Genomic DNA, 72,089 nt, shown 5'->3' on the forward strand with positions numbered 1-72,089 from the left:
CATTTGATATGACTTCTGTAATCTTGAAATTACATAGTGAGAGTGAATGTCTCTCAGTTGTGTCTCACTCTTTGTGATCCCATGGACTGTAGCCTGCCAGGAGCCTCTGTCCATGGAATTCTCCAGGTCAAAATATTGGAGTGAGTAGCCGGTCTGTTCTCCAGGAGATCTTCCAAACCCAGGGATTGAACCAAGGTCTCCCGCATTGCAGGTGGATTCTTTACCACCTGAGCCACCAGGGAAGCCCAAGGACACTGGAATGGGCAGCCTATCCCTTCTCCAGGGATTCTTCCCAACCCAGGAATCAAAGCATGGTCTCCGGCATTGCAGCGAGATTATTTTTAACAGCTGAGCTACATTGGTCATTCAGTTCAGTTCAGTTCAGTTGCTCAGTTGTGTCCGACTCTCTGCGACCCCATGAATCACAGAACGCCAGGCCTCCCTGTCCATCACCAACTACCGGAGTTCACTCAAACTCATGTCCATCCACAGAGTCGGTGATGCCATCCAGCCATCTCATTCTCGGTCATCCCCTTCTCCTCCCGCCCCCAACATTTCCTAACATCAGAGACTTTTCCAGTGAGTCAACTCATTGCATGAGGTGGCCAAAGTATTGCAGATTCAGCTTTAGCATCAGTCCTTCCAATGAACACCCAGGATTGATCTCCTTTAGAATGGACTGGTTGGATCTCCTTGCAGTATAAGGGACTCTCAAGAGTCTTCTCCAACACCACACTTCAAAAGCATCAATTCTTCGGCGATCAGCTTTCTTCACAGTCCAACTCTCACATCCATACATGACCACGGGAGAAACCATTGCCTTGACTAGACGGACCTTGGTTGGCAAAGTAATGTCTCTGCTTTTTAATATACTATCTAGGTTGGTCATAATTTTCTTTCCAAGGAGTAAGCGTCTTTTAATTTCATGGCTGCAATCAGCATCTGCAGTGATTTTGGAGCCCAAAAAAATAAAGTCTGACACTGTTTCCACTGTTTTTCCATCGATTTCCCATGAAGTGATGGGACCGGATGCCATGATCTTTGTTTTCTGAATGTTGAGCTTCAAGCCAAATTTTTCACTCTCCTCTTTCACTTTCATCAAGAGGCTTTTGAGTTCCTCTTCACTTTCTGCCATAAGGGTGGTGTCATCTGCATATCTGAGGTAATTGATATTTCTCCCGGCAATCTTGATTCCAGCTTGTGCTTCTTCCAGCCCAGCGTTCCTCATGATGTACTCTGCATATAAATTAAATAAGCAAGGTGACAATATACAACCTTGACGTACTCCTTTTCCTATTTGGAACCAGTCTGTTGTTCCATTTACAGTTCTGACTGTTGCTTCCTGGCCTGCATACAGGTTTCTCAAGAGGCAGGTCAGGTGGTCTGGGATTCCCATCTCTTTCAGAATGTTCCACAGTTTATTGTGATCCACACAGTCAAAGGCTTTGGCATAGTCAATGAAGCAGAAATAGATGGATTTCTGGAACTCTCTTGCTTTCTTCATGATCCAGCAGATGTTGGCAATTTGATCTCTGGTGTCTCTGCCTTTTCTAAAACCTGCTTGAACATCTGGGAGTTCACGGTTCACATATTGCTGAAGCCTGGTTGGAGAATTTTGAGCATGACTTTACTAGCATGTGAGATGAGTGCAATTGTGTGGTAGTTTGAGCATTCTTTGGCATTGCCTTTCTTTCAGATTGGAATGAAGACTGACCTTTTCCAGTCCTGTGGCCACTGCTGAGTTTTCCAAATTTGCTGGCATATTGAGTGCAGCACTTTCACATCATCATCTTTCAAGATTTGAAATAGCTCAACTGGAATTCCATCACCTCCACTAGCTTTCTTCGTAGTGATGCTTTCTAAGGCCCACTTGACTTCACATTCCAAGATGTCTGGCTCTAGGTCAGTGATCACGTTATCATGACTATCTTGGTTGTGAAGAACTTTTTTGTACAGTTCTTCTGTGTATTCTTGCCACCTCTTCTTAATATCTTCTGCTTCTGTTAGGTCCATACCATTTCTGTCCTTTATGGAGCCCATCTTTGCATGAAATGTTCCCTTGTATCTCTAATTTTCTTGAAGAGATCCCTTGTTTTTCCTATTCTGTTGTTTTCCTCTATTTCTTTGCATTGATACCTAAGGAAGGCTTTCTTATCTCTCCTTGCTATTCTTTGGAACTCTGCATTCAGATGCCAATATCTTTCCTTTTCTCCTTTGCTTTTCACTTCTCTTCTTTTCACAGCTATTTGTAAGGCCTCCTCAGACAGCCATTTCAATGTTTTGTATTTCTTTTCCATGGGGATGGTCTTGGTCCCTGTCTCCTGTACAATGTCACGAACCTCCATCCAGAGTTCATCAGGCACTCTATCTATCAGATCTAGTCCCTTAAATCTATTTCTCACTTCCACTGTATAATCATAAGGGATTTGATTTAGGTCATATCTGAATGGTCTAATGGTTCTCCCTACTTTCTTCAATTTAAATCTTAATTTGGCAAACAGGGGTTCATGATCTGAGCCTCAGTCAGTTCCTGGTCTTGTTTTTGCTAACGATATACAGCTTCTCCATCTTTGGTTGCAAAGAATATAATCAATCTGATTTCGGTGTTGCAGACGTGAGAGACGCCGGCCCTGGCGCAACCGACCACGCAAAGAGGAGCGGCCGTGAGGAGCTACCCCACGCCTGAAGCCAGGGATGGCTGCTGAAAGGAACTAACCCACGTCCAATAGGCGGTGGCAGCGCGGGCGCAGGAGGGCCGATAGGAGCTACTCCACGTTCAAGGTCAGGAGGGGCGGCCTTGAGGAGATACCCCTCCTCCAAGGTAAGGTGCAGCGGCTGTGCTTTCTTGGAGCAGCTGTGAAGAGATATCCCAAGCCCAGGGTAAGAGAAACACAAATAAGAAGGTAGGTATTGCGAGGGGGTGTCAGAGGGCATACACACTGAAATCATAATCACAGGAAACTAGTCGATCTGATCACATGGACCACAGCCAAATGTGGTCCACTGGAGTAGGGAATGGCAAACCACTTCAGTATACTTGCCTTGAGAACCCCATGAACAGTATCAAAGGGCAAAATGATAGGATACTGAATGAGGAATTCCCCAGGTCGGTAGGTGCCCAGTATGCTACTGGAGCTCAGTGGAGAAATAACTATAGAAGGAATAAAGGGATGGAGCAAAAGCAAAACCAATACCCAGTTGTGGATGTGACCCGTGATAGAAGCAAGGTCCGGTGCTGTAAAGAGCAATATTGCATAGGAACCTGGAATGTTAGGTTCATGAATCAAGCCAAATTGGAAGTGGTCAAACAGGAGATGGCAAGAGTGAACATAGACATTCTAGGAATCAGTGAATTAAAATGGACTGGAATGGGTGAATTTAACTCAGATGACCATTATATCTACTACTGTGGGCAGGAATCCCTTAGAAGAAATGGAGTAGCCATCATGGTCAACAAAAGAGTCCGAAATGCAGTACTTGGATGCAATCTTAAAAATGACAGGATGATTTCTGTTCGTTTCCAAGGCAAACCATTCACTATTACAGTAATCCAGGCCTATGCCCCAACCAGTAATGCTGAAGAAGCCGAAGTTGAACGGTTCTATGAAGACCTAGAAGACCTTTTAGAACTAACACCCAAAAAAGATGTCCTTTTCATTATAGGGGACTGGAATGCAAAAGTAGGAAGTCAAGAAACACCTGGAGTAACAGGCAAATTTGGCCTTGGAGCACGGAATGAAGCAGGGAAAATGCTAATAGAGTTTTGCCAAGAGAACGCACTGGTCATAGCAAACACCCTCTTCCAACAACACAAGAGAAGACTCTACACATGGACATCACCAGATGGTCAATATTGGTAATTAGCTGACATTATATAGGTCCCCACTGATGTTTTTGGAATCCTTTATATCTCATCTATCACTGAAGAAATGATCATTGAATACTTATAAATACTTGAGTGATGTTGAGCGTATTTCTTAATCTACCACTAATTCAGTTCAGTTCAGTTCAGTTCAGTCGCTCAGTCTTGTCCGACTCTCCGCGACCCCATGAATCACAGCACGCCAGGCCTCCCTGTCTATCACCAACTCCCGGAGTACACTCAAACTCATGTCCACAGAGTCGGTGATGCCATCCAGCCATCTCATTCTCCGTCATCCCCTTCTCCTCCCGCCCCCAACCTTTCCCAGCATCAGTCTTTTCCAGTGAGTCAACTCGTCGCATGAGGTGGCCAAAGTATTGCAGTTTCAGCTTTAGCATCAGTCCTTCCAATGAACACCCAGGATTGATCTCCTTTAGAATGGACTGGTTGGATCTCCTTGCAGTATAAGGGACTCTCAAGAGTCTTCTCCAACACCACACTTCAAAAGCATCAATTCTTCGGCGATCAGCTTTCTTCACAGTCCAACTCTCACATCCATACATGACCACGGGAAAAACCATTGCCTTGACTAGACAGACCTTGGTTGGCAAAGTAATGTCTCTGCTTTTTAATATACTATCAAGGTTGGTCATAACTTTCCTTCCAAGGAGCAAGCGTCTTTTAATTTCATGGCTGCAATCAGCATCTGCAGTGATTTTGGAGCCCAAAAAAATAAAGTCTGACACTGTTTCCACTGTTTTTCCATCTAGGAATTGGAAATAGCATAAAGAAATATGAATCTCATTTTCTCTACTCCTAAAATAAAGGTGTTTATTTCTTTCATCCCTAAGTGTTCTTCAAACTCAAAATTTGATCATCCTTTGGGGCTGTTTTTGCCATAACTCAAACAGAACTGCTTGTTAGAATTGTCTTCGTTATATTAAGAATATAGGTGATTGATCATGATTCTTATTCTTTTTGGAACAATACTCAATAGGATTTTTTCAAACATAGATGAAAGAAATTCAGGTCAAAGTAATTTTAGCAAATAGGGAATTAGGAATCTCATAAAATTGACATGGTTGGAGCCAGGTGCTCAAATAATATAATTAGAGTTATATCTCTCTCCATCTCTATTGTCTTCTGCAATACTTTTTCTTTGAGAAAGTAGTGTCCAGATGGTGACCATGAGGCCAAACAGCAGTTCCAGCCAAACAGTCCAGTGGATTATCAACCCCATCTCTTCTCCAAATCTTCTTGCAAAAGCCTGAGGATTGAGCTTCATTGGCTTGTACCCATTTTTTGATTAATCACTCTGGCTATGAGAGGAGCAGATGGAGCTTATGAAAAATGTGCATGCATGCCCAGTCGCTAAGTTGTGCCTGACTTTTTGAGAACCCATATACTGTAACCTGACAGGCTCCTCTGTCCATGGGATTTCCCAGGCAAGGGTACTAGAGTCAGCTGCCATTTCCTTCTGCAGGAAATCTTCCTGACTCAGGGATCAAACCCACATCTCCTGCACTGGAAGGTGGATTCTTTACCGCTGAGCCACCTGGTAAAGCCTATGAAAAAATGTACTTATTGGCTATGCTGAGGTAAAATATCTATCCCTGAATCTAAGGGTTAAGATAACCCCAGTTAAAATAAAGAAGCGATATTACTTCTAAGAGGATAACTGGTGTGCTTTTATCAGGAAATTTGGAATTGAATGCCATGTAGGTAAACAGGTAAACACAAAAGGTGTCTAAGGTAGTTTCTTGAACAGTTAATGACAGCTAGCATGTTGTTCCATTATTCTTCTATTAGGTTTATTTAAGCGAACACTTCTCAAGTGTTTTAGTTTCAGGACTACTTTAAATTCCTTAAACTGTTGAGAACCTCTAATGATTTTCCTGTATTTGAGTTATATGTACTGATATTTACCATATTAAAAATTAAAACACAAAATGTAAGCACCATTAATTATTAATTCCTATAAAACAAAAAAATAAACCTTTACCTATTAACACAACTAGAGACTTTTTAGAATAAATATATAATCATAAAAATTAAATTTGTGAGAAAATGGCTTTGTTTTTATACATCTCAGATTTTTTTAATATCTCCAGATGGCTGGATTCTCATATCTTCTCTGCCTTCAATCTGTGTTGTTTTGATGAAAATCTAGCCTCACACAGTTGAAAAGGGGAAGAATATTTTAAAACAGCCTCTTCAAGTATTTTTGAATATTAAACTTTTATACTACACTCAAACTTGATAGATAGTTCCTTTAAAATTGTAACATGGAATCCAAAAATGTACCCATGAACTTTTATTTTATTTTTTTATCTTTTTATATTACAGTGTAGCCAATTAATAATGCTATGATAGTTTCAGGTGGACAGCAAAGGGACTCAGGGAAACATAGATATGTATCCATTATTCTGCAAATAATAAGCTTTTAAATTCTATTCCATTAAGCTCTATGGTTGAACTTTCATTTTGAATGGATCTTTTCAGTTCAGTTCAGTTCAGTCGCTCAGTCGTGTCCGACTCTTTGCGACCCCATGAATCACAGCACGCCAGGCCTCCCTGTCCATCACCAACTCACGGAGTTCACTCAAACTCATGTCCATCGAGTCAGTGATGCCATCCAGCCATCTCATTCTCTGTCGTCCCCTTCTCCTCCCACCCCCAACCTTTCCCAGCATCAGAGTCTTTTCCAGTGAGTCAACTCGTCGCATGAGGTGGCCAAAGTATTGCAGTTTCAGCTTTAGCATCAGTCCTTCCAATGAACACCCAGGACTGATCTCCTTTAGAATGGACTGGTTGGATCTCCTTGCAGTATAAGGGACTCTCAAGAGTCTTCTCCAACACCACAGTTCAAAAGCACCAATTCTTTGGAGATCAGCTTTCTTCATATCCATGCATAATTTGGAAACTTTGAAACATCATGCATTGTATATTTGGTATGTAGCAAAAATGCTTTATGTGCACTTCTCATTTTAGTGCCTAGAAACAAGGAGACATGTACTAAAGTATTGATATTCAGTACACTTAATTCAAGGACAAAATTCTTAAGTGAACCTGGCATTTTTTTCTTGTGAGTACATGGCAGCAAATAATAACAATAATTAGTAGTATAGTTTTGTACCATTGCTTTGATTCAGGCAAAAGCATCAGAAATTTTACCCACTGTCACTTTTACATCGTCAGTAAAAATGTCAATACAGTAAAAAAGGGCAAATAATTTCTTAATATTATTATGAAAATTCATTTTACTTTTCCGTCCTCTGAATGAAACTTGGAAACTCTACAAGTCCCTGTTTTAAAACCTAACTTGCTGCCTCAAAGCTACTGCCTAAAGTGTTTTATGGTTTTCTTGTTTGTTTTTTGTTCCCCCATTTTTTTTTTTTTTTGGTTTCCATATCAATTATTTCGTTATGCTCTCCCAGGTAATACAAATTCTGTTAGCATCTGTGCTAAAATGTGTGCAAAAGTGAATTTTACACTAATAATTTACTGGTATAATAATCTATTATAATTATCATTATCACAGTTTCTCTGCACAGACTGGAGGAACAGAAACATGGTTCTTCTATCAATGCTGTGGACACTTGCACTAAATTCTAGCAGCTGTTTTACAATACTGATACTGAGTTTGTAGTTAACACAAATTATCAGGGTTTTGTGCATGTCTGAAATTCTAAGTATTCTCTTGTCTATGTTCTCACAGGTAATGTTTTTATGTTCAAAAATTTATTTTAATTTAATAATGATTTGGGAAGCTGTGCTATTTCCTTCTGGCTAAAGCCCTGACTTCCTAATCCAACATATGTCTAATCTGGGTTGGCATGTGTCAGTTCTGTGTTCTCCACTAGAAATCACCCACTGCCTTAGAACCTGCAGTTTAAGAAAAACAGTGTGTTTTAAAGGTGCAAACAATACACACACATAGTCTCACACATCTGCAGAGTGAAATGAGGAGAATTTAAGGACACCTTACTGTCTGCGTTAAGCACCTTAAGGTCAATGAGATGTTTAGAACCTGCCTGTCATATTTTCTCGTGGTCCTTCAGTTCTTATCCCATTGTCCTTTGCAATTGAGCAGGTTATTTTTATAATTCATTATGTCACTAGCCTTATGGAAATTTTCAAAACTTTCTTTTATTTTATACACAGAATACATCACAAAAATTAGATTATTTTTTCATACCTTCTCTGTTGCCATGTCCTATTTAAGGCCTTAATCCCCATATAACTTCACCCAATAGACATTAAGTCTTGGCCCATCTACTGATTCTCTGGTACACTCTTGGCCAAAACTAAACTTCAAAAGAATTAACTCTTCTGGGTTGCCTAACATCTGAGTATTTTGAAGCACATGGGTGACTAATACTTTATGTACTATCCTGAAATAGTGTAAATAAAACCTGGCACTATAACTCTGTAATAGGTATTCAGATAGGAACAAAATCAAATAAATACATCACAAATACAAATCTAGCAATATTTACATCTGACAGGTAACTCACTGGCTTGAAGACTGTTTTTACTTCTCCCTATTAGGTGGAATGAATGTGGAAACAAATTTCTACTGAACAAACCAGAATTGTATCTAACATGGCCTTCCTGCAATACAAAACTAAAGCACAAACAAATGCTTAATTAATATTACTTAGGACTGAATTGGTAGCAATTGGTAGCAATTTCTTATATTTATAAGAAAATATAAAAGTTAATTTAGAATTCCCAGCATACAGTTTTATTTAATATATTTCCTAATATATTTATTTCTAATACCTAATATATTAGAAATAAAACCCATTTTTACTCAGTTATGATATTAGATACTATGTGGATTTATGTGGGGCTTCCCTGGTGGCTTAGATTGTAAAGAATCCACCTGCAATGCAGGAGACCCATTTGATCCCTGGGTCAGGAAGATCTCCTGGAGAAGAGAATGGCTACACACTTCATATTCTTGCCTGAAGAAATGTCGACTTATTATATACTGAAAAAATAATGAAAATCTCATTTTTCTATTTATGCTGGATGTTTAAGTTATAGAGAATTCAGTTCAGTTCAGTCACTCAGTCGTGTCCGACTTTTGGAGACCCCATGAATCACAGCATGCCAGGCCTCCCTGTCCATCACCAACTCACGGAGTTCACTCAAACTCACCTCCATCGAGTCGGTGATGCCATCCAGCCATCTCATTCTCTGTCGTCCCTGTCTTCTCCCACCCCCAATCCCTCCCAGCATCAGACTCTTTTCCAGTGAGTCAACTCGTCGCATGAGGTGGCCAAAGTATTGGAGTTTCAGTTTTAGCATCAGTCCTTCCAATGAACACCCAGGATTGATCTCCTTTAGAATGGACTGGTTGGATTTCCTCGCAGTCCAAGGGACTCCCAAGAGTCTTCTCCAGAACCACAGTTCAAAAGCATCAATTTTTCAGCGATCAGCTTTCTTCACAGTCCAACTCTCACATCCATACATGACCACAGGAAAAACCATAGCCTTGACTAGGCAGACCTTTGTTGGCAAAGTAATGTCTCTGCTTTTTATGCTATCTAGGTTAGTCATAACTTTCCTTCCAAGGAGTAAGCGTCTTTTAATTTCCTGGCTGAAATCAGCATCTACAGTGATTTTGGAGCCCCAAAAAATAAAGTGTGACACTGTTTCCACTGTTTTTCCATCTATCTCCCATGAAGTGATGGGACCAGATGCCATGATCTTTGTTTTCTGAATGTTGAGCTTCAAGCCAACCTTTTCACTCTCCTCTTTCACTTTCATCAAGAGGCCTTTGAGTTCCTCTTCATTTTCTGCTATAAGGGTGGTGTCATCTGCATATCTGAGGTTATTGATATTTCTCCCAGCAATCTTGATTCCAGATTGTGCTTCTTCCAGCCCAGCATTCCTCATGATGTACTCTGCATATAAGTTAAATAAGTAGGGTAACAATATACAACCTTGACGTACTCCTTTTCCTATTTGGAACCAGTCTGTTGTTCCATGTACAGTTCTAACTGTTGCTTCCTGACCTGTGTACAGGTTTCTCAAGGTGGTCTGGTATTGCCATCTCTTTCAGAATGTTCCACAGTTACATTCCTCCAATTTCATATGGCATCAATATAAATAATAATTTCCCCTTGTAATAGCATAGAAATAATGTCTAATAGCCTTATTCTGTTATGACATGTAAACATCAACATATCATGATACAAATGAGAGGATCACAAAGGAAAATTTGGGGAGTCACTTATTAAATGATAGAATTAGTGAATATTTTATTTTTGAGAAACATAAGCCCTAGTTGCCAAATAAACCATATTAAATGAGAACATAATAGCTGAATCAATCAGCAAGTGTATGCTGAACTCTTATACCATAGAAAATTGAGCACTCTGCCAAATGCTGTGGGTGGGATAGAATCATAAAATGGTCCTGCTTTCAAGATCTACTTGATCTTATGATTAACATAAAAATCAATGGGGGAATTATTTGATTGCCAACTCATAAAGCATTAACAATATGTGTTCCTAGAATTTGAAATTTCAGCTAAAGTGATTAGAAATATTTTTTTTTCATTTTGATTTGACCAAGGAGTAGAAAAGCCAGTATTGTATCAGGCAGAAAATTAATTGACAGGAAACTGATTGAACACTCCAATATATTACTTGAGTAGATTTCAGTGGAAGGTCTCTATATTCATTTGAACGGGATTAAGGAAAATAATTAAGGGGCAAAATATAGAGTAGTCTTAACACTCACAATGACAAGAAAGGGAATAATAGTTTTCCAGTAAGAGTGAAAGTGAGCATCATGGTAGGGGAAAACTACTTATTAGGGACTTTACGATCAACGTGAGCCAGTGTATTCACCAATGATAAATAAAAAGTTACATTGCCAGCACCCTAGAATCCCTTGTGCCCCCTTTCCTGATGATGGGCAAAATCTTCATCATGATTTTGGGAAGATTTCTTTGCTATTCTTTCAATTTTCACTATTTATGTGTATGTCTCCAATAAAATGATTTAGATTTCCTTGTTTTGGAAATGTTTTTTGAATTAAATCATACCATTGTATCATTTTGGGTCTAGCTTCTTGTGCTCAACACTTTATTAATAAGATTCATCCATGTTATTGTGTAGTCAGTTTTCATTTTTGTAAAATATACAGTATTTTGCAACTTCTGTGTTTGTAAATGTTTGAGTTGCTTTTGGCATTTGGCTATCATGAAGAATGCCACCTGGAACATTTTGCACATATGCCTCGATGAATATTTGCATATTTCCCCAGAATGCAAACCCCAAATCATAGGGTTTGGATAGCTTTGTCTTTGTCAGATGATGCAGACTATTTTCTAAAGTAGTTAGCAATAGACACTTCCACCAAGAATTAATGAGAGGTACTATCAGCAAGAGTTGGACTGTGAAGAAAGCTGATCGCTGAAGAATTGATGCTTTTGAACTGTGGTGTTGGAGAAGACTGTTGAGAGTCCCTTGTACTGCAAGGAGATCCAACCAGTCCATTCTAGAGGAGATCAATCCGGGATGTTCATTGGAAGGACTGATGCTAAAGCTGAAATTGCAATACTTTGGCCACCTCATGTGACGAGTTGACTCACTGGAAAAGACTCTGATGCTGGGAAGGATTGGGGGCGTGAGGAGAAGGGGACGACAGAGAATGAGCTGGCTGGATGGCATCATCGACTCTGTGGACATGAGTTTGAGTGTACTCCGGGAGTTGGTGATGGACAGTGAGGCCTGGCGTGCTGTGATTCATGGGGTCGCGGAGAGTCGGACACGACTGAGCGACTGAACTGAACTATCATTTCATATTCACATCAGTGTGTTCTTGTCCACACTAAAATTTTGGTTGAGTAAATGTTTCATCTTTTCTTTAAATAGTTTCTCTTTATTTTTTTAGTTGCAAGATGATTGCTTTACAATATTGTGTTGGTTTCTGCTGTACAACTTGAATCAGTCATAAGTATACAAAAATCCTCTCCCTCTGAACCTCTCTCTCATGCCTCCATGCCACCTGTCTAGGTTGTAACAGAGTGTTGGGCTGGGTTCTCTGTGTTATATAGATGCTTCCCACTGTCTATCTGCTTTACACATGGTAGTGTATATGTGTCAGTGCTACTCTCTCAATTCATCCCACCCTCTCTTTTCCCTGCTGTGTCAAGTCCATTGTTTATGTCTGCATCTCTATTCTTGTCCTACAAATAAGTTCATCAGTACCATTTTTTCTAGATTCCACGTTTAAGTTAATTTATGATATTTGCTTTTCTCTTTCTGCTTTCTTCACTCTGTATAACAGGCTCTAGGTTCATCCACCTCAACTGACTCACTTTCATTCCTCTTTATAGTTGAGTAATATTCAATTGTATATATGTACCACTATTTCTCTATACAGTTCACCTGTCAGTGGACATCTAGGTTGTTTCTGTGTCCTGGATACTGTAAATAGTGCTGCAATGAACATTGGGGTACATGTATCTTTTTGAATTATGGATTTTTCACGGTATTTGTCCAGTAGTGGGACTGCTGGGTCATATGGCAGTTTTATTACTATTTTTATAAGGAGTTCCCTTTTTAATAAAGTCAACCTCTTAATTTTAATAGAATAGAAATTCTCAATGCATTATATTATGGTTAATTCATCTTGTATCTTTTTTGAGAAATCTTCTTTACCCCCAAAGTCATAAAAATGATATCCAGTATAGCCTCTGAAAAGTGTTTTCATTTTGCTTTAATATGGAAGCCTTTAAGCTGTCTGATATTATGTTTCATGTATGGTGTAAGATCAGTGAATGACCTATTTTTTTTCCCCCTTTGAGATACCCAGTTGTTTCCCTGATGATCTGCAGTGCTACCTCTGTCACATATCAACAATGTGTGGAAGTATGACTCTTGTAATGGAGAATCTAATATTTTTAATCCTTACAAAACAAAAACAACAAAAGCAACAAAACCTATGAGATAGTATTACACCGTGGTAGAAATGAGGAAATAGATTCATAGAATAATCATTTTTTCTAGCACCAAGCAACTAATAAATGATAGATTCAAAAATCAACAATGTTCTGATGGGAGAGAAGAAGAACTCTACATCTTAGGCCATGATTCCACTGAACTTCCTCCTTCTAGAATCTGGTTCCTTTCTATTTCAGTTCAGTTCAGTCACTCAGTCGTGTCCAATTCTTTGCAACCCCATGAATTACAGCACGCCAGGCCTCCCTGTCTTTCACCAATTCCAAGAGTTCACTCAAACTCATGTCCATCGAGTCGGTGATGCCATCCAGCCATCTCATTCTCTGCTGTCCTCTTCTCCTGCCCCCAATCACTCCCAGCATTAGAGTCTTTTCCAGTGAGTCAACTCTTCACATGAGGTGGCCAAAGTATTGGAGTTTCCACTTCAACATCAGTCCTTCCAAGGAATATTCAGAACTGATCTCCTTTAGGATGGACTGGTTGGATCTCCTTGCAGTCCAGGGGACTCTCAAGAGTCTTCTCCAGCACCACAGTTCAAAAGCATCAATTCTTCGGCGATCAGCTTTCTTCACAGTCCAACACTCACATCCGTACATGACCACAGGAAAACCATAGCCTTGACTAGACGGACCTTTGTTGGCAAAGTAATGTCTCTGCTTTTTAATGTGCTATCTAGGTTGGTCATAACTTTCCTTCAAAGGAGTAAGCGTCATTTAATTTCATGGCTGCAGTCACCATCTGCAGTGATTTTGGAGCCCAAAAAAATAAAGTCTGACATGGTTTCTACTGTTTCTCCATCTATTTCCCAGGAAGTGATGGGACCAGATGCCATGATCTTTGTTTTCTGAATGTTGAGCTTCAAGCCAACTTTTTCACTCTACTCTTTCACTTTCATCAAGAGGTTTTTTTAGTTCCTCTTCTCTTTCTGCCATAAGGGTGGTGTCATCTGCATATCTGAGGTTATTGATATTTCTCCCGGCAATCTTGATTCCAGCTTGTGCTTCTTCCAGCCCAGGATTCCTCATGGTGTACTCTGCATATAAGTTAAGTCCTAGAATATTCATCTGTTTTGCTTTTCCTCATCTGTTTTGGTCTTAATCTCTACTTATAATGGTCTGTAGAATTTGAAAAAAAATTTTTCATGAAAAATTTTCAGAGTCCTAACTTTCTTAAATCAGTTTTTTCTAAACCTGCTCTTTTGTTCTGCTTTTGAGCTAATTCCTTAAATTTAGTAGACACTTAAAATTATTGTGTGAGTAAGGATGAGTTGACTCACTGGAAAAGAGTCTGATGCTAGCAGGGATTGGGGGCAGGAGGAGAAGGGACGACAGAGAATGAGATGGCTGGATGGCATCACCGACTCTGTGGACATGAGTCTGAGTGAACTCCGGGAGTTGGTGATGGACAGGGAGGCCTGGCGTACTGTGATTCATGGGGTCGCAAAGAGTCGGACACGACTGAGTGACTGAATTGAACTGAACTGAACTGAAGGAACTTCAGCTGCTTCCCCGCTTTCTCTTCCATTGCTTCTATTTCTTTATAATCCCATAGATCCCCAGGGGTGGGGGCTTTTACTGACAGTGCAGCCATGAAGTTAAAAGATGCTTGCTCCTTGGAAGAAAAGCTGTGACAAACTTAGAAAGTATGTTAAAAAGCAGAGGCATTACTGTGCTGACAAAGGTCTGTATAATCAAAGCTATGATTTTTCCAGTAGTCATGTATGGATATGAGACTTGGACCATAAAGAAAGCTGAGCACTGAAGAACTGATGCTTTTTAACTGTGGTGTTGGAGCAAACTCTTGAGTCCCTTGGACTACAGGAAGATCAAAACAGTCAACCCTAAAGGAAATCAACCCTGAGTATTCATTGGAAGGACTGATGCTGAAGCTCCAGTACTTGGACTGCCTGATGTGAAGAGCTGACTCACTGGAAAAGATCCTGATCCTGGGAAAGATTGAAGGCAGGAAGAGAAGGAGATGACAGAGGACGGATGGTTGGGTGGCATCACCGACTCAACGGACATGAATTTTGAGCAATTTTGAGTAATCTAGGAGATGGTGAAGGACAGGGAAGCCTGGGGTGCTGCAGTCCATGGGGTCGCAGTGAGTCAGACACGACTGAGTGACTGAAAAACAACAAATGTCTATACAGTGTACCTCACATGTTCAGTCTTGCCCTCTTGTACAGCCCATCCAGTCATACTAGAATAGCAGCTTCAACTAGCAAAAAAAAAAAAACTCTCCTCTGAGGCCAATTGACCACTCCTACTAGTTAGGTAGAAGAATAACTGAGTTACTCTATTTTCAGATCATATCCTCTGAAGGAAAGCAATTGAGCACGTTTTCTGTTACTGCTAAATGTTCCAATTATACCAAGAAGGGAGCATGGGACATATTCAAGTGTGTCTTCACCAGAGATTTTTGAACTAGAACTGGTAGATAGACCATCATTTTCCTCCAGAAAGGAAACCTGGAGAGTGCAAGTTACAGTTTTAGATGGTCATGTGCTCTAAACTGTAAAGAATTTTATAGGCAGAAGAGAGAATAAAGCTAATCTGAAAAGAGAAACAGAAATCCAGCAGAGGTAGACAATCCTATATGATGATTTCCTTGTGTCTGTTGCGGTGATTCCAGAACTGTCTTGGTTCCTGCCCTTTCAGATATTTGCTTTTTCAGCTTCTCTGTATGGTCTAAAAACATCCCTGTAACCTTAAGCTAGTTTGTGTTAACTTTCAGTTTTTTTGCAACCAGAAGTCCTAATGGACTTACCAGTGCTCTAATCCTCTTACTTTATGCAGTCCTAATGCTGGATCATGATTCTTGGCCATTTCTTCCCTCCTTCTTTCCTTCTTTCCATCTTAATTTGAAAGAATTAGATCATTTATGTTGATAGTGGATATAATAGGTTTGTTCTTTTTAAATTTATTTGCACTGTAACAAAGAGAAATTACTTAAACCCCAAACTCCATGACTTTTTAGTGTAATACAATGACCTTCTGGAATCAGATAGCCTGATATTTGATTCCATTTTCCCTTACTAGCTATGAAACCTTGAAACCTTGCCTCTTTGATAAAAATTGTTTCAATAACACATGGACTGCTTAACCTCACCAGTTTTGAAATATGCTTTGTGAAATCAATTTTAAGACTCTAAGTCTTGTAGAAATATTAATTATTTAAAATTTCCTACTGTGCTAAAGCCATCGTAATTCAGATATTGATAAAATTAAGAGAAAGATATTCCAGAGAAAACACCTTTCTCTTTTCCTCTAAATGCCACATTGTTTAAGTGGCTAAATAATTTTCCAGCTTTCAAAGTTGGCACTGGGACAGGAACTGATTTTGGTCCCATTGTTGGAGTCCAAAAGCTCTGTTAACCTGCATGGGTTGTCCTTGGTATTTCATCAAGGTCTTGCCCGAATTTACAGAACAATGATACAAATGTAGCAATTTTAAGCAATATCTTGCAAATTGTACTTTAATATTCTCTTCAGCCAAGAGATATTTATTTTACTATATTAAGAAGAAAAATACATAAACTGTGTATACTGAGAAAATAAAATGATGCAACATTATTTGCTAAATAAAATGTGACAATCCTAAAATTAAAAGAAAACCAAATGCATATTCAGACAGAAAACTTACAATAAGGGTATCAGAATTCATTTGAGTCTACCATTTTCCAAATATCTAATTTTACCTTGAGGTCACAAGAAAATTCCATCTTGGGAGGGAAATAGTAAGACGACCTGTCCTGACACTGTCATAATACTAAAGGTTTCATAAGTTGAACTCCCAAATCCTCTCATGACTTCATTAGCCACTTTTTGTTCTCTTCTGTCAAAAACCCAATGAAGTAATTCATGCCTGTGTGTCATTCCAGGTTATACCCCTGACATGGAAGTATGCTTTCTTTGTGTTTTCAACTGTGCTTTAGGGTAACATTAGCCTTTCTTTTCCTTTCCTGCTGCATTGGTGGTGACCTAGTGTTTTTTAATCATTTGACTGCCAGGTGGAAATAAGGCAGTTTAGGACTGAGGAAATGAGATTAGAAAATACAAACAGCACCATTACTTCGTAGGAGTTCTGTTGTCCTGCTGCAAATGAAGAAGAGAACAAAAAGCTGTCGCAAAAACCCTGAGGAATGAAGAGCTCTTCTTTCCTCCTTGATTCACCAACTAAGCTCCTAAGGTCCATTGTAGTCATATCATCCTTATGATGAAAGCTTTAGTAGTGTAGCCTAGGGGGACATCAATTGTTTGTGCATAAAAACAGAGACTCTGTGTGTTTAACATCTTTTAAATAGGTTTTTCAGGTTTAATTTCCTTTTGCCAAGACTCAGGGCTCTCTTGAGTCCAAGACACATTAAGGATTTCAGTTTCCTTTCATACATGCTGATCAACCACTTCAACCAGGTAAACAATTGATACTGACAACAACTGAAACAACAGCTTACATCCCTGTGAGTTCAGTTCCATTCAGTTCCTCAGTTGTGTCTATTATGCCCGAGTCATGTCATCCCCAATAACCACTGCAGGAGCCGGTTTCCGATACAAACACACAAGGGTTGGTTTATTCAAGCTCGAGCAGGGACCCCCACCATCACCAACGCAGCGGATCTCCTTGCTGTCCAAGGGGCTCTCAAGTGTCTTCTCCAACAGCATCCCTGTAAACATGGCCACGAAAACAAATGCATTATGCCACGTTCAAATGTTCATTATGCGTATGTATTGTTAGGTAGGTAGAATAGGAAAAAGGAGTCCAAAATGGCGGTGGCCAAAAGACAAGGAAGGGAAAAACCCGCGAAAACAGAACAAAGGAAGGTCCGAGGACTGGAGTGAGGACCTCAAGTAAAACAAACAACACTCCTGGCTGGTCCAATTTACATAGGGCAGGCCCAGGGGAAAAAATACATATAAAAAGAGGAGCCAAAACTAGGTCTCTCCCCCACCCCCCCGTGCATTGGGGCACTCTTCTCTTTGCATCTTTGAATCCACGTTCCCTCACACCTCGAAGATGGGTTTTCCTGCTGTCTTCTAAATAAAATAGAGTTGTAACACTGAGCTGTAACACTGATTTGTCTAAGAGCTATAACATGGTCCTTTCGAGACCTGAGAGCTATAACACGGTCTGTCCAAGATCTGAGAGCTGTGACACACCGAGGGGGGCTTTAATGTCCATCACTCCAAATCTTTGTTGTGACGAGACAAAAACCAAGGAGCATACACTAACCTGACACGTATGTCAGTGTGTGTTTGCATATGTGTAGATAGGCAAGTAGGTTACATACATATCTCTGTGTGTTTAGTGCATATTTTTATTTATTATATTTATTATACATCAATATGGCTAATTTATCTTATTTTCCTTGAGAAATTTCCTTAAAGCAAAGAAATTAAATGAAGAACCACAATTTAAAAATAAACTGGTATATAACAATTTTACATCATGGTAATTATGTTGTCTACTGAATATTTAGCATACTGAATGAAACCATGAACTGTATTTATGAATATACTTCATAGTTACCTGTCATACTTCATGGTATCTTGGCATATTAAAGTAGAGAGAACATTATATGACTGTAGCTGAGATTCAACAAGACATGTTTGAAAACTTGAAGGAACCCGTGTACGTTGGAATAAAGAAGTGGAATAAGTGGCAAGATTTGAGGCTGGAAATATTCTTAGAGACCAAATTTATTGAGGACAAGGTAAACAAGAATTTTTAATTTTATTGGGTAAGCAATGGTACTCCGGGAGTTGGTGATGGACAGGGAGGCCTGGCATGCTGTGATTCATGGGGTCACGGAGAGTCGGACACGACTGAGCGACTGAACTGAACTGAACTAAACTGAATGGTGTGTGGGATACTAAACTGAACGGGTGGAATTTCTTGTAAATAGACAAATCTGGCTGAAATATGAAAAATGGACCTGAGGGAGATTAAAGATAGAAAACTGTTAAGAAACTGTATCAGGGGACTGAACTGAATGTACCTCTAGGCTCACAGGAGGAAAAGGTAATCACCAGTGATAAAGACAAAGGAAAATGCAAAGAGAAAGGAAAGTGGATACTAAAAGCTGAAAACTTTAAACAAGGAAGAAAGGAAAGCATGCACTGAGGGCAGGTGACATCAGAACTCAAGAGGCCAGTTCTGAGACGTTGATGAGATAGGGACTCTGAACCTCAGATTTCTGTTTTAACTCTGGGATCTGGAACTAAAGAGGAAATAAAAAGGAAACTATGGCTGAAATCCATGTGAAAATTTTAACTTATCTTAACTTTAGGTAGTTATAGTCACGGTGGAGAAAATTAAACAAATTCTATAATATTTAACTAGAAGAATAATGGAATACAGTGATGGATTAAAATGTGAAGGGAAAAAAGGAGGGGTGGGTCAGGGGAAAAACTTTAGTTTCTGTCCTAACGTTCAAGGTAGCTGGTAGCATTTGTTAGGATGAGTGAAGAAGAAGCTGGCAATTTTCATTTTCTTTTGAGTATTCCACTTTCACTGTCAATAAATTCTCAACATAAATTGCATACATTAAATGTGCTGGTTGTGTGTCTGAAACTCACCAGAAAAATGGAGTCTTGAATTATGGATTTGACATCTAAATTCACAGTGCAATATGTATTTCTTACCGTAATTCTCACAACTACGTTTTTTGTTCTGCCTTATTATTCCTGTTTACTTTCTTATTTTCTTACGTGTTCCTGTTTATTCTTCCCTTTGCCAATCAAATACTTTCCTTAATATCACCCCAGCAAAGTGCAGTTGCGGGGTACTACTGGTTAAAGTGAGGTGAAACATTCATTATTGAGTTCGGATAAATTTGTAAAAATGTAAAATTCAGATGTCATTAGAACCAGTAATATTTCTAATAAATCATATTTAAAAATTCACTTGTGTGAACAAATTATGTATGCATAAAATGTTCATGTTAGATCTGTTTATAATAGCTCAATACAAGAAAAAAAGCTGACTTATGTGGGTAAAGGATTGTGATCAATGCTTTGGGCAAATTTGTACAAGGGACTACTATATAGCTTTTAAAAAAAATGAGAAGCAAGTTCAGGATTTCAGATTTTATTAGTCACATATCTGCCAGAAACCATACAAAGTCAGCAAAAAAATAAAAATTAAACTTTGAATCTAATTCATTGAAAGTCTGTTTCTTGTCTCTTTATACCTTGAGAAAATATTTTGGTTTTGGTCATCTCAGTAGGCTTCTGTTGGCTTTATCCTTTGCTTTTTATAAACTAAATCTCTCATAAAATATACCTTTGAAATAGAAACTTGCCAACTTTTAGTGAAGATGAAAATAATTTAATACAAAATTTATCAATTTGACACACTCAAACATTTTCTATCTAGCTATACCAGTTTTTATTTGACCTTTAGGATTTAATCAAATTGTATGAAACTACATATTCAGAATACACTTTGAAAATTTTTATAAACTGTTTATAGCTTTGTAAATCTGTTTTGGGTTCTATCATTGTATCATATTTAGTTCACCATCTCTAATAAAGTCACTGTCATCACTTTCTCCAATTTTATTGTGCTTAATTCCTTCAACCGTGACCGACTCTTTGAAACCTCAGGGACTGTAGCCCACCAGACTCTGTCCATGGGATTCTCCAGGCAAGAATACTGGAGTGGGTTGCCATCTCCTCCTCCAGGGGATCTTTCTGACCCAGGGATTGAACCTGGGCCTCCTGCATTGCGGGCAGATTCTTTACAATCTGGGCCACAAGAGAAGCCCCTGATTTCATCATTAAAGTGGAAAAGGGAGCATTGCTGACATAGATTCTATAAGTTTTAACAATATGGTTTAGTATCTGAGAATAACAAAAGACTATTCTGTGAATCAGGGAAAAAGTTATGATACAAATATTTTAAAAATTTACTTGTTATTGTTATATTCTGTATATTTTTTACTCTGTAAGTAAAAATGAACCTGAATATCACATACACATTCTAACCTGTATCTCCTATCCAAACAGAATACCTCCTATTTGGATATATTCTATCCAAATATTATAGGATTAGTAATTTTCTGATCAACAGAAAAGACATCTAGTATTAACCATTATTTGCCTTGAAAAGAATCCTCCTTTCCCCTCTCTTCCTTTCATCTATCCTCCCAGAGAGAAGAGCTGGAGAACAGTTTACTTATATCCAAAAGCTTCCAGAATGACAAACAAAAAGAGTAGCTGGAGTTCAAGAGATGGGATCATACATGGATGGCTACAGCATATGGTATATGTTAGTGCAGCACGGAAAGATATCTGACATCCAAATCACCTGGCCTTTCCTGTTCTCTGCATAAAATGCAGTCAGTTGGGAATAGAATCTTCCAGTCCATTACCATAAAGAAAGCTTATTATATAAAGACCCTATGGAGAGGAAGCATATGCCTTAAACCTAAAGGACATGGAACACCTGAGAAGGCTGGGAGTTGTTACATTAAGGAAGGAAAAGGTGTAGAATTTAAGCTTTGTCTTCATCAATTTGTTCTGATCAAGTAAGAATTAACCAAAAAAACATGTGGATGTGAACTTGGCTTAGGAGAAGAGGAATTTTAAGATGAAAAACTTACCTAGCAGAAAACAAACCAAATTTTGAAGCACTTGGGTTTTGGCTGTGCTTGGAAGGTCAGAAAGTGAAAAATTGCTAAATCCATGAAACTGAAGCTATTGGACAGTTGAATTAGACTCTATGATAACTTTCTAAAGCCCTTTAAATATCACTTTATGCCGGAATATAAATTAGTAATGACCTTAGTGTCTCGAAAGGAAAAAAAAAAAAAATCTCTTTTCAAAATAGAGAGAAGGATATGTTTAAGAACCAAATAAGGTTTCAAGTCCACTATAAATATTTTTAACACTATTCCCTTTGCCTGAGATGCTTTCCCTCTGTTCTGTCAGCTCCTCTTTGATGTTCTCCCTAATCCTCTTGTGGGAATTCCATAACCCTCATCTCCTTCCCACTCCTTTAATAACTCTCACCGTAGTAAAATTTTACAAGTCTGTCTCCCCAGTTGAATTCAAGTTCCTTTAGGGCAATGACTGTGTCTTAGACTTTTATTTTTCTTCTTCTTCCAGCATCCAGAACATTCCTAGAACATAATAGTAAGCCTTGATTGAATGATTCTTGCTATTATATTGTTTTGCCCAATTTTACTTAGTGTACTTTACTAAGATTTGAGTTCCCTAATTAAAAAAAAAATGCTTGCTTAGGCATAAACTCTATTTTATCCCTAACTTGATACTTTTCTTCAATGGCCAATCAGAAATATGGCTACTTTAGTTTTTCACAGTACAAGAGAAAACAATATTGTTTTTCTATTAGAGAGAGTAAAATTTTCAGACAATAGGAGCACTTGAATGATTACTAAAGAAAGACTCTAAACATCTACTAAGCAGTTAGATGACCCCTGGAATGCCCACCCTTTTCCCACCCAAAATGTCTATCCCTGAGTTTCTTTAGTGGTTCTTGATGAATTTCAGGCACATGAGAAACTGTCCAGATGAACCTGGGAAAGGCAGCCATCATAATAGCAAGAGTGGTGTTTAGAATATCTGCTCTTCCCAGAGGTAACTTCCACTTATAGAAATGCCAAGACAAAGGATTTAGGTCTTTATAAAAGCAGCCATGTCTGTAACCATTTTCTGTTACTTTCTCCAGCCCTCTTTATTCCCTCCCTCTTCCTCTCCACCCAGGGTTTCCAGAAATGTAATCCAGCAATTCTCCCACCACCACAATATTGGTATTTATGTAAAGAAGTCACATGGCTAACCTCCTGCCTGAGCAGAGAGTAGACTATGGTAATACTGAATAATTATGATGACCTAACCCCTAGGAAAGTTATCCGTTTGATAAATATTTACAAAAGGTTATTTGCCTCATTCATTAATAATTGATTTTTCAAAATGATCCTGCCAGTTTCGTTTCTATCTTCTTTTAATTTACTGTTTCTTAAGTCTCAAGATGATCAGGGCTGTGATTTTTCACCTTCTGCCTCACTTGATTGAAGTGGTTCTCAAGCATAATTTGGGCTGCTCCTGCTTGATTGCTTTATTTACAACAAGTATACTATTTTTTTGTGCTTATATTTAGCTGAAGTCTTGAGGCTGTGATGACTATAGCTTCAGTTTGCAAAAAGTAACCTTCATTACTTGTAGAGAATTTATAATGTACATGATTTTACATGAAGGATTTTCTTTAGTTGTGTCTTATTTTTCCTCTTAGTAACAAGAGGGTGTCCTTGATTTCTTACATGTTGATAGACTAGTTTTTTTTAATTGTATGTTTGCTTTTGTGATTGTTTTCTTTAGTGCTATGTATATTAGCTAGCCTCAGGATAATAAAGACATATTCAGAAGATTTAACTTACGTAGATACAAAATTCTGTTTTCCCCCAAGGGTTTCAGAAAACTAATAACAATACTCCTTTAAGAAGGGGTATTGAGCACTTTTGAAAATATTTAGAGCACTTGCTCCTTTAATCGGAAGCCCCTCCTGTCTCCAAAAATGGACTTAAACTTATATTTCTATCCATTAAAATAATTATTGTTTAGACTATGTAGATACTTCTTTATTCAAACTAATGTTTCTAATACATCCATCCTTTAATATTTCAAAATGACCAAATGTTATCTCTAATATTTTAAAAATGATATTGACTTTTTAAATTATAGCAGCAATCTGTCAGTATAGAGAGTATAGAAGATACTGAAAAAGCATAAGGAAGCAAAATTTATACTACTCAGAGACAGTTGATATTAATTTTATTTTTCTACATGCATGTGCTGCTGCTGCTGCTGCTAAGGCGCTTCAGTCGTGTCCGACTCTGTGTCACCCCATAGATGGCATGTGTGCATATTTATAAATCTTTATACACAATATAAAATTACGATAGTACTATGTAGACAATCTTGCATTCTATATTTCTCAATCAGCATTTTTCTGTCGATTTTTTCAAGATCCTTTTTTATTCCTTGGAACACAATTTTTAGTAGTCTGCATAGAATTATTATGGAGATTGCATAGTTTAATAAATATCTTATTGCTAGATAGTTAGGCTATTTTTCAAAGTTACATATAAGTGAATATTATATATTATTTTTGTACAAAAAATCAGCTTTTTTCATCAGAAATATAGTTCTGAGTCAAAGGACATAAACTACTCAAACTTTTTTGATACATATTACTAAATTATTTTAAAAATGGAGGCCAATATTGTGTCTTATCATTTTTAAATCTGTTTTTTTGACTGTTTATTGAAACTAGCCTAGTTTTTAGCCAGTTGTACATCTTTATATTGGAGCTGCCACCTGATGAGTTTATTTTTCTTCATTAGACATTATTCTTACTTTCTGGATTATAAGAGCTCTTTATTTATGAAGGATTAAAAATTTAAACTCTACTTTTTAAATTGATAACCTAATTACGTTTTATTGTACATAATTACGTGCATTGTACCTAATTACGTGCATTGTACATAAGACAGGGGAATATATACTTTTACAAAATGTTTAATTTAGAGCCAAATGTAAAAGATAAATAAAGGTAAAAGGTAAATAAATCAAATTTTCATTTATATAGAAATAAATAAATAAGTTAATTCAGAGAGTGATAAGAGTGTTATAGGGCAAGTGATACTTGAATTAAGGTGCCCAGAAACATGATAAAGTCTGCTGCTCTCTCAAATCATCTTTACTCAGTTCCTATGCAATTCATGCCACATTTCTTTTTTTAGACTTTACTGATTCTTATTTTTCCTAAAAATTTTGTGACAGTATTTTATTAATAGAAAATTAATATTTTTCTATGAAAGACTTCCAGTGTAAACCTTACCTTGATCATGCACTTTGTAGTTACTGCTATTCATCAAAGTTCTGGATTACTTGTGTGTTCCAATGATAGTTCCTTGCAACTGATAGTCGTTAAATGTTTATGAACAACATGCAGTTCTAAAATAATTTCAGGATGAAAAAGTAGAAACATAAAGTATAAAATTCATCTCAGTATGCCTCATGTAGTTTTGCTACAGGAAAAATCAGAATGGAGAGATATTTGGACTTGGTGAATAAGTCTGAAGTGAACTCTTTGGTGTACTATAGATGCCATTTTGGTGGGAGTGTGTCTGAGAAGATCCTCTCATTTTTTCTTATGTTCAATAGATTTGACCAATAGCAGTACACATGAAGGAGTAAGAATGAAATAGGGGGCTCACAGAGTGGTATTTGGGAGTAACAGAGAAGGGGGAAATATGCCACGGGCAAGAAAATAGGTACTTATGTGATGCTCCTTGTCTCTGACTCAACAAAGGCATTCCCACACGTAGGTCCTGGAGAATCATATCCATATAGAAAATGAGTGTATGAAAGAGTCTCCAGATTGCTTTGCAGGACAGAAAATGGAAACCATGTTTGAGAATTCTCAAGTATGCTGATAACGAATTATATTTCCGATACTATACAAAGCTTACCTTAACATCTGCAATTACTTAAAAGGCAGAATTAAACATATAATCAATCTTGGTTTTTAATTAGATTTTTATTAAGATTTGTGTGGTGTTAATAATTTTGTCACAAATGAATAAATTTAAGTTCATCAGAAGTTCTACTCTTCTATGAAGAGTGAAAAGCAAAGAAAATGTGAAGTGAAATGATGCATAATAAATATGAAGAGGAAGAATCTCAGGCGTTCTTGGTAGAGAATTGCAGGAAATAATTTAGGCAAAAGAGTGTATATTTCCATTACTAGAGAAGAAAAAATTAGGAACTTCCAAACACTAAACACAAAAAATGAACTACAAACTGAGACTTATCAGTCACACGATTGCTTGTTTTTCTGGGCTCAGATAGATGAATCCAAGAAACACAGCCTGATAGCCTTTCTCAACAGATTTGCCAACTTCATGGGTACCCCACTGGAAATATATTGGTTGGCCCAAAAGTTAGTTGGGGTTTTCCATGAAATGTTACAAAAAACCCAAATGAACTTTGGGGCCAACCCTATAGTAAGTAAGGAGAATGAAATGGCACCCCACTCCAGTATTCTTGCCTGGAGAATCCTGTGGATGGAGGAGCCTGGTGAGCTGCTGTCCATGGGGTCACACAGAGTCAGACATGACTGAAGCAACTTAGCATGGGTACCCCACTCCCCACATATAATTTAGGAAGATGGAGTCACAGGGCCTCTTCTTCTGCTCCAGAGCATCAAACGCTGTCATTATGGACTTTAAATAAAAGTATGCTTGGGGAGATGAATTCTGAGATAACATTCTCACAACCAGTTTTAGTTAAAGAATTTCCATTGACATATGACATCTTTTACTGAAATTTCCAAACAAGGTATTTTTAATTAAACAGCTTATTTTTTAATATTTCTAATAGCATAGACATTGTTTCATTATTTTCAAAAAATAAAGCTGTTTTGCTGAACTGTAAGTGTATGCTGATATACTTGCAGATACTGAACTTTATATTTTATCATTTGGATTCTCTCTCAAAGAGCTCAATCCAAAGCCTCGCACAGTGGTAAACATTACACATTCAATAAAGAATGCTGAGTTAGTCTATCTAGCATCTATGATGATTATGATAATAATGAGGATGACAATGATGAGAGTAATGATTTGTGTTCACAAGGCTACCATTTATTGAACTAGTAGTGACTGGGACTGTACCAAGTACAACATGAATCAATTACCTTGTGTAGTCCCTTACCAATTCAATCTTTAGTGTTAGTTGCTCAGTCATGTCTAATTCTCTGTGACCCTGTAGACTGTAGCCACTAGGGTCCTCTGTCGATGAAATTCTCCAGGCAAGAATATTGGAGTGGATTGCCATGCCCTTTGATTTTTAACTAAATCCGTACTTCATTCTAAACATTCCAAATGAGACACAGAGAAAAAAATCCATAAACCAAAACAGAACAGACTCAGAGAAGCCAACCACATTAAAAGGTGTAAGGGAGGGAGTGATATTACTTTGTCACTTTCCGGTCACTTTTACCTACTGTCTATTCATTACCATAACATGTAAATGTGTAAGATATAACACAGAAATAGCATTACTTAGATTCCAAAGTATTTAATGTTGATAATAGAATTGCATTTTTTAAAAACTGTCATGAATATTTTTTAAAAATTTCTAAAAAAAAGCTGAATCTTTGTCCAGATTTGTGTTTCAGTATTGATTGCTGAGCAGCAATATTAAAAATTTCTACCTCATTTTCACAAAAATAAACAAACTTTAAACTAGGATAAGAATGGGATATGCTTTTGGAGCTAAGCGGTAAGATGCCCACCGAGCATATTTTCTATTTCTAAAACTAACAAATGAGGGTGTGAAATCTCCAGTGCACAAGAAGAAATTAAAATAACCAGTTGGATAATTCAAACTGTGATTAATTGAAAGGCTTATATCCTTAGAAGCATAAGAAACTACATTAAACTCCTATAGATATTACCCTGAACCTATAATTACATCAGCACATTTTTGCTTTCTTTTGGGATCATCACAGCATGGAAGAAAGAAGGAGTGGAGTAGGAAAAATAGTATTCATTACATTATTCAGAATGGCTACCCATATAGTAAACAAGCTGATGATCAGAAAGCTGTTCAGATAAGAATGTTTCCCATTTATAATTATGTGGTCTTAAAATCTTATGAAAGGCAACTGACAGACTTATGCATCAAGAGTATTTGGGCAAGCATAAATCCTCTTAATAAAAAAAAATTGAAAACAAAAGCAGAAAAACCTTACAACTAGGATTTTAGCCTTTGACTTTACATTTCTGTTTCATTATGAAACAAACTTGAAGCTAATCATATCAAAACCTTCTAAGACTCCCTACCATCAAAGGTATTTATATAAAATAATAACATAAAACACCAAAGCTCTATTCCAGGCTAAAACAATATGCAATTCTAATCTTGCTGGCTTTAACAATAAATCGTAATAAAGGTCAGGCCCAAGGTTTATAACATACTTTCCACTGTACTATTTTAGAAAAAAAAATACCAGAAAATGCCACTCTTTGGGGACATGGTAAAGCATTATATTTAGATAACAACTGGTATGATACAGACAAAAAATTTCACTCAAATTTTTCCTTACACATATCATTATCTTTATTAACCTCAGTAACTATCCCAATTCAGATTAGAGTTTTTACTTTTATCTGCATACAAGTAAGGGGAAGAAGTGAAGGAGAAGTAAAGATCCTCTTGATGAAAGTGAAAGAGGAGAGTAAAACGTTGGCTTAAAGCTCAACATTCAGAAAACTAAGATCATGGCATCCGGTTCCATCACTTCATGGCAAATAGATGGAAAAATACTGGAAACAGTGGCAGATTTTATTTTCGGGGGCTGAAAATCACTGCAGATTGTGACTGCAGCCATGAAATTAAAAGACACTTACTCCTTGGAAGAAAAGCTATGACCAACCTAGGAAGCATATTAAAAAGCAGAGACATTACTTTGCCAACAAAGTTCTGTTTAGTCAAGGCTATGGTTTTTCCAGTAGTCATGTATGGACGTGAGAGTTGGACTACAAAGAAAGCTGAGTGCGGAAGAATTGATGCTTTTGAACTCTGGTGCTTGAGAATACTCTTGAGAGTCCCTTGGACAGCAAGGAGATCCAACCAGTCAATCCTAAAGGAGATCAGTCTTGAGTGTTCATTGGAAGGACTAATGTTGAAGCTGAAACACCAATACTTTGGCCACCTGATGCAAAGAACTGACTCCTTAGAAAAGACACTGATGCTGGGAAAGATTGAAGGCAGGAGGAGAAGGGGACAAAAGAGAATGAGATGGTTTGATGGCATCACTGACTCAGTGGACATGAGTTTTAGTAAACCCTGAGGGTTGGTGATGGACAGGGAGGCCTGGTGTACTTCAGTCCATAGGGTCACAAAGAGTCGGGCATAACTGAGCAACTGAATTGAAGTGAACTGAAGTGGAATGCATACAGAGAAGTTAAGTATTTTCTCCGGGGCTACCCAAAGTAATCACAGTTATTGTTTAATTGAGTATTATATATGTGTTTATCTGTATTTATATGGAGAAGTATACACATATATACTGAATTGCACATATATGTATATATATATAATAAGTATATATACCTGCATAATACTATATATATATAGTTTATATATGTGAATGTGTGTATATATTATATGTGAAATTATAAGTGTGTGGGTATTGCCTGGACCTAGATGAAATGCAATGTAGTTAATCACAATTATTAAAGTTGGGAAGAGTTCACCTGGATTGAGTTAACCCAGCATATTCTCATCCATTTCAATGATGTTCTTTCTTAAAACCACAGATAAAATGCATCATAAGTTACAATAATATGGGATTAAAACCTCTGGTGCTATAAAGAGAACAAATCTAAGAGGTGTAGAATGCTGAACAAGTGTTTGGAATATAGCAGTGGGTGAAGAAATAGAGATCTCTCCAAGAAAATTAGACATACCAAGGGAACATTTCATGCAAAGATAAGATCAATAAATGACAGAAATGGTAGGGACCTAACAGAAGCAGAAGATATTAAGAAGAGGTAGCAAGAATACACAGAAGAACTGTACAAACAAGATCTTCATGACCCAGATAATCACGATGGTGATTATCACGATGGTCTCACCTAGAGACAGACATCCTGGAATGTGAAGTCAAGTGGGACTTAGGAAGCATCACTACAAGCAAAGCTAGTGGAGGTGATGGAATTCCAGTTGAGCTATTTCAGATCCTGAGAGACGATGCTGTGAAAGTGCTGCACTCCATATGCCAGCAAATTTGGAAAACTCATTAGTGGCCACAGGACTGGAAAAGGTCAGTTTTCATTCCAATCCCAAAGAAAGGCAATGCCAAAGAATGCTCAAACTCCTGCACAATTGCACTCATCTCACACGCTAGTAAAGTAATGCTCTTAAATTCTCCAAGCCAGGCTTCAGCAATACATGAATCGTGAACTTCCAGATGTTCGAGCAGGTTTTAGAAAAGGCAGAGGAACCAGAGATCAAATTGCCGACATCTGCTGGATTATTGAAAAAGCAAGAGTTCCAGAAAAACATCTATTTCTCCTTTATTGACTATGCCAAAGCCTTTGACTGTGTGGATCACAATAAACTGTGAAAAATTCTGAAAGAGATGGGAACACCAGACCACCTGACCTGCCTCTTGAGAAACCTGTACGCAGGTCAGGAAGCAACAGTTAGAACTGAACATAGAACAACAGACTGGTTCCAAATAGGAAAAGGAGTACGTCAAGGCTGTATATTGTCATCCTGCTTATTTAACTTATATGTAAGGTACATCATGAGAAACGCTGGGCTGGATGAAGTACAAGCTGGAATCAAGATTGTGGGGAGAAATATCAATAACCTCAGATATGTAGATGACACCACCCTTATGGCAGAAAGTGAAGAACTAAAGATCCTCTTGATGAAAGTGAAAAAGGAGAGTGAAAAAGTTGGCTTAAAGCTCAGCATTCAGAAAACTAAGATCATGGCATCTGGTCCCATCACTTCATGGGAAATAGATGGGGAAACAGTGGAAACAGTGTCAGACTTTATTTTTTGGGGCTCCAAAATCACTGCAGATGCTGATTGCAGCCATGAAATTAAAAGACGCTTACTCCTTGGAAGGAAAATTATGACCAACCTAGACAGCATATTAAAAAGCAGAGACATTACTTTGTCAACAAAGGTCCATCTAGTAAAGGCTATGGTTTTTCCAGTGGTCACATATGGATGTGAGAGTTGGACTATAAAGCAACCTAGATGTCCATCTGCAGACGAATGGATAAGAAAGCTTTGGTACATATACACAATGGAGTATTATTCAGCCATTAAAAGAATACATTTGAATCAGTTCTAATGAGGTGGATGAAACTGGAGCCTATTATACAGAGTGAAGTAAGCCAGAAAGAAAAACACCAATACAGTATACTAACACATATATATGGAGTTTAGAAAGACGCAAATGATAACCCTGTATACGAGACAGCAAAAGAGACACAGATGTATAGATCAGTCTTTGGGACTCTATGGGAGAGGGTGTGGGTGGGATGATTTGGGAGAATGGCATTGAAACACGTATGTTGTCATATGTGAAATGAATCACTAGTTCAGGGTCAATGCATGTTATAGGCTGCTCGGGGCTGGCATGCGGGGATGACCCAGAGGGAGAATAAAGGGAGGAGGGAGGTGGGAGGGGGGTTTAGGAGGGGGAACTTATGTAAACCCAGGGCAAATTCATGTGAATGTATGGCAAAACCAACCAATATAATATTGTAAAATAATTTGCCTCCAATAAAAAATAAATTAATTACAAAAAAAAAGAAAACTGAGTGCCGAAGAATTGATGCTTTTGAAGTGTGGTGTTGGAGAAGACTCTTGAGAGTCCCTTGTACTGCAAGGAGATCTAACCAGTCCGTTCTAAAGGAAATCAGTACTGGGTGTTCACTGGAAGCACTGATGTTGAAGCTGAAACTCCAATAGTTTGGCCACCTGATGCGAAGAGCTGACTCATTTGAAAAGACACTGATGCTGGGAAAGATTGAGGGCAGGAGAAGAAGGGGATGACAGAGGATGACATAGTTGGATGGCATCACCGACTCAATGGACATGAGTTTGAGCAAACTCCAGGAGATGGTGATGAACAGAGAAGCTGGCAGGTGGCAGTCCATTGGGTTGCAAAGAGTTGGACGTGGCTCAACGACTAAACAACAACAAAACTTCTAGAAGAAAATATAGTGGAAATATCTTTCTGGTATCAGTAATAGACAAATATTTCTTAGTTCATTAGAAATAATACATTTTTAAAAATAAAGCAAAAATAGATTTCATGAATAAAACCTTTTTTTCATCAAAAGACACTGCTAAGAAGTATAAATGTGTAAGCCACGTATTATGAGACAGTATTTGCAAATATATACTTAACAAAGGGTTTCTATCCAAAACATAACAAACAATTCTGTAACCAGTCTTCCCAGAGGAAGCCTGATCTCTCAGGATCTCAGGACATTGGGAGTTTTTCAGAGGCCAGTAGAGGAGTTTTAGAATCATACTTTGATTTTTCATGATTAGATCATACTTTCCCTTTTAAAAGTTTCATTTTATTAAATTACTGAAAATTGCTGCATAATATAGATATGCTATAATTTATTTGACTATTCTATTAGATGCTTAAATTAATTTCAATGTTTTACTTTGCATATACAATTTACATTAACTATTTTGCACAGTTATAGTCTTAATAATGGTAAGTATTTAAAATTGCATGTGTAAAACTGTTGTACCTCTTGCTTATTGTCAGCCAATTTTCATACCCACAAACAGAACTGAAATTTATCCTTCCTCATAAAGTCATCACATTTAGTATTATAAGTGATATCTATGTACTCAATGAAAAGAAGAATAATGATAAAGATTCTAAGCAAATATACCTTTTATGGGTTTGAAGGAATAGTCATTTTAAACTCTTTCCTAAGGAATGTCTTATGATGTAGACTTTGGTGAAAGAGATCAAATAAAGATCAAATAAGTTTGCCCTAGAAAATAACTGCCAGAATTTCAATGCTTAGGAGGGTCCCTTTGTAAAAGATATTCTTCAAGAGACTGTGTGACTAATTCTCTCAGTGATATAGTCTAATTATTCTGTGCTTATACATTTCATAATTCTTCTCAACTCAGTGTGTTTCAGTAGAATTTACACAAGCTGTCTCTGATATCAGTAATCATGTGGTAAAAAAGAAAGATTGAAGTCAGTTTCTACTTGTTTGACATCATTTATATTTACATTTTCCTATATTCCCACATAACCAGTTCTTTATTTATTAGGGATGTGCAAATGGTAACTTCCTCAGTTGATTTGTTCGTTTTAATTATGTATGAATAATTTAGCTTGTGGGCTTTCAAACACACATACAGCCAGGCCTCCTATTCTGTGTGTGTTCAATTTTCACATGAGGCAGCTGAAGCTGTAAACTTGATAACTCTTAAAATTCACTTTTTGCTTAAAATATAGTAGTTATGAGCCTATGAAAGAACATTTTAAACTGTAACATCAGGACATTTTGTACAGTGCTTTCCACAGCGTTTTCTTTCCCTGGTAACTTCATATCACTTGATATGAACCCCCACCTCCATCACCCTTATGGAATTTCCCAAGATTCTTTGGTACTGTAATATGTGGATTTTTCAGCCTACTTCTCTGAACTTTCCACTTATTCCTATTTCCCTTTTCCTTGGGTTTGGCCATTACTCAAAATTTAAGAGATTTGTTTGTTTGTTTTTCCTCTAAAATCTTTCCTTAAGAGGAATGTATTTACAGCTTCAAAATATCACTTCTCTGGAGATTATTTCAAATAAAAACTTGGCATGGTTTCCCATTTTAAAATATAATGGGAGAAATCCAGCAGTCTACAGTTAATTTCTTTTGAATATCCTGCTTCTGTTGGGTCCCAAAATACACATACAGATTTGAATACAACATTCTCCTAAACCAAGCTGACTTCTTACTTTCCTTTTCCATCAATAGAGCTGTATTTCATAGTCTTTATATCTTCTATACCATTTTTGCATTTCACTTTCTGCCGTTATTCTTCCATAACAGAATGTGCAGCCAAATTGACCATCTCATTCTTCAGTTCAGTTCAGTTGCTCAGTCGTGTCTGACTCTTTGCGACCCCATGAATCACAGCACGCCAGGCCTCCCTGTCCATCACCAACTCCCGGAGTTCACTCAAACTCACATCCATCGAGTCGGTGATGCCGTCCAGCCATCTCATTCTCTGTCGTCCCCTTCTCCTCCTGCCCCCAATCCCTCCCAGCATCAGAGTCTTTTCCAGTGAGTCAACTCTTCTCGTTCTTAGGATACACTTTTACTAATTTTATCCAAACTCCATAAACTGTCTCTCCACTAGTCCTTTCACTGCTTAACTTTGCTATTCAGGGGATTTGATTCACCCACACATTCCCCATGAAAGCTTTCTTGACCATGCTTGTTCACACCAGTCGCTTCCTCCTTTCAATTCTGGTTGTCCTTCCTACAGCAGAGAGGTCCTTCAAGACCCACTACAAAAGCAAAGCTTCATTTGACTCCTACAGCCATTGAAGCACATGGGTATAGTTTCTCACAATATGAGATCAGTTCATTTTCTGTGCTGGTTTTACTCCCTGCCTCCTTAGTGGAAGCCAAGGAGACTGGGAGCACCTTTCTCATTTTCAATCCATTGCTCTCATTAGCCTTTGAAATTGACAGTGATGTTTTCACTTCCACTGCAGTAACTGAATATACAAATGGAAAAGGGTGGAATAAACAATGTGGCAATAGAACTATGATCACAATTTTTGTGGGAACCAGCCCAGAAAGCCAAACCACAGCCTCTGCAGTTGGCCCCAAAAGCCAGTGGCTGTCAACTTCCATATATTTTTCCTCTTCTTCTGACTCAGGACCAATTACAGAAAGGCAAATATTTTCCTAGTCCATCACATAGGATTCTCTGCTTCTAGTAGCTGCCTCCTGCTTCCCTATGCCCATGCCTTCCTACCTGATGACTTTTTTCTTCCTTCCTCACTATAAAGCACCTTCACTCCCTGCCTGAACTAGAGTTTCTGCAAAACAAGTCATGGTGGCTGACTCCCTTGTTATATCTTGCTCTGAATAAGTAGCCTCTGTTTGTTTTCATTGGGGCGATCTTTATTTATATCACAATTTTTTGACCTTGGTTCAAGCATAATTGAAATCTCTTGCAAGTAATGGCAACTTCATCTGTATTTATCTCACGTAGAGAAAGTTTGAATCATTAAAGTTTGCAATGTCTACCTGTTGCCAGTGATATGTATTGACTGTCAGGGCTCACTTTTCTCTCTTGATCATACTGTATGTAGAACAGTCATTATTATGGATGCAACTGTATTTGCAGGTTGTGAGGACTATATATGGAAGAATTATTAAGTCTGAATGCAGTCCTTGAGATTAAGAAGGAAAGAATGGACACAGCTGCATAGATCACTCCCGGGATGTTTAACAACATCATCTCATTACAGTCTTTGTCTTTAAAGGTTTCCGGAATTTTCCAGGTGCCAAGGCTGGAAACACATTTTTTCCTTCTAAATGTTCATTTTGAAATCACAGAACCACTCCAGGCCTGCAGAAAGCTGCAATCAATACCCTTTTCAATCTGCACTTTCAGTGAACACAATTTAGCAAGGATATACAAGTAAAGCATTTTCTGATCCGAAAACAATAGGAACACAGAGCTATAATGCTGTATCTATGTCTCCACTGATATCCTGAAAGAGCAATTTAATTTTGCAGCCAGCCATGTGTAATTCGAGTGTGACACATTAACAAATGGATCGCTGGTCCATCTTCCTGGCTTCCTGTCAGGATCTGGCTCTCATGATGCCTTCGGGCATGTCACAGGGAGCGCTAGCCCATTCAGAGCTGCATCTGAAGGAATTAGGGGACATAAATGTGGACTGATGAGGACAGCGGCTGCGAGGCAGGAAAATTAATAGTTTCATAGGAAACAATATGCAGTGTAGTAACAAATCTGGGGGAAATTGACATTTTACTTAGTTCCTCAGAGCTATTTTAAGTATAATATAGAGAATTTAAATTATTGTCGAGTTTATTGAACCTATTTAACATCTGCCAGAATTTTAAAATAAGTAAATCAAATGGAATGCTAAACTGTAATTGGATTTCTATTGTATGTATTCTGTATAGCATTGGGTTGCCCTGGGAATATTAGACGTGATGTAATTAACCTGAGCTTGTCCTAAATGCCTTCCAGAGAGAAGCTGGAGGGAGAGTGGAATGATGTATCAGTAGGAATGATTAGGATGTACTTTGGCATAAGCTTTCCTCAAAGTAAGACTCCATTTTAACCAGATGCCAAGCAAGATATGACTCCACATCACATCCCAGTGTTAGAGCCCTCTCCCATCCTCACCCTTCCTACTTGCAAAGAGTAATAAATCAGCAGGGATTTCTTGGGTTGGAAAAGTGGAAATAGAAATGAGGACTCAGATTGCAGCAGAACTTGACCTGGTTACACTGGTCAAGGGTTATTACTAGTTTCTCTGTGTTATAAATGTTATCTATTGGTAGTAGAACCATATGTTCATAATTTATTATTTGCGTGCATGCGTGCTAAGCCGCTTTAGACGTGTCCGACTCTTTGCGACCCTATGGACTGTAGCTCACCAGTCTCCTCTGTCCAAAGGATTCTCCAAGCAGGAATACTGGAGTGGGTTGCTTGTCCTCCTCCAGAGGGTCTTCCCAACCTAGGGATCGAACCTATGTCTCTTAAGTCTCGCATTGGCAGGCAGGATTTTTACCACAGTGCCACCTGGGAAACCCCAATTTATTATTTATTCTTTGTAATATGTACAGTAAACTGAATGTATTTATTTTTACAGGTTGCTAGCTTGTCTTTTCTAACAAATTTGAAAAATTATTTTAGGACATATTAAGAATATCCCTTCTTATATTGCTAAATATAAATATTGAAACCAACTACACATTAACTTCACATATTTTTTGCAAGATTTATTTGACGCAAATTTGGTGAAGCCAAAATCCTTAGAGTCATATTTTGGAGAAATTTCTTTCCATTGGCTCATGCTACAAATAATAAATAACAACTGAATCATGCATTAGCTGGCACCCTGTTCTAGTCATTAGTGAATCGGGCACATTAGGTATTTCTGATATATATATAATACAGACTCTCAAAAAAGATGTGTTAATGAGATTCATAAAAAGAAATACAAAATAACAAAATATTTAAACATTGGTAAAACTTAAAAGATTACATCTGAAAGGGCCTGGCATACAGTAGTTAATTAGAACAGTTGATAAATGAACGTATAGGTGGGTTAAATTTCATCATATATGTATAAGATATGGACTTTTGTGAAAAAGTAGATTTAGATTTGAAATTCTTTGATAATGTGAAATGATCATGCACATGTTATTACTACTTAAGGGTATCAGAATGAAGAATATTCTAAGAACCTCAAATAAATTAGTCCTCTGAGAGTAAAATTAAACTATCAATTTGGGTTGGAAAAGTTGGCCTACACTAAAAGCACCCATCTCAAACAACTTTTAAATTGGTGGGTATTTTTTTCTTCTTCTTCTAATTAAGTAATCAGAATAAAGACTCGTGAAAATTATTTTTTTAAATAGTACGATAAGTAAATATCATTTGAGGAATTTTTTAAAATACAGATCCCCAGGAACCTCTCTTGTTGGTTCTGCTTTAGTAGTTCTGGGTAGGGCCAGGAAGCTGAATTATCAAATAATATCTTTGGGGATTTTGATGCAAGTACCTACAACTTCATTTTAGAAATACTGATCTAAGCAGAGTTAAGTTCTATTTATTGGAATAAACCTGTGGCCTAGAAAATTATATTGACCTATATGCTGAGAAAGTAAAATAAGGCATCAGTAAAAGACAGCACAACCCAATAGAAAATAGTAAGAAAAAGATTTTTTAAAAATATACGTCTGCATAAGACTGTCCTATGGAGATACAGGGTCCCAAAGGAGATGCAGAAATTAACCAAAAGTGATCTTCAGTGTGTTTGACCCCACTGTCAAAGTCATCCCAATGAAAAGTCTTTCTTTCATGAACTGTATCCCACCAGTCTCCTCTGTCCATGGAATTCACCAGGCAAGAATACTGGAGTGGGTTGCCATTCCCTTATCCAGGAGATCTTTCCAACCTAGGGATTGAACCCTGGTCTCCTGAATGGCAGGCAGATTCTTTACTGTCCGAGCCATCAGGGAAACCCTTCTTTTAATTACCTAATTACAATGGTGTCTACCTTCATTTTTTTTTGTAGGGTCTGGTGTTTACAAATCTTTTCCAAGGTTGTAAGTTGGCTTCATATTCAACTGGACTGTCTTTGCCTACATGAAGATGCTGTCTTATTTATTATTGTAAAAGGACAAAAAAATTGGCATTTGGGAATCCATCTTGAGCTTATGTGTGTTTTGATTACTTAAAACCTGAACACTCCTGGACACTTAAGGTTACCCTTAATAAAACCAAACCATGGTTTGTTTGTTTCAGTGTTAAGCAGAGTCTTCAGGTGAAGAGAAACATACAAATCTCAGGACCTCATTTTTAGGTCTCAGAGATCCACTCTCCAAACACCCTCCTCCTCACCCCCATTATTTACTGCTGCTTAACCTTCATGACTTTTGGGAGCTGCTTTTCCAGAAACTGTTCTTTCATTGTCTACAGAAGATTTGAGATGATGTTATCAATTTTAAGTCAAGATTTTTGTTCTTAAGTCTCAATTTTTTTTTTTTTTTTTTAAGAAATGGATCCAGAGTAAAACAATCAGTCAATTTCACAATATAACTGACTTGTTTTTGTTTGGGGATGCCCCTCAGATTTTAACCTGCAAATGAATCACTTGTGGATCTTATTATATGCAGATTTGGAATCATTAGTGCTTAGGACCTGGGAGTCTTGCATCTGGAAGAAGACTTTGTTATATATTGAACTGCAGTTCTAAGTAGCAAGGATCCAGGATGGCTTCTTTCTCTCTCTCTCCTCTGTATCTCTCATCTCTGTTTCTGTCTTCTTCCCTTCCTCTGCTAAAATGCAGGGTGCAGAGTCAAAATTTCTCTCTCCTGCTTGCCTAAGCACTGGCTTCTAAATTTTCTGGCCTCAGTACATTCTTTTTCATTTATAATTTGTATCATATGGAGGAAGATATGGTGTTAACCGTACAACAGTCCAATGATATGAGACTGAAACTCAGTAAGCTTAGCACTTATACAAGAAAGATAAATATGCAATAGCTGTGGCAGTGTTTTTATTTACAGTCCCTGAAAAGCCTGGGCATTGGGGACATCTAGCTACATGCCATTAATACTTTGTGAGCTCATTTCTCATTTGTACTCTTCATTTTTAGTAAATTCTTATTTAAGTTTTCTAACCAAAGGATGATTTGATGAGATTTAACTCCAGCTGTCATTCACTGTACATCCGAATACATTCCGTTTTTCTCTGCAGGGCATAACTATGAAGAAGCAATGTGGTCCATTCACCCAAATCAATAAACAAGGAATGTTTCCAAATTTAATAATTTTATTTTATGCTTTTATGTTTCCATGACATTTTAAGCCATTTCAGATCATTTATAGGAAATCTGGAAAGAGGTTCTGTATGTAACCATGTCAAAACTCCACAATTCACAGGAGCAATATAAAGAAGTCCAGTCTGGGAGTAGGTCAAAAAGCCAATAACACCCTTCCTCCTTATCACTTCCTAACATCTGGTGCAAGGTCAGTCCCCAGGAAATGAAGAGAGACAGAGATGGGATAATTCAAGTTAGGCTCTTTAGTAAATGGAAAAAATTCTGAACCTAGTCAAAGTTTCAATGCATCAGTCACTTTGTTTCCTGTCAAGAAGTTTCTGTGCTTGAACAAAGAAATAGTGATGTCTCCTCTTGAGCCTGGGTAGACACACCTTGATAAAAATCTGCATTATTGGTTGTTGAAATGAAGAAGGCAATGGCACCCCACTCCAGTACTCTTGCCTGGAAAATCCCATGGACAGAGGAGCCTGGTAGGCTGCAGTTCATGGCGTCGCTAGGAGTTGGACACGACTGAGCAACTTCACTTTCACTTTTTCCTTTCATGCATTGGAGAAGGAAATGGCAACCCACTCCAGTGTTCTTGCCTGGAGAATCCCAGGGACGGGGGAGCCTGGTGGGCTGCCATCTATGGGGTCGCACAGACTTGGACACAACTGAAGTGACTTAGCAGCAGCAGCAGCAGCAAGGTGTTGAAGATCATTATTATCTTATTGAATTTTCTCCCTTAAGTAATCCAAAGCCTTTGCCTTCATGCTCAGTCTCTAAGTCGTGTCTGACTCTTTGCGACCTTTTGGGCTATAGCTTGCCAGACTTCTCTGTCAAAAGCCTTTAAAAGGGAAAATTCAAAGAAAAGTACCAGGATATTTTATGGAGAAATACCAGCAGAGCTGTCCCCTATGGGGTCTCTTTGGAATATGCTTCTCATGGAAGAGTCATCAGATCTGAGGGGACTCAGGTAGGGAAGTGGATCCAAAGGGCTCTTCCATATGAGTATACATTTTATTCAGTTCAGTTCAGTTCAGTTCAGTCGCTTAGTCGTGTCCGACTCTTTGCGACCCCATGAATCACAGCACACCAGGCCTCCCTGTCCATCACCAACTCCCGGAGTTCACTCAAACTCATGTCCATCGAGTCGGTGATGCCATCCAGCCATCTCATTCTCTGTCATCCCCGTCTCCTCCTACCCCCAATCCCTCCTAGCATCAGACTCTTTTCAAGTGAGGTTAGTGCAAAAGTAATTACACTTTTGGATTCAAAGTTAAATCTACAACTAGGCTCAAGCACATCTTTATTAACCAAAATAGGAATGGTTACAGTCAACAAAGTCTTGCCAAAGATAAACAAGTTTATTTATTCCTGTAGCATAAAGATCCATGCTTTGGGGTTCGAGAAAACCTTGAAAAGCATTTTCTGTGTCCTGCTGAAAACATTGTTGTGGAAGCATTTTCCCTGTAAAAAAGTTGTCAAGATGCTTGGAAAAGTGGTAGTCGGTTGGTGAGAGGTGAATAAGGCAGATGAGGCAGAAATTTGTAACCAAATTCATGCAACTTTTGAAGCTTTGGTTGTGTGATGTGTGGTCGGGCATTGTCGTGCAGAAAAATTGGGCTCTTTCTGTTGACCAGTACCGGCTGCAGACATTGCAGCTTTCCATACAAATTTGCTCAGTACAAATCTGTTCAGTACAAATAGTTTTCGGTTGCAAATCTCATCCATTTGCTAAGCATAGTTCTCAGATGTAATGGTTTCAGTGGCATTCAGAAAGCTGTAGTGGATCAGCCTGGCGGCAGACCACTAAACAATGACCACAATCTTTTTTGTGTACAAGATTGGCTTTGGGAAGTCTTTAGAGCTTCTTCTCAGTCTAAACCCTGAGCTGGTCATCGCTGGTTGTATACAATCCACTTTTCATCACAAGTCACAATCCTTTTGAGAAATGGTTCATTGTTGCACAGCATAAGAAAAGATGACATTTCAAAACAATTATTTTTTTGATTTTTGTTCAGCTCATGATACACCTACTTATCAAGCTTTTTCACCTTTCCAATTTGCTTCAAATGCCGAACGACCTTTGAATGGTTGATGTTGAGTTCTTGGGCAACTTCTTGTGTAGTTGTAAGAGGATCAACATCAATGATCCTCATAGTTGGTCATTGTCAACTTCTGGTGGCTGAACACTGTGCTTTTCATCCTCAAGACTCTCGTGTCCTTTGCAAAACTTCTTGAACCACCATTGCACTGTATGTTCATTAGCAGTTCCTGTGCCAAATGCGATGACATTGCGAGTTGTCTCCACAGTTTTATGACCCATTTTGAATGTAAATAAAAAAATTCCTCGAATTTTCTTTCTGACTAACATAATTTCCGTACTCTAAAATACATATAAAATAAACAGCAAGTAACTTCATTGGCAAAAGAAAATAAAGCAAGAAATGTATATTATAGTGATGTATAACATAACCACATTTATTTAAGAATGTATTCCAACATCAAATAGTAAATTTCAATAATGCAAAACCACAGTTACTTCTGCACCAACAGTTCTTACCTAATTGCCCTTGACAGGTAAGACGCGGAGCTGGAAAGCCACACTGACTCATTCTGCTGTTGAGACTCCTGGCTGGGACTTGGAGCCAAGACCTCAGGCAGAGGTTACCAGAGGTTACCTGAAAGATGAGAACCCCAAATCCTAAGCATGCTTGGTCAGCTGTATTATTTTGCATCATTTTAAAGCAAAAACTTTGAACTATTGTCAGAAAACTATGAGTTTATGTTTAAATACCTTGGTGGAGGGGACTGATAATATAAAACCAAGTCTTTTTTTTCTTTTAATGCATGAAATGGACCAGCACATGATTTCAATAATAGTTGCTCATCTCCTGGGAGTGTTGTAAATGAACACGTGAAAGATATGGGCTCTTATACATACTATAAAATAAATAAGGTCAGATCAACTGGCCTGTAGAAAGGATCAACTATTTCCTTTTGCATTTTTATGGAAAAAAATGTAAAACGGACTCTTCCTCATCAGTTAATCTTTTTTTTCCACGAACATATGAAGTGCTGGACATTTTAATAGATTCTTGAAAAAAGAACACTGTATTCATTTTGATCAGGATCAATGAATAGGAAGATTCAAGTAGAAAAACAGACTTTATTTTTAGTAGACTTAGTTAAAGATTAGGAAAGATTTAAAGCAGAATAAGAAAAAAAATGGAATTTAATTTTGTTTATCTTTGAGGTTTAAAATGAATCTACTAGTTTAGAGTATCCATGCTGAGTATCTCAGGAAAAGTTGATGACAGTTGGATTTAATAAATTCATCTTTCAGTGGTTCTTAGGATTTTTTTTTTCATGTGAGGGAGAAGATTTAAAGATTCTCAGCAGTAGTAATGATGATGATGACAATGATAATCGTAACAATTAACTTATTATTATCAATTGTTCAATATCTGTAGGGCAGAAAATATTTTGGGGAATTTATAATTTAATTATTAACAAGAACAACAACAAAAACTTTGATTATCCTCATTATACATATCCTTTTTTATTTGTTTATTTTTTATTTTGGCTGTGCTAGGTCTTCATTGGGGTGTAAGGGCTCTCTAGTTACAGCCCAAGGGCTTAGTAACCCTGCAGCGTGTGGGATCTCAGTTCTCTGACCCGGATCAAACCCACATCCCCTGCACTGGGAGGTGGACTGTTAACCACTGTACTACCAGAGAAGTCCCTATCCTTATTTTAAAATGAGAAAACTGAGATTGGAGAGATTAAAAAGTGACTTTGAGGAGATTGTTTCATCAATTCCAAAATTAGTAGCTAACAAAATTATATAATTTTTTCACTGTTTTCCTCTCTTTTTCTCCCCCTTCATGACCACTAGTCATGTTCTCTTTTTATACTAAATGCATCTCCATCTTTTCTTCTCTTTCTCCAATTCCACATGAGCTCCATGGACGAGCTGTACAAATGATGCAACTGACCTGTTATTAAAAACTGGGATTCTATTTGCTGAAACTGTAATAGGCTATTACAATATGTAAATGTATGCATTGATATATTAATGATGGCTAGGTAAATTTTTTAAAAAATCAATAAACAAGTAAATGACAGATTCTTAATCCCTCAATTTAATATTACCTCTCATGTCAAGTCTTATTAATGTTTTTAGACTGTCTGTTTTGGGTGGGATATAGAAAAACATGTAGTCTATGAACACAGATGTATGCAGGGCTCATATTAGAGGTCATCACTAAGTATTCAATCATATTAGACAACCAACTCTTCATTAAGATTTTAAGAGAGAAATTCAAACCTCAGGCTATTAAATAACCTTTAACATATCTTTCAACTCTGTAACTCTGATTAGAAAATTTACTGTTTAGAAGTCATCTTATTTCCATTATTGCATTTTATTTTTCATTTTTATTTACCAAAATCTCAGCCTCCACAGTTATAAATTTTAAAGCATATGATATATATTATTTTGAAGTTCCAGAAAATCTTTAATATGTCACATAAAAAAAAAAACACAAGAGTGATTGTTTTCTGTTGTTCTCTTTTCTTCTAGGATTCAGTTCACAGCTATTTATTTATCATTTAAATGCATTCAACTGAAAAAGAACATTTTCCTGCCGAATACAGGAACCATCAAAGATAAAGATGGGCTGATGTTTTTAGTGCCTGCTAATATTGGGTCTAGATTTATCTACCTTGAAAGTCATGCTATTTGTCAAAGCCTTGTTTAGCGTAGAAAATCCTCTGTGGCCAGTATTAGTCAAGTTCAGACATACTTGTTTCATGTGTTGAACATCAGAGAAAGAAAAGGAGAGAATCTTCAATAATCCAAGCATATTCCTCTTTTATTTGGATAACAGCTTTAATAACTTTCCACAAAATTATAATTTTATAGACATTTCTGCATTAATTTGAGTTATATGTCTTTTGAGCTTAAGATATCATGAGTGTGTATGTGTGTGTATGTGTTTTGGTGGAGGAAGAATCTTCAAATCTCTCTCTCATTGTTTAAAGAGCTTATGAAACTCCATCCTTTCCAATAAGCTGTGCACATTGATACACATTCTTACTTCCCCTGCCAAGTATTAGGTTTATATCACCCTGACCTTTTTCCCCTGAAATCTACTGAATCTATGACCTTTGCTTCCCACAATGCAAAAATTGCAGTTACTTTTCTATTTGCTTTTCCATTTAACTGTTTATTTTTTATCATTGCAAAAAGGCATGTATTTGGTTTAAAAAAAAAATAAACTAGTAACAGGAATACACCAATCTTCCTGCTGCCCTAAAACCTAGTTTCACTGATGCCACAGAGAAAACTATTTTTGCATACATTGATGTACAAGTACATATGTTTGCATATGCATATTTTCAAGACAAGTTCCAATAACTTTCCCTGTTAGATCAAAAACTTGCAGGTTTGAGATCTTGCCAAGTTACTCTTCAAAGATTTTGTTTTTGTTGTTGTTGTTGTTACCACTTAAGGGATACCCATATTCTTTATTAACAGTGTCTCATTAGGCACTATAATCTTTGTCAATCAGACAAGGAAACAGACTATACAAATAGTAGTGACTGTGATTTTCATTTTCATTTAAAAATTATGATTAAGATTAGAAATTTTTTATATATTTATAAACCATTCCTATTTCTTTGCTCTTGAACTGCTTCTTTATATTATTTCCTCGTTGTATAATTCATGGGTTGGTCTTTTCTTGCTACTTAAAAAGATTGTTATTTAATAAAGCCACTAATCATTAGTCTATTGTTTTCTCTGAGATTGTCATTTGTTTCTATTTTATGTATGTATTTGTTTTAATATTTCCCTTGTAAAAACTTTTGATTTCCACATAACTAAATTCTTTTTCTTCTTTTTATTTTCAATGGAATGCTATGGATTTATTTCACATTTTCAAGGCTAATAACATGGAAAACAACATAATATTAAGTGAAACATTGTAAGTAAAACTGTACTGGATGCTTCTCCCAGTGACATCATGTTGTGTTGAAGGATATACACTCAAACAACCGCTTCTTCTGCTCCAAGAATGTCTGTCTCTGCTCTAAGCCACCCTCCATCCTTGCCTCTGAAGCCCTTCTCTTTCTAAGTTACTCCCTACCCCTGCCTTTCCTTGTTACTGGGTCTCTCCAGTGTAAACATTTCTCTCTAGATCAGTCCCAAAGACAAAAACACTTTTGTAATTTCTTAAAATCTTCTTAAAGGACAACTTTTCCCCTAATATTTAGCATCCTATTCTGCTGCTTCAACCAACTCAGGATATCAGCTCTATTCCTTTAACCCCCACTTCCATCCCAAAAGCTTGTCTTCTTTCTTGCCCTTGACAGGGACTCAATGAATGAATGAATAATGAATGATCTAACAGTAAAAATCCAATTCTAACAAAGGAAATCACACCAGTGAGTTTAAGTCCAAATGACAAGATTACAACATTACTCTGTTCCCTCCATACTTTTACAATAAATGCATACTACATATACTTTTATAAGGAGAAAATAGAACTATATTTTCATCTCCATTTTAACTGAACCCAAGGTCTAGATTAAGAGTACTCAAGCATGACCAGGTGTAGTAAAAACAAGTAAAACATTTAGGACCTACATAGGTCTGGCCTCAACGACTGGCTTCTGGACATTAAACAGCAGCTCTCTTTTCTGGAATTCAAGATTAACACATCAACAAAATTAAAGCAGGCCTCAAAATGAGACACCGCCTCAGCAAACTGCAGATGACTGCATAAAACAAATCTGCCCAGAGGGCTTATAGCACTATTTCACAAAGGTGACTGTGCTCTTCCTCTTTTCACAAACGGAGGACTTGATGCAAAGCATGTTTAGAGATAAACTCCTCTACTGACTCTCCCTGCAACATTTTCATGGCTTGCCAATAGAGCTGTCCACAGTTCTCAGGTCTACCAAGCGGGTGGTTCAACTCTTCTTTGATGTAATTCATCCAGAGATCAGAATCAACAGTTCCAAATTCTCTCAAAGTCCTCTCATAATACTCTCTTAAGTTCTCCATCTTACAGGATTCTTGCTCCTTCTCAAACTGGATCATCTTCCTGAAAAAATCAACTGAAAATGGACGGTTTTCCTGTAAACTTTTAAACACATCTGTAGCCTTTTTGTAACCACCACTTCGATAAGCCCAATCCAGGTACAATTCCTTCGCAGGGACTGAGCCAGCTCCTGGGAGACCATAGATAGCTCTCTTATAGATCATTTCAGGGTCTTCTTGCTTTCCAGCATCTTCACTCCACTGGGCCCAAGTAAGCCACAATGGAAGGCAAATCTGGGGTTTCAGGTACTCAAAGGCTTGGTGAAAAACCTTGGTCATCTCCTGGCTCTCTGATGAAATCAGGGCCTCCAGCTTCACCTGCCACATCTCCACTGATTTTCTGAACAATTTCACCCCAGCGTCTGCCACCTGCAGGGATTCCTTCAACAACTGGCAATGCAGCAACAACTTGCTCAACTGCCTGTACTGGAGTTCTGGTAAAAGTTTGAGCTCATGTGCCTTCCAGAATGCAACCATGGTTCTTTGTAGCCTCTTCTTTCTGAGGAGGCGACTGCTTGTCTTCTTAGTAAACCTCTCCATGCAGAATTTCATGTAACACTTCCACATAGCCTCTGTGGGCACAGTTTTCACCTCCTCCTCATACACAGCACAGCACCTCTCCTCCCCGCAGCCCACCTCCTTCGCTTTGGCTTGTTTGGTTGTAGGCAGCTCTTCTCCTGGCTGTGATTCAATCACTAATTCTTGCCGGGCCACATAGTCCCAAGTGACGGGGTCGTCTGTATGCAGAGCCTTAAGGTCATTGTAAATTTCTCTTTACAGATCTTTGGCAAAGTCAAACAGCTGTACAACTGAAAGCAGTGACCATGAAATTTTGCACTTTTAATTACACTTATAGAATTCTTACAGATGATCCGTGCCAACCCTCCCGAAAGGATTTCTTCAGCATGCTCGAGATTCCCCACATCCATGTTGGCTTTTTCAAACTCTTGCTTTTCCTTCCTCAACTTTTCAGCATGCATCAGCTCCATCCTAAAGTATTCCTCATGAAGTTTTGGGCAGCGTGGGTGAAAGCGCAGAGCCCGAAAAAACAGCTGTCTCGCACTTTCTGAAGAAAAGGAGTCTTCCAATTCCCATTTGGCCGCCAGAATCCACAAACCTGGCTTGTTTGAATGAATGGCCAACAAGGAAGAAAATATCTTGCTAAGCTGAACGTTGGCAGCCCACTTCCTACAAAAGGCTATAAAAGACAGCCAAAGTGGAACATCATATTTCCACTTAGTTGCTGCACGTCGGAAGACACTCTGTATCCGACGTATAATAGGATCTTCAATCTCATCCTGCTTAAATGTATATCCAGCGCGAGTTCTTTTTTTCTGGATCAGCTCCAAAAGGTTAATTTCATACTGAACATATCTGATGAAGTCATCCTTTAGAAGACTTCTTCGCTATATTCTGTATTCTAGTTCTAAAGACTTCCTAATGATTGCCCTAATCTCCGCTTCACTGGAGAGTCCAGTGCGCTCCAGCTGCTCTAATTCAGGAAGTCGGTCCTCTACACATTCCTGAGTTACTTCCGCCATGATAGCCGAACTCCACAACCCACCAGAGGTCCTCTCACTGACGACACGCGAAGGAAATGCTCTTTTTCTTCTTAAGTTTCTGGATTCTTTACATTAAAGAAGTTTCTTTAAAACAAGATGCATTTCATTTATAATATTTTCCATGCATTTCTTATACTTATCAAAAATTTGATTTTGATATTCTTTTTAATCCAAGCATAATTTAACTGAGGGGTTATTTTCATTCCAAACTGTGTACTTTATTTTGTTTTGTATTATTTACTATTCATTTTGCTTTATTGTGTTTTTATTAGAACTGTGGTCTCCATTAGGTCTCTGTATTGGACTATGACTTGGTAATTTTTCTGTGGCCTAATATATGGATACTATAATATTCCAAAGCCACTTGAAAAGAAGGATTTTTATTTCCTTTAATTTGATTCATTGTTTAAAATTATGAACTTTGAGTCTAAGATATTTGTTTTCCAAATTTCTGTGTTCTCCTTTTGTACATGAGCAGAGATTTGGGGGTGGGTGATACTTAAGTTTTGTAGGTTACAGTTGTGTGTAAGTGTGTGTGTGTGTGTGTTGAATTACCATTCATTTCTCTTCTTGCCTACTATAATTACCAGCTGCAGATCTGATTGCTACAACCTATTTCTCCATTCCTTGGCCATACTGATATTCCATTTCCTGGAAAGCTGTCATCTAAGCAGTTCATTATTCAACCCCCTAGGTGAAGTCCTAGAACTCCATCTGAGTGCTCTGTTAAGCTTATTGTCTAATCAACCAAAGCACAGCATTACTGTATTGATATTGAAAGTGAAAGTCACTCAGTCATGTCCGACTCTTTGTGACCCCATGGACTGTATAGTCCATGGAATTCTCTAGGCCAGAATACTAGAGTGGATAGCCATTTCCTTCTCCAGGGCATCTTTCCAACCCAGATCTCCCTCATTGCAGGTGGATTCTTTACCAGCTTAGCCACCAGAGAAGCCCAAGAATACTGGAGTTGGTAGCCTATCCCTTCTCCAGGGGATCTTTCCAACCCAGGAATTGAACCAGGGTCTCCTGCATTTCAGGCAGATTCTTTACTGGCTGAGCTACCAGGGAAGCTTGTATTGATATTTTAGGGTAACATAATATGTTGAATGATGCCCCTTTCCATATGCCCATATCCTAAGTCAGGGAATCTGTGAATGTGACCTTATTTGTAAACAGGGTATTTGCAGAAGTAATTAAATACAATCTCAAAATGAGATCATCCTGGATTATCCAAGTAAACTTGGATTATCCAATGATAAGTGTCCTTTGAGAGACACACAGAGAAAAGACATAGAGGGTTAGGAGAAAAAGGCTATGTGAAGGTGAACACAGAGAGCAGAGTTTGCAGCCACAAGATGAGGAACACCTGGATTCATTAGAAGCTGGAAAAGACAAGGAGGAATTTTCCCCAGAGCCTTTGGATGGAGGGAGTGCTACCTGTCTAATATCTTGATGGCAGACCTCTGGCCTCCAGAACTATGAGAGAATAAATTTCTGTTGTAATACTCCCAAATCATTAAACAGCAGCCACAGGAAATTAACACAGGTGGTTACATCTCTTTCTGGAAATGAATGTACCAGAAGTTATCAGAATAGTATCTATATTCACTGCTACATTGGAGAGTGAATACAAAAGCAGAACAAAATCAGTCTTTCATGATCATTACTAGAGATAGTAATTAACATGTTGTGAAGCATCAAGGCCAGGAGTACTCATATATTCATTCAGTGAGTTTCAAGAATATACTAAGGCACTATTCAAGGAGTAACAAATGCATATGATCTCTGCTCTTGTGAAACTGACCTTCTAGTGGATAATACTAAGTAGAAGTTTTGCATAGTAACACATTTGACTTTTGAAAATGGATTCTCTCAAAAAATCTTTTGACAGATATCATTAATACATTTAAAAGAAAATCCTTTGTTAGCTAGTGTAGTAATACCATGTGACCCCTTTCTTCACTGTTCAGTTCAGTTCAGTCGCTCAGTCTTGTCTGACTCTTTGCGACCCCATGAATCACAACACACCAGGCCTCCCTGTCCATCACCAACTCCTGGAGTTCACTCAAATTCATGTCCACAGAGTCGGTGATGCCATCCAGCCATCTCATTCTCTGTCGTCCCCTTCTCCTCCTGCCCCCAACCTTTCCCAGCATCAGAGTCTTTCTTCACTGTAGAGGACACTTAAAGCTCTAATCAACCTAATGTGTGCTTCTGTTTCTCAATGATTCATGTGTGAGAGATTGTTTTATTTATGCCATTATTGTCTAATAAATGACCATGTCTTCAGAATACCAAATGGAACAAAAACGGAATCAAAAGAAGCTGCTGACAATTAAATGCTTAAATAGATGAAAATAAATAGTTAATGGTGTGACTAAGTGTAAGGGTATGGGGTTATTAGAAAAATGTTCAATTGAGAGTATTTCAGGGGGGTATTTTAAGCTTTTCTTTCCTTTTTGTTCATGCCAAGCAACCTCGGGCTATTGAGACTCAAGAGGCTTCATGGTATGAACTGTTAGGCCATAACTTAGTGATCTAAAACACAGCATATGGCAATTAGAGGCGTGTGGTTTCCTTTAAGCTATTCATTTGGCTAGTGTAACAGGAGCACCTAAATTCCTTCAACTTATTATAATTTGGTACAATGGAGAGTCCAAGGCAAAGAAGAGCACTGCAGGACAGAAGTGTTCCAAAATATAGCAGTACTCAGAAGATGAAGGAGAAGTAAGAATTAAGTGTAGAGAACCCTTCCTGTACAATGCAAATTAGACACAGAAGAGCAAAAGCCAGGGAAGGTATATGATCCAAAGAAAGTAAAGTCCTCAAGCTTCAGAAACTCCTCAAAAGTTCTTGTGACCCATTACCCTTTACCATTTTACATTTTTACTTTATGAATTATAAAAAGTGTTTCTTGCTTTGTGTTCTTTTGGAGAAATAGAGAAGCAGTGAATTGTTCCATATTTAAGCTCTAGAGAATTCTTCTTCCTGTTTTTTTTTTTTATTGAATCATATGAAGTTTAATATACCTAAAAAAATAGAAAGACTGTCAACTTTTAGTTGAAAAGTTATCTTTCTCTCATAAACTGAATTGCAGCAGCATCTTCCTCCACGGATAATGAGAAACTTGGAATGCATATATCCCTTGTTCAGTTATCAACCCAGTTTTGATGATTGGGTTTCTACCTCAATATTACTGGTTAATCATAATAAAGCATAGCTCTGTGGTAAATCATATTTGTGCTCTGCAAACAAAAATGCTTGTATAACCAAAACTAGAGTAGTTATAAAGAAATGGAAGACTTGAACTCCAAATGTTTTTCCACTTTTTTGTTATTAATTCATGACAATAATAGTAGTAATAATGAGTTGTTATTTTTTGAACCTATATGTGCCAAATGCTGTGCTAAATAATTTACATGCCTATTTCTGTTTTCACAGTGAACTTGTTAGGTAGGTCTTGTTGTCTCCACTTTATAGGGGAAATCTCTCTTCCTTTGGGCTTCCTTGGCAGTTCAGATGGTAAAGAATCTTCCTGGAAAGCAGAAGCTGCTGCTACTGCTGCTAAGTCACTTCAGTTGTGTCCAACTCTGTGCGACCCCATAGATGACAGCCCACCAGGCTCCCCCGTCCCTGGGATTCTCCAGGCAAGAACACTGGAGTGGGTTGCCATTTCCTTCTCCAATGCATGAAAGTGAAAAGTGAAAGTGAAGTCGCTCAGTCGTGTCCAACTCTTAGCGACCCAATGGACTGTAGCCCACCAGGCTCCTCCATCCATGGGATTTTCCAGACAAGAGTACTGGAGTGGGCTGACATTGCCTTCTCCAGCTAGGCTGCCTCAAAACCAGACCAGGTATGGATATGCAACAGGTCCCTCAAAGGTCATTTGTTTAGTATTTTTCTCAGTTATAGAAACTATCACTGCATAAAACCACTTTCTGAAACAGAAATCTGTACATGTATAAAGTCTGTTTAATTTACTGTTGTTTTATTTAATAATGTGGAATATGATATCAACACAATACATAGAAAATGATAACAATAGCTTGAAATAAATTGTATATATATGTACGCATATATGTATACATATATATGTATTACATGTAACTTGCTGATGGCCTTATTTCATAAACTTCAGTTCAGTTCAGTTAGTTCAGTCACTCAGTCGTGTCCGACTTTTTGCGACCCCATGAATCACAGCACGCCAGGCCTCCCTGTCCATCACCAACTCCCGGAGTTCACTCAAACTCATGTCCATCAAGTTGGTGATGCCATTCATCCATCTCATTCTCTGTTGTCCCCGTCTCCTCCTGCCCCCAATCCCTCCCAGCATGAGAGTCTTTTCAAGTGAGTCAACTCGACGCATGAGATGGCCAAAGTATTGGAGTTTCAGTTTTAGCATCAGTCCTTCCAATGAACACCCAGGATTGATCTCCTTTAGAATGGACTGGTTGGATCTCCTTGCAGTCCAAGGGACTCTCAAGAGTCTTCTCCAGCACCACAGTTCAAAAGCATCAATTCTTCGGCAATCAGCTTTCTTCACAGTCCAACTCTCACATCCATACATGACCACAGGAAAAACCATAGCCTTGACTAGAAGAATAAAATTACTTTCATACTTCAAATGAAATAAACACAAAAAAATAATTTTTATTTTGTGGCACTCACAGAGATGTTGCCTATGGTTCTTATTTTATTTCATTTCTTAGTTTAGGAAGCTGACTTGCATAGTAATGACACTATGAATGCAGTCCTCTGGTGCCGTTTGGTTCTCATCATTCTTTATTGATGCAATATTTTTGCTATGTTTTTTCTTTCATTCTTAATGTTTATAGTCCACAAAGAGCTGTGTTTTAAAGGCCCATCAATGTAATTGTGTGACTACATTTATCTACTCTGAAATGCAATGGACAGTCATTAGTCTTTCAATGGTTTAGAGTTTTATATCTGCTTACATTCTTTCTCATTATTTAGTGTATATTTATAATCTATTCCTTTGAATTCAGTTATAAATCACAATATTCTAGTGTGGACATGGAAGTGATTTATATTCCCTAGGAAAGAGAAATCCATTTGTTTTCTTGGGTTTTTTTTTTTTTACTGTTTCAGTGAAAACATGTATTGAATTTTGGGGTGAGATGTATTCTTTTTTAAAAAATGAAAGAGAGTAATAAAAAGATATTTTAAAAAAGAAAAATTTTACATTGGATAATATAATAAAATGTTGATGTATATAATCTATATTTTACAATGCACATATGTGCATATGTGGGCTGTAAGCCACTTCAACTGTGTCCAACTCTTTGCAACCTTATAGACTGTAACTCTCCAGGCTCCTCTGCCCATGGGATTCTCCAGGCAAGAACACTGGAGTGGGTTGCCTTGCCCTCCATGCACTCCTCCAGGGGATTTTCCACACCCAGGGACTGAACCCATGTCTCTTTTCTCCTGCACTGGCATATGGGTAATTTTATTTCTTTGGAAAATTGGAAGTCACCTCCCTTTGGTCTTTAAGTTTTAGATGTTAAAGAATCAAAGAATCACATTTAAATTAAAATAATTAAATCTTTTCATAAAGGTAAGAAATCACAAGCAAATAAATTTCTATCATGTGCTCAGTAAGGTATTGTGGTGATAAAACATAAGACCTGACCTTAGGCACCCGTCAGTGGGGACACAAGTCTGTCATATCCAAAGTCCTCTTAGCACTAATTCTAAAGAAAAATAAACTCTATCCTTAAGAAAATGCTTTCTCTATGACAAACTCATTGCTAAGCAACTTGCCTTTATCATTTCACAGAACTCTTACGACATGAAAATGTCACGAGGACTTACAGGAGAAAGAGCAGACTACTTGTTAAAGAGTAGTGGGTGGATTTGGATCAGACAAGTTAAAAGGGGCCAGCAGATGAGGAGATCTAGGCAAGGGGTTTGGACCAAGTGCACAGGATAGATTCTACTTCTCTTCACCTGCAGGGAAATGAGCATGTGTTTTAGAGTGAGTCCATTCTTCTGAGATCCATTGGAATGCCCAGAAAGTGAAGGCTATACAATTCTTTTTACAGCAAAAACGAACTCATAGTGAGGTCATACAAAATGGTGGTGTTGGGAAGAGACAGAGGAATTTTTAAAAATTAAGTTAAATAATGGCTTTATTTAACTTGATTTCTCTGAGGAAAGAAGGGTAAGAATTTTTTTTTTCAAATTTTAAATAAGTATAATGATTTTTAAAAACATTGAAAAATATGTTTCTACTAATAACAGCATAGGTGTGGTAGGCAGTTGATTATGAGTAGGGGAGACAAAGAGAACAGAAATGGGAACTAAGCTGTGTCTATGTAGAGATTATTTTGATGGTAAAAGACCCAAATGGAGATCTCCAAAGGCTGCTTAGATCTGAGGGAACTTGTGTGTGTGTGTTTGTGTGTGGGGGTGTATAGTAGTAATGGTATAAGCAATACAGATATGCAGAAAAGATAATTTATAAAGAGCAGAGGAGGAACAATTACAGTTTTGTTTTTTGTTTTTTTTAATGCTCACATGATTTTGGGAAGGTAGAAAATCAGGGAAGTCAACAATGGAATCAAATTCACAGCCCTAGAAGGATGGAGCAGATTGTGCATTCTTTAACTTGTTGCCTTTTCCTGTTTTCTTCATAGATTTAAACACGTTTATGCATTTAACATTTGTTTAGAATGTTTTCTTTGCATAAGTCATTATAGATTAAGTATTTGTAAGCATTTATAAAGTAACCAATTTTATTAGTTGCTATTGATTTTTATAGAATGGAAACAAGATTTGTTTGATGTACAGTTCCAAAACAGGCAACTCCATGTTTTGTAAGTACATCCTCATTTTGTCTCTTTGTGTGTAATACTCACGGATTTATTCACAAGGCAATTCTGCCAAATTCTGCTCCAGGTACAGATTGAAAGCACTTTCTTATCTCTCATGGGAACTTTCTATAAGTGTTAAATGTCAGAATTTGGCCTGAATTGCACATCCAATAAATAAGAAGATAATGTAACTAAAATGTTGGCTTAAAAAATCTTCTCACACAGACTTAAAGAATATTTCTTCTGCCCAGCTTTATGAGATATCATGCACTTTCTCCAAAATTCTTTGGATAAAGTTAAGCACATTTCTCTGTTGACATGTTCCTTGCACAAAGTCTCAACCACTCAGGTTTCTAGGGTAGTTCTTAAAAAAGTGTCTCTACAGAACATGAATTTTTAAAGTCTTTTTGCAATTTAATTTTTCTTCTTAACTAAGAATTCTGTTCATTTTAGCCTTTTGGAGTGCTTATGAGATCTTTTTTTCCCTGAATCCTTAAAACTATTAATATATGGAGTAGAATTTATAACTACTAATCGAGGCTGAAGTCCTGAGAATCAGGCCTGCGAGTATAAGTTACTGAGTTCAGCCTTGTAATCTACATATTTAAGTCCTTCAGTTCAGCAAACCTTTCTTCTATTGTATCTCTGAATATTGTTTCTATGCTATATCATTTGTCCTGTTAACCCAGTATAATAAAGGTTATTAGAATATTAAATCTCAACTATCCCTCTTCCAAAGTTATCATCTTTTCTCTAAGCATTATCATCTATTTTCCCTCTTCCTCTATATTTTAAAAGAGCCTCTCAAGGGCCTCCTCAGCACTGATTTCATGTACTCCGTATTGTTTTTAATATTTTAAACTCTGTGTTATTTCTTTTTATTCTCCTTTATCTCTATCAAATGATATTTTAGCTTTTAATGAGATCTTCATGTTTTCATCCTTACACTCTGTAGTGGAAAGGTTTATGCATCAACTCAACTTGCTAAGGGATGCTCAGGTAGCTGGTAAGACACTATTTCTGAGTGTATCTGTGATGATGTTTCCAGTAGAGGTTAGCATTTGAATCAGTAGACTCAGTAAAGTGATCTGTCCTCAACAATGTGGGCAGGCATCAATCTATTCACTGTGGGCCCAATTAGACAAAAAGATATAGAAAGGGCAAATTATCTCTCTCTTTCTTTTTGGCTTTTTTTCAGCTGAGATGTCCATCTTCTGTCTGGGGACATCAGAGCTATTGGTTCTCAGACCTCTGAAGTCAGTGACTTACACTAGCAGCCCCACAGTTCTTAAGACTTTAACCTCAATTAGAAGTTAAATCTTCTACTACCTTGGTTCTAAGCCCTCAGACTCAGACTGAATTAGACTCATACTGAATTACACCACCAATTCTCCTGTTTCTATGACTACAAAAGGCAGGTTGTGGGACTTCTTGGCCTCCATAACCATGTGAGCCAATACCTATAATAAATCCTCCCTTATAAATAACTGTTAGGCAACACACACATACACACACACGCATGCATACACATACATACATATTTTCTTTTTCTATTGGTTTTGATTTTCTGAAGAACCTTAATTTACAACAGATTCTAATTTCTAATCTCAGTTAGATTCTAATTCTAACTGAGTTGTATGTGTTTTCATTCATTCATCTCCAGTGTGTATAGGTGGCTCAGTTTTGTCTGACTCTGTGACCCTGCGGACTGTAGCCCAACAGGCTCCTCTGTCCTTGGAATTTTCCAGGCAAGAATACTGGTATAGGTTGTCATTTCCTACACCAGGGGATCTTCCCAAGCCAGGAATTGAACCTAGGTTTCCTGCGTTGCTGGCAGATTGTTTATGGTCTGAGTTACCAGGGAAGCCCCAGCTCCACTACCAAACACTGCTCAAAATCTACAATAGTCTCTCCCCTACTCCCACATTATGTTTCTTTACTTTTGCTGGGATGCCCTTTGAACCTTCCTTAGGGAGGCATTTCCTGACACCAGTAGAGAGCGCAGGCTCAAGCCAGGCCACTGTATTCAAAGTCTTGCTCCACCATTTACTACCAACATGGCTGTAGAAGTTTACTTACTCATTCTCTGCCTCAGTCTCTCCATCTATTGAATAAGAATAAAAATATTAACTCTCTGAAGCACTGTCATGAGGAAGAATACAGATAAGGCACTTCAAAATCTGTCCAGTACAAAGTACTCAATATATGTGAATTATTACTGTTCTCAGTTATTAATATGAATGGTTGGTTGATTTAGATTTGCATATTATCAGTTCTGTGATCTGTTAGCCTGAGCCATCTGGTGAGGTGGTTGATATTTGTATAATCTCATTGTGATATTTGTATAATCTCAATCTTCCAGTGTTTGTTGAGCTATCATACAAAGAACCAAATTTATTGGGCAGATATTTTATTCCCTCTTATAGCAATTCTGCTCACATCGTATGGTGTGGCTAGTCACCATGTGTGATGCTTGCACATGGAATCCTGAGGCACTGGGTGGAGGGAAGAAGAGCTGAGACGAGAGGGTGATCCCACTTTACAGAAACTCTGAAGTACTGTTTATGAAAGATGCCTTGCACATTTCAGAGGGGGCACAGCCACCAATGCTAGAAAGAAGTAGAACAAAGTCCTTACAACTTTAGCCTTTCTGCTTGGGATAAAGTACCCCAAGCTCTGGTGACTGATACCACTTTTTCAAAGGAAGTAAGTGCATTGTCTTCTTTTATTTTAGCATCAGTTTCTGCCTCCATCTCAGAAAAAGTAGGGACAGAATTATAAGAATAAAATGTCTCATGGAAAAAAATTTGGAGGAAGCCACCCGTATTTTCTTCATATAATTGCATACTTACTTATCTGAAGGTAGTACTTCAAAATTTGTAATATATGTACTTACATTTTACTGATTTTGTTGGATTAAAGTTTCTACATTTTTTAATCATTTTGCATATATTCCAGGAAGAAATATTCCTGAGAAATATTCTCAGGGGGCTAGTTTTATGTACAGTATAAATTGCAAGTCATTTTCTTGCAATCCATCTTGACCACCCCCTCCCCCAGCTCAAAAGACCGTCATGTTATGTCGTACCAATTTAGGAGTCATGGAATAAGTCTCCCCACCTATAACCCCGTCCTCATGGTCAACAAGGATGTCAGTGCGAACTTTCAACATGAAATTTGACTCTGCAACTCAACCAGCTTACCAAACTAATATTCAGAGATTCTTCTAATGGTCCAAACATAAGCCACTTGTAAACATATGGCTGCATTTCCTTTACTGGAACTTTTTTGATCACTCTGCCTCTCCTCATCCTTCTAGCCTGCTACAGCTCCCGTCTCCTTAGTCAAGGCTAGTTTTTGCACCCTACATTTTTCTAGCACTTGAACTTTTACTTTATAGCCCTACTATGATTTTAATGTTTCATGATACCTATCCAGAACAATTGTAACCTCCATGCGAGTAAGCGCCATGTTTAGCTTTAGAAAGGCATCATTAGAATCATGGTCCACTACACTTATTTGGCAAAATTAGACACCAAAATACTTGAATGAATAAATTTGAACCTCTCGACTTCTTATTTACCTTAGTCATAGTAATAAATTCAGAGTATTCAATAGTTAGTAGTAGATTTTGAGTTTCAAGAATTCCCCCTCAGCTAAACTTTGAAAAATTTAGTGTAGTCACTCAATCATTTCTGACTCTTTGTGACCCTGTAGACTGTAATCTGCCAGGCTCTTCTGTCCATGGGATTTTTCAGGAGAGAACACTGGAGTGGATTGCCATTTCCTCCTTCAGGGGATTTTCGATCCAGGGATTGAACTCCTATCTCCTGTTTCTCCTGCATTGCAAGCAGATTCTTTATCTGCTGAGCCATCAGAGAAGCCCTTTTATTTACTTATAAAAATTCATTAGAGTTTTGAAAGAGAGCAGGAGAAATGGGAAGGAATATTCTAACATAAAATGAATAGAGAGATTTACTCGTTTTCTGTCCTTTGTTTTTTCGTAGTACAAAAGCATAAAGCTACTTGATTCATATTTCATGCTTTCTCAAGTTAAACTAAAATTTTTAAACACCCTATGTTTAAGTATTATGTGGCTACTGATTCTTTTCCCCATGTTTATTGAGCCTTTGTTTACTTGTTTTTTGAAACCAGTCAATGGTAAATTATCTTCAGGTATGCTCCTAACCCAGCATTCAGTTCAGTTCGGTCGCTCAGTCATGTCCGACTCTCCGACTCCATGAATCACAGCATGCCAGGCCTCCCTGACCATCACCAAATCCCGGAGTTCACTCAAACTCATGTCCATCAAGTCGGTGATGCCATCCAGCCATCTCATTCTCTGTCGTCCCCGTCTCTTCCTGCCCCCAATCCTTCCCAGCATCAGAGTCTTTTCCAGTGAGTCAACTCGTCGCAGGAGGTGGCCAAAGTATTGCAGTTTCAGCTTTAGCATCAGTCCTTCCAATGAACACCCAAGACTGATCTCCTTTAGAATGGACTGGTTGGATCTCCTTCAGTCCAAGGGACTCTCAAGAGTCTTCTCCAACACCACAGTTCAAAAGCATCACTTCTTCGGCGATCAGCTTTCTTCACAGTCCAACTCTCACATCCATACATGACCACGGGAAAAACCATAGCCTTGACTAGATGGACCTTTGTTGGCAAAGTAATGTCTCTGCTTTTTAATATACTATCTAGGTTGGTCATAACTTTCCTTCCAAGGAGTAAGCGTCTTTTAATTTCATGGCTGCAACCCTGCATTAGAACTCTCTGTAAAGCATATGGAAAAGAAAATAAAAATTGAAATGGGTGCTCTCTCATGTTCTGTCTTCACAGTGAAATAAAAGTATGATATTAAAAGGCAAATCTTCTAATGTTGAATCTGCTGGTAGTTGAAAACAAATTCTAGTTATTAAAATTAAATCCCAGAAAGAAAGTTTTACATGCTTTAATAATATATGTTCAGAGGGTTATGCAGTTTTATATGAATGAGATTTTCAAATACTACTTGCATTGTTAGTCATCTTTTTGTGCTGTTTCTCTGCCTGTTATCGCCACTATTTTTTTTTTCTGCTGTTTCTTTCAAAGCAAATGACAGACATATTTCTTTTCTCTAGTCAGCTTTATTAAACTATGATTCTTCTGCAGTTGAGTTTCTATGAAACATTTAGTTTCAGCTTATTTTTAGTTTGCTACCAGTGTCAGCTGCCCATCCCCCTGCTGGGTGATTAGATTAACCATTGTTTCCACTGGTGCATGGTTCTTCCCAAGCCACTCTAGTTCAGAATTACCACAGAGATGAACTTGGCCTTGGGCAAGTCATTTAGCTTCTCTGTGCTCTCCTTCCTTCATTTATAAAATGAGGATTAAATGACCTTTCTCTACCTACCTAACAGGAGTGCTTTAGATAAAATTAGATAATAGAATTAGAAGCAAATGGGAAGTTTAATTGTGTACTAAAGCATGATGATCTAAAGAACCCAAATAGAAACAGGTGTGTAGCAGTATTTTGTGCGTGGCTTTTATATTCACAGATCAGTTTGATATCAAAAGAAAAATAAATGTCAATTTGAGAATAAAAGGAAACAAAAACAAAAAATTTATAGTAGAAAACAACTGTGTCAGAGGCCAGATTAGAAACTCTGGGTGACCTTCTATGATTGTGTGAGAGACTTAAGATAAAGAAAGCCATTTAGACACCATACACCCATGGCGAATTCATGTCAGTTCAGTTCAGTTGCTCAGTCGTGTCCGACTCTGGGCGACCCCATGAGTCACAGCACGCCAGGCCTCCCTGTCCTTCACTAACTCCCGGAGTTCACTCAAACTCATGTCCATCGAGTCGGTGATGCCATCCAGCCATCTCATCCTCTGTCATCCCGTTCTCCTCCTGCCCCCAATCCTTCCCAGCATCAGACTCTTTTCCAGTGAGTCAACTTGTCACATGAGGTGGCCAAAGTATTGGAGTTTCAGCTTTAGCATCAGTCCTTCCAATGAACACCCAGGATTGATCTCCTTTAGAATGGACTGGTTGGATCTCCTTGCAGTCCAAGGGACTCTCAAGAGTCTTCTCCAGCACCACAGTTCAAAAGCATCAATTCTTCAACGCTCAGCTTTCTTCAAAGTCAAAAATCTCACATCCATACAAGACCACTGGAAAAACCATAGCCTTGACTAGACGGACCTTTGTCGCCAAAGAAATATCTCTGCTTTTTAATATACTATCTAGGTTGGTCATAACTTTCCTTCCAAGGAGTAAGCGTCTTTTAATTTCATGACTGCAGTCAGCATACGCAGTGATTTTGGAGCCCAAAAAAATAAAGTCTGACACTGTTTCCACTGATTCATGTCAGTGTATGGCAAAACCAATAATATATTGTAAGGTAATTAGCCTCCAATTAAAATAAATAAATTTAAGAAATAAAAAGAAATAAACATTAGAAAAAACTTCAAAGAAAGAAAATGAGAAGTAAGAGATCTGAGGAAGTGCTGCTAAAGCAGAAAGCTCAGAAAAAACTTACAAGGTCAATCCTTGGAAAATGATCAGTAAAAGAGACGCATGAAATTTTTAAACTGCAATGCCACACTACCATCTAGTTTTCCTTTTTATTTTTATATTTATTTCTTTTTCTACATCATGAAAGAAGAGAAGATATAGAAAAGTAGAGAAATCCAAAGAACAAATGTGATTTTTTGCTAGAGATTGTAATTAGTTCATAGTCTCTTTTCCTAGATTAAAATCATAAGTTGAATTCTTCCCACTACCAAAAATTTGAAGACAAAGTTCATTAGATGGACCAGGGCATACTAGATTCATGATAGAGGCTCAGTTAATGAAAATTCAGTTCCGTTCAGTTCAGTTCAGTCGCTCAGTTGTGACTGACTCTTTGCGACCCCATGAATCACAGCACGCCAGGTCTCCCTGTCCATCACCAACTCCATATTAGGGTGAAGTAAATCCAGGATAGCCTGAGAGATATCAGGGCTAAGTTACACAATAAATGACAGCAATGAAAGATAATGAAACTGAGGTAGTTGGTATGTATGTACAGTATAACACCAAATTCTGTAGATGTTCTTTGTTCTTTATATTCAATTTTTTTCTTAAAGATTTCAATTTTTATTGAATAAGCTTGGAGATATAAAAACCATGCTTTGAGATTTGATTAACCATACCTAGGAAAATTATCTCAGTTTTTACCCTAAGTCTGTATAGTTGGGTCAAGCCTGTCTGTTAGCTATCTGCCTGAAATGCTGTATTCTAGCTATGGATATGGAAGGTGGATGCACTGGACAACTTTTCTAAGGCAAGGGTAATCACCCGAAGTGTTAAAGAAAAAACATTCTATCATGTCATTCTAATAATAGAATAAGTCTTCTCTGGAGATTTTATTTAGTATATTTGGTTTTTATGTACCTTTTTTTTTTTAATTCTCTGCCTATTTCATTAGCCCCATCAACAATATCAAATTGATTTAAAATAGTTCCTTAGAATCTGTTTCACTGTTCTGCAGTGTTTCCAATTCTGTTTTATTTTGTGGGTTTTGTACAAGAAATTGCTTATCAATAGCAATAAACAACCAAAAAATTAACAATAATATAAAAGCAAGAATCTCATATGATTTATAGATGTATACTAATAACTTTGAAGGTTAATTTCTAAAGAGCAGAGGTCATGATTTGCATCTTTCTTCTGTGATAATAAACAATTTGTATTGAAGTTTTTAGCTATTTAACAAATGAAACAAAACCCCCAAATCTCTCAGATATTAGGATCAAATAAAATATATTGTGGAAACACGGGTCTCTGGGAGCCTGTTTTCAATCACTTGACATAGGAATAGTGCATTTTCTGTATATGCCAATTATTGTCTGACTCCTAAAAGTGTTAAATTTAAATTTTAATAGATACATAGAGATATATACTATAAATTCTTAAATAGAGTCTATAAGTGATGTCAGATATATGGCTGAACACTTTTAATATCATTCATTTAAAATATTTTTTAAAATTAATAATATATTTATTAGTAAGTGATTACACTTACTAATTTTTGAGATATTTTCTATAACAGAGAGAGATTATAACTATAAGCCATTTGTGATTCAGGGGAATTTTCAATTTGTGCTGCCATTTCATTTAGAAAATACAAAGGAGAAAAAAAGATCAAGGTGCACAGCAAAGACAGAGCATACAAAAGGAACAGAGACCATTGATGTCAACAGGAAATATCTCTCTTTCTTTTTGTCTAAAATTAAATAAAGTAGAAAGTGACAAGATGAATACTTTTAACCAAAGGTAACTGAGAATTGCTGTATGTCAAGTTGCCAAAAACGCTTCTGACCTGATTTTTCTTTCTTTAATTTTACTAAATTTTTTCCTCCTAATCTATTATTTCTCCTTGATAAAATATATGTAACTTCTAAGAAGAATCACAATATGTGGTAATTCCTTCTCAACCATCGCCACCCCCACCAGAAATCTGTCATTGAGCCTCCATCTGACAACATCATTGATACTCATTAAGGATGCAAGTTTATAAATTTCGGTCTAACTTTTGGATTCTCTATGAACATAGATTTGTAATTGAGCCAGCTTATGACACATTCAAAAAATAGGTAGCAGGTTTCTGAAGCAAATTAACTGGGGGCCAAATTTAGCTTCCTAAATTCATTTCATTTTCACCTCAGCTTGGACTTAAGCCATTAGCACAGCAGGAAAAAGCAATGGTTATGCACCAGGCCACCAGCACTTCCACGCATAAGATTTTGCAGAATGACAGAAATAATGAATGTAATTAAAACAGCATGGAGCCAAGAAAAAATAATTAGTATACAACTTGGATGGCTCTGGGAGTCCCATGACATGACAAAAACATTTTAAGGATTTTAATGATATCCTAAACTAAGTTTCCAAATAAGAGCTCATGTATCAAAATATTTGAGAAATGAATGTTCTCCAAGTTTTAGACTTAAGGTGTTATAGTTTTAATGACCTCTGTTTTTAATCTCAAATTTTCCCTCTTACTCTGGAAATGACACCTATGAATTATTTAATTATTATGTTCATGAGAAAGGAGTAATATAAATGCCCTATGGTCATAAAATGATAAAAGTTAGTTGAGATTTTTGGGAATTGTCATTAATGAGATTTTAAAATTGTTTTTTTAATAATTATAAATCAAAGGAGACACTGCATACTAACTTATTAATTCGTAATCATACAGGCTATAATTTTTAAAGCTTTTAATCTTAAAAGCGAAAGAGGTCTAAACTTTCTCAAGAAAGATTTTTCTGGAAAATCAGTGTGAGCACCACTGATAACCGTGCTAGTTCTTTAAAATCATGCAAACATGATACATTCTGGGAAGTATAACTCCTTCCTTAAAGACAGAAGAGAAGTATATATTATAGACAATTCTTCACACCTCCTAAAATCAAAAAGACTAATTGTTAAAGATAGATTTTTACACTTATTTTTAGAATCACTTTGGGGCTTCTCTGGTGTTTCAGATGGTAAAGAATCTGCCTGCAATGCAGGACACCTGGGTTCAGTTTTGGGGTGGGGAAGATCCCCTGGAGAAGAGAATGGCTACCCACTCCAGTAAACTTGCCTGCAGAATCCCATAGACAGAGGAGCTACAGTGCATGGGGGGCTACAGTCCATAGGGTCATAAAGAGTCAGACAGGACTGAGTGATTTTTACTTCACTTCAGGATCACTTTTATTCTCTAACCTGTTAATACAAACTCAGAACAATTTTTTTTTCTAAATTATCTTTCTAGAGAAATACCTAAAATGACTTCTAAAGTTTTTTTTCAAATATTATAGAGTTCTAAGAAATTATAATAGCAAATAAAGCCAAGAAAGTTGTGATGATGGAAAAAATAATGTGCCAGTTTAGATCCTGTTCTTTCAGGATGAGTAAATCATAGACAGAAAGCAAGGCAGAAGGAGAATTTGCAAGATATCTGGATGTGGCTATAAAGAAGAAAAAGGAAAATTCAAGATCTGGGGCTTGGATGTCTTGGAGAATGCTACTGCTACTCATAGAATCATATATAGAAAATTATGTTTGTTGGAAAAATATCAAAACAAAGTCATTGAGACTGAATGACAATGAGGCATTCAAAAGGAAATGTGTAGTAAATTTTCAAAAGTAAAAAAAACTGTACAAGGTCAAGGTCAAGATCTCAGAGACAGCTATTATTTGCAGTCATTTGCTCAGAGGTTTGACTTATTGCTTTATAAGCTGTCTGTGTTCATATCTCAAATGATCAACAATTTCCTTTTAAAAAGGGGGAATCAAGACAGATTATAAAAGCAATGCATACAAACTCAGAACAATTTTTTGTTCTTATAGTCATTACATTTTAAATACTTCCAAACAAAACAGTAGCATTGCTTCACTTTACCTGTAAAAAACAGGCAATTTTATACTTACAACAGTGTGATTCCAGTGCAGAATGTTTGTCATCATGTCAGACATAACTATTGAACTGTTTTTAATCTTAAGCGGGGGGAAAATCCAAATTTTATAAAGGAAAATGATTTAAGGAAACATGTCACAGAAAATGATCTCCAAGAGGCCTGATTCACTCACTGATTCTTCCCAAATTCTACTAAGACTTGAAGAACAAGAAACATGGTGGATTCTGCTTTTTAGAGTGTAAGCTGCTCATTGTGCTCCTTTAAAAATATGTCATATTGTTGAGTTCCTGACCTCTAGAAATTCACAATCTAATGATAGAGCTAGACATGTTAAACCCTGGTGAAGCACTATGGGAATGCACTGCAGTCATATTTCATTAAAACAAAGCAAGCAAGATTATTTTCATGGTCTTGGAAACTTCCCTTGTTCATGCATGCATGATTTTAGCTCATAAGGCTCATCCTTTCATCTGGTAACATAATTTCTTGCATTTTATTTCGTGCTTGTATTCAGTTTATGTGAAAGAAATTCCCTTGGGGATGTATCTGGCAGGAAAAGTTTTGTGGGATAGTATTCCTCACTATTAAATGGTAAAGTGAATATATGTGGCTTTTATTAGTTTCCTCCTATGAATCATTCTCTTAATATGGACTATATTGCCAAGGATTTCCTACTTTGAATAATATGGTTGTCATCTATTTCATGAGTCTTGCTAATTAACATTGAAATTTGTAAAATCTATGTAAGAACTTAAATAGTTGAAGGAAAAGTGTTCATCTGCCTGAATACAGGTACCAAAGCACCTGTATATTTATTTGTCATGTTGGAACTGGTCCTTTTTGTAAGGAGAGGTTTTAACTGAAACAAATTATCAGTGTCTAATGGTCTATCTGGCAGAGCTCATAGCCAGCATTATTCTGGCTGCTCTTGATTAGAATGTAGACCATAGAAGGCCAAGGGATTCTTAACTGATTGTTATTAACAGCCTGTGCATTGTGTGTAATTATGAACAAAACTGGACCTGGGATAAAACAAACGAAAAATAGCTAAAGAGAATTAGGGTTATCACCTCCTCAAATATGATCCAGATAAGTGTGATCTAAGAACATCTGAGGATCTATATATGTTTTTTTTCAACCCTATTTCTCAAATGTTTTAGGAGAAATAAAACTGATTTTAAGAATGAGAGTTGTAAAGACTTATTTAGGAAATCAGTAGTTAATCACATATATAAAGGCTGGAACACACTGGAGTCCATCAGTTGGTCAATTATATACTTGATACAACTTGGAACATAATTGTTAGTATCTATGGCTTTACTAGATTACCTGTTTAAATGATTTAACAAGTGATAAATATTAACCTCAGATATGCAGATGACACCACCCTTATGGCAGAAAGTGAAGAGGAACTCAAAAGCCTCTTGATGAAAGTGAAAGAGGAGAGTGAAAAGTTTGGCTTGAAGCTCAACATTCAAAAAACAAATATCATGGCATCCGGGTCCATCACTTCATGGGAAATAGACGGAAAAACAGTGGAAACAGTGTCAGACTTTATGTTTTGTGGCTCCAAAATCACTGCGGATACTGATTGCAGCCATGAAATTAAAAGACGCTTACTCCTTGGAAGGAAAGTGATGACCAACCTAGATAGCATATTAAAAAGCAGAGACATTACTTTGCCAACCAAGGTCTGTCTAGTCAAGGCTATGGTTTTTCCCGTGATCATGTATGGATGTGAGAGTTGGACTGTGAAGAAAGCTGATCGTCGAAGAATCGATGCTTTTGAACTGTGGTGTTGGAGAAGACTCTTGAGAGTCCCTTGGACTGCAAGGAGATCCAACCAGTCATTCTAAAGGAGATCAATCCTGGGTGTTCATTGGAAGGACTGATGTTGAGGCTGAAACTGCAATACTTTGGCCACCTCATGCGACGAGTTGACTCACTGGAAAAGACTCTGATGCTGGGAAGGACTGGGGGCAGGAGGAGAAGGGGACGACAGAGAATGAGATGGCTGGATGGCATCACCGACTCGATGGACATGAGTTTGCGTGAACTCTGGGATTTGGTGATGGACAGGGAGGCCTGGCGTGCTGTGATTCATGGGGTCACAAAGAATTGGACACGACTGAGCGACTGAACTGAACTGAACTGAACTGAAATATCTGGTTAAATGGACATTTAAGTACTTCTGAACATAAACATGATGTTAAGGTTTATATCCACTCTATAATTTGTCATGTTGATTCTAATGAACAAAAATGCCCATGCCCTTAATGTAAATATGCCCTATTTTTGAGAAAAGGAAAAGAAAGATAAGGCTGGCCATCTTCCTTAAAATAGTTTTGCAGCTTGGCATGAAATAAATGAATAATGGAAACCACAGATACTTAAACATGGTATTTATCTTATTAGTAGTGTCTTCCTCTTACACAAAGCACCTAAAACAACAGGGAATATCAGATTAGATACAATTTTCCCAGTTTGGCTAGGCACTAGTGAAAAAGCATTCAATAATTTCCAATCAGGCTGTGAATAAGAAGGGCTTGGCATGTATGTGGTTTCCAACAGGTGAATACCTTTGCCTTAGGAATAATATATACATTATTCATTGGCCAAAACCCAACAAAGTCCTTCAGGTGTAAAGAAATGCTAGCTTCATTCCAAGTACAGATATCAAAAATGCATTCTGTTATACCTGCTTATACCTGTTATACCATGCTGTTATACCTGCTTCTAATTACACTGATATGGATGATTTAGCAAGATAAAACAGTATTTCAGAAAAGGTGAACTTAAATTCAAAGAAAATTATTACAACAAATGCAATTGTAATTTTGTAGTTGATCATGTTGATTTATGGAAGATATTGGTAAGAAAGAAATAATAACACTAGGCAAGCTAGCAGACCTTTTTCAAAACATTCCAATCAACAAAAGTGTTTACTTCCTTTCTTTGTGACTCTGGCTACAATTTTAAAATGCTTTTTTCAGTCACTAGTTCTTAAGTGGTTCCAAATTGGGAAAGGAGTACGTCAAGGCTGTATATTGTCACCTTGCTTATTTAACTTATATGCAGTTTGCATCATCAGAAATGCTGGACTGGATGAAGCACAAGCTGGAATAAAGATTGCTGGGAGAAATACCAATAACCCCAGATATGCAACATTCAAATCATAGGAGTCCCAGAAAAAGAAGACAAAAAGAAAGGGCATGAGAAAATACTTGAGGATATAATAGTTGAAAACTTACCTAAAATGGGGAAGGAAATAGCCACCCAAGTCCAAGAAACCCAGAGTCCCAAACAGGATAAACCCAAGGTGAAACACCCCAAGACACATATTAGTCAAATTAATGAAGATCAAACACAAAGAGCAAATATTAAAAACAACAAAGGAAAAGCAAAAAATAACACACAAGGGGATCCCCATAAGGATAACAGCTGATCTTTCAATAGAAACTCTTCAGGTCAGAAAGGAATGGCAAGACATGCTTAAAGTGGTGAAAGAGAAAAACCTTTAACCCAGGTTACTAAAACCAGCAAGGATTTCATTCAAATATGCAGGAGAAATCAAAAGCTTTACAGACAAGCAAAGCTGAGAGAATTCAGCACCACCAAACCGGCTCTTCAACAAAAGCCAAAGGATCTTCTCTAGACAGGAAACACAGAAAAGGTTTATAAACTCGAGCCCCAAACAACAAAGTAAATGGCAACAGGGTCATACTTATCTGTAATTGCCCTAAATGTAAATGGGTTGAATGCCTCAATCGAAAGACAAAGACTGGCTGAATGGATACAAAAACAAAACCCCTAAATATGGTGTCTACAAGAGACCCGCCTCAAACTAGGGACACATACACACTGAAAGTGAAGGGCTGGAAAAAGATATTTCATGCAAATGGAAACCAAAAGAAAGCAGGAGTAGCAATACTCATATCAGATAAAATAGACTTTGAAATAAAGGCCATGAAAAGAGACAAAGAAGGACACTACATAATGATCAAAGGAACAATCCAGGAAGAAGATATAACAATTATAAATATATATGCACCCAACATAGGAACACTGCAATATGTAAGGCAAATGCTAACAAGTATGAAAGGACATTAACAGTAACATAATAATAGTGGGAGATTATAATACCCCACTCACACCTATGGATAGATCAACCAAACAGAAAATTAGCAAGGAAACACAAACTTTAAGAGATACAATGGACCCGTTAGACCTGATTGATATCTATAGGACATTTCACCCCAAAACAATGAATTTCACATTTTTTCTCAAGTGCACACAGAACATTCTCCATGATAGACCACATCCTGGGCCATATATCTATCCTTAGTAAATTTGAAAAAATTAATATCATTTCAAGCATCTTTTCTGATCACAATGCAATAAAATTAGATGTCAACTACAGGGAAAAATACAGACAAATGGAGGCTAAACAACACACTTCTGAATAACCAACAAATCACAGAAGAAATCAAAAAAGAAATTAAAATATGAATAGAAACAAAAGAAAACATGACAACATCAAAGCTATGGGATTCAGTAAAAGCAGTACTAAGGGAAATGTTCATAGCAATACAAGCTCATATCAAGAAACAACAGAAAAATCAAATAAATATCCTAACTTTACTCCTAAAGCAATTATTAAAAAAAGAAGAAGAAGAAGAAATGAAGAACCCCAGGGTTAGTAGAAGGAAAGAAATCATAATAGTTAGGGCAGAAATAAATGAAAAAGAAACAAAGAAGCCTATATAAAAAATCAACAAAACTAAAAACAGTTCTTTGCAAAGATAAATAAAATAGACAAACCATTAGCCAGACTCATCAATAAAAAAAGGGAGAAGAATCAAGTCAACAAAATTAGAAATGAAAATGGAGAAATCACAAAAGACAGCACAGAAATACGAAGAATCATAAGAGACTACTATCATCAAGTTCAGTTCAGTTCAGTCGCTCAGTCGTGTCCGACTCTCCGCGACCCCATGAATCACAGCACGCCAGGCCTCCCTGTCCATCACCAACTCCCAGAGTACACTCAAACTCATGTCCACAGAGTCGGTGATGCCATCCAGCCGTCTCATTCTCTGTCGTCCCCTTCTCCTCCCTCCCCCAACCTTTCCCAGCATCAGAGACTTTTCCAGTGAGTCAACTCGTCGCATCAAGTATATGCCAATAAAATGGACAACCTTTAAGAAATGGATGAATTCTTAGAAAAGTATAACCTTCCAAAACTGAACCAGGAAGAAATAGAAAATCTTAACAGACCCATCACAAGCACAGAAATTGAAACTGTAACAAAAAATCTTCCAACAAACAAAAGCCCAGGTCCAGATGGCTTCACAGGTGAATTCTACCAAAAATTTATAGAAGAGCTAACACCTATCCTACCCAAGCTCCTCCAGAAAATTGCAGAAGGAGGTAAACTGCCAAACTCATTCTATGAGGCCACCATCATCCTAATGCCAAAACCAAAGATGCCACAAAAAAAAAGAAAGAAAAAAAGAAAACTACAGACAAGTATCACTGATGAACATAGATGCAAAAATCCTCAACAGCAAACAGCATCCAATAGCATATTAAAAGGATCATGCATCATGACCAAGTGGGCTTTATCCCAGGGATGCAAGGATTCTTCAATATTCACAAATCAATCAATGTGATACACCACATTAACACACTGAAAGATAAAAACCTTATGATTATCTCAATAGATGCAGAGAAAGCCTTTGACAAAACTCAACATGAATTTACGATAAAAATTGTCCAGAAAGCAGGCGTAGAAGGAACATGTCTCAACATAATAAAAGCCATATATGATAAACCCACCACAAACATTATCCTCAATGGTGAAAAATTGAAAGCATTTCCCTTAAAGTCAGGAACAAAACAAGGGTGCCCACTCTCACTCCTACTATTCAACATAGTTTTTGAAGTTTAAGCCACAGCAGTCTGAGAAGAAAAAGAAATAAAAGGAACCCAGATTGGAAAAGAAGAAGTAAAACTCTCACTATTTGCAGATGACATAATCCTCTACATAGAAAACCCTAAAGACTCCACCGAAAATTACTAAAGCTAACCAATGAATATAGTAAAGTTGTAGGATATAAAATTAACACACAGAAATCTCTTGCATTCCTATACACTAACAATGAGAAAACAGAAAGAAAAATTAAGGAAACAATTCCATTCACCACTGTGACAAAAAGAATAAAATCTTAGGAATAAATCTACCTAAAGAAACAAAAGACCTATATATAGAAAACTATAAAACACTGGTGAAAGAAATCAAAGATAACACAACCAGATGGAGAAATATACCATGCTTATGGATCGGAAGAATCAATATAGTGAAAATGAGAATACTACTCAAAGCAATCTATAGATTCAATGTAATCCCTATCAAACTACCAATGGTATTTTTCACAGAGCTAGAAAAAATAATTTCACAATTTGTATGGAAATACAAAAAACCTCAAATAGCCAAAACAATCTTGAGAAAGAAGAATGGAACTGGAGGAATCAATCTGCCTGACCTCAAACTATACTACAAAGCTACAGTCATGAAGACAGTATGGTACTTATACAGACAGAAATACAGATCAATGGAACAAAATAGAAAGCCCAAAGATAAATCCAAGCGCCTATGGACACCTTATCTTTGACAAAGGAGGCAAGAATAGACAACTGAGAAAAGACAACAAGTGGTGCTGGGAAAACTGGTCAACCACCTGTAAATCAATGAAACTCGAACACTTTCTAATACCACACACAAAAATAAACTCAAAATGGATTAAAGATCTAAATGTAAGACCAGAAACTATAAAACTCCTAGAGGAAAATATAGGCAAAACACTCTCTGACATAAATCACAGCAGGATCTTCTATGACCCACCTTCCTGAGTAATGGAAACAAAAATAAACAAAGTGAAAGTAAAGTCGCTCAGTCATGTCCAACTCTTTGCGAGCCCATGGACAGTAGCCTACCACATTCCTGGGATTTTTCCAAGCAAGAGTACTGGAGTGGGTTGCCATTTCCTTCTCCAGGGGATCTTCCCGACCCAGGGATCAAACCCAGGTCTCCTGCATTGTAGGCAGATGCTTTACCATCTGAGCCACCAGGGAAGTCCCTAAGTAACAAAGTCCCTAA

General features: G+C 37.4%; 1 pseudogene; it reads right to left on the bottom strand.

Annotated features, from left to right (window-relative positions):
* Positions 1-45,814: 45,814 nt before the first annotated feature.
* LOC129560902 (U3 small nucleolar RNA-associated protein 6 homolog pseudogene) lies at positions 45,815-47,639 on the bottom strand (annotated as a pseudogene).
* Between the last annotated feature and the right edge of the window lie 24,450 nt (positions 47,640-72,089).

The sequence above is a fragment of the Moschus berezovskii genome, chromosome 10 (assembly GCF_049115385.1).
Source record: "Moschus berezovskii isolate FMDL1 chromosome 10, NW_MosBer_1.0, whole genome shotgun sequence".
NCBI lineage: Eukaryota > Metazoa > Chordata > Mammalia > Artiodactyla > Moschidae > Moschus > Moschus berezovskii.